The sequence below is a fragment of the Eubalaena glacialis genome, chromosome 11 (assembly GCF_028564815.1).
Source record: "Eubalaena glacialis isolate mEubGla1 chromosome 11, mEubGla1.1.hap2.+ XY, whole genome shotgun sequence".
NCBI classification, from domain to species: domain Eukaryota; kingdom Metazoa; phylum Chordata; class Mammalia; order Artiodactyla; family Balaenidae; genus Eubalaena; species Eubalaena glacialis.
In genome coordinates, this window is record NC_083726.1 from 58,681,053 (window position 1) to 58,753,141 (window position 72,089).

Below are 72,089 nucleotides of genomic sequence, written 5' to 3' on the forward strand. Positions count from 1 at the left end.
GAAAATGCAGAGCCTCTTGTTCAAAAAGTACGGATTTCAAGATGGTGACAGTACAGCATTAAAACCACATGTGAGGCCCTTCTAAATGCAGAGGCCTGCGCCACTGCACAGGTGACACACCCATGGAGCTGGGCCTGATGGCTCAGTTTGGTAAGACGTAGAAAACAAGGAAGTTGGACCATGTGGCCTCTAAGGTCCCTTAAGAGCCTGTCAACCATTGGACTTAGATCCAGGGCCCAATCATGGAGCAACAAGCCTCCCGAGATCATGGTGGTGGGAAGAGGACATCAGGAGGAGAGGAGGAAAGAAGATGAAAACAGCCCGATTCACCCTGCAGTCATGTGAGGGTCTGGGTGAAGGATGATACCATGAGCACAGGGAAAACCTGCAGAGTAAGTCTTGAGTCCCTGGCCATCCCTTTGCTGATGCCCCTTTTCTCCAATACCTTCAGTTGGCCCTCAGCCTCCAGCCACTGAATGCTCTCCATGCAAGAGCCCTCTCTTCTCAGCGCTGACCAATCCCCACATTCCCTCCATCCAAGCCTGAAGTCTGTGCTTCTCTATTTCCACTCTCTGTGCTGTAAAACTGATAAGGTTGATGCAAGCTCAGGGGTTAATAGCTAATAATGTCTTAATCCCTAAATTTATTATTCCTAAAATGGTTCCCTTAAAAGGAAAGAAAAGAAGATTAAATCCAACCTTCCAGGGCCTAGGAGAACAGCCTAAAATGGAATCAGATCAATCCAAAGTTTAATTTAAGGCAGTTTTTGTAATGGTAAACATATATGTGAATTCTACTTTCTAGACCGTAATACAGTTGTGTCTACTTTCATATTTTTAAGAAACTGTAATATGTCAAATTACTTACATCTGGAACAAAATGTTATCTACATTTTCATTTTTCTCAAGGCATAAACAAAATATTTGACCCAGTGCATCTGTGACAAGAAGCCACACTGATATGTGGGAGCCAGTTGATTTTTATTTTATTTTATTTTTATTTGGAATAATTAGAAATTCAAAAACACCAGTTCATAAGGTGACAAAACTCATTTTTCAAAAACTAGCTGTGGGGTTTGCCAAGGCCAGTCTATCGCTTCAGCTCTGCAAAGTTTTTGCTAGCCCTTGGGACCAGTAAAATTAGCATCTGTTCTCCCAAAACAGAATGTCTGCTTCATTTTGATGTAACTAATTCTCTAATAGCCAAAAGTTTCTTGATAACACAAAAGTAATAAGTACCAACTTTTCCAATCATGTACTCTTTGAGTTGTCAAGAAAGGATGAAATTGGCCAACACAGAAAAGGTGGATTTAGTGGATTTTCTTGTGCATTCTATCACCAGAACATTTATGAGAACGGAAAGTCAAACTTAACCCCTGCCCCATTGCTTTCTACATATATCAAGTTGATGTTCCACATTTATCCTGTGGCTTCACCATGCCGGAAGGAAAACGCTAGTCAATCTCCTTAAGACAATATGTGCATGCTTATTACTGGTTGTCTTTTAATAAATATCAACAAGAAAATAATTGCTGTCATGGGTTGACCACATCTCACAGACCAAGCACAATGCCAAAGGCCATGCATGGGTTACCTCGGTCGCACTGATGCTAAGAGGAAGGATGATTATCTCACTGAGTCATTACGAGGGTCAGAAGACCTAAGGGCTCAAAGTTAGCTAATGCTAGCTAATTTACATATGCTGTTTTCTTTAATCCCCTTAATAATCTCATGACTGGGCTTCCCTGGTGGCGCGGTGGTTGAGAATCTGCCTGCCAATGCAGGGGACACGGGTTGAAGCCCTGGTCTGGGAAGATCCCACATGCCGCGGAGCAACTGGGCCCGTGAGCCACAACTACTGAGCCTGCGCGTCTGGAGCTTGTTCTCCGCAACAAGAGAGGCCGCGACAGTGAGAGGCCCGCGCACCGCGATGAAGAGTGGCCCCCGCTTGCCACAGCTAGAGAAAGCCCTCGCACAGAAACGAAGACCCAACACAGCCAAAAACAAATAAATAAATTATAAAAAAAAATAATAATCTCATGATTAACAAACTAATAAGATCAGAATATTAAATAACAGCTGAAATTCTCCCCAGTAAAATAGAAAACCTGTGCTCATACCCTTGCACTGCATTTGTAAACTGAGCAGGGGGACCCTATGGGGCCTTCCGGGATAGACCTCCTCATGTCCTCCGCCTGCCTCTTTTTTGTAGAAAAACTTAAGCCTCCTAGGCCTTCCCTGAGTTACAAAGAACAAATTTAATCAAAAAAGTGAGAAAATGCAGAAACAAAGGAGAACAGTCAAGCAAGACAAATAATAGTTGAGCCATTAAAACAAAGTCAAGGACCTTTAGTTCCTCCTCAAGGGCTATCGATAATATCCTGAGCCATATCCTTGAGCTCTTTTGCCACTTCCTCAGAAAGGCCTTCCCTGACCAGCCAACCTAAAGCTGCTGCAACCCCACACTCCGGGCACACAGTCCCATACCCTGTTCATCTCCCACAGAGCGGTTCCTGATATCCACTGGTTTCTTGATTATCACCTGTCTCCCCCACGAGCATGTCAGCTCCTGACAACAGGGACCTCACCTGGGTCACCCCTGCAAATCGAAGACCTGGATTGGAGCCTGGTTCATTGTAAACACTCGGGTGGTCATGAATGAATCAATCTACAGTACCACATAGCTCCGAGAGAGCCAGCTTTCTTCAGGGAGCACAGTTTCAACCTCATCCCACTTTCCCAATCAAAATGCACCTGCACTATGGCAGCATATCAATCACATTGCAGTTACTTCCATTACTTCTACTACTGCTATTATGACTACTACTACTACTAATAGTACCTATCACGTGTTGAGTGCTTGCCATATACCAGACAGAGTACTAATCATTTTATACCCATTATTCCATTTACCAATGTTACTATCCTTGTTTTAAAGCAGAGGATCCCAAGATTACTTTAATGAGATTATGGGGTTTGAAAGTCAGACAGCTGGTAAGTGGTAGAGCTAGAGCTTGAATCCAGTTTTTTCTGACTCTGAAATCACCATGGCATCCTCCCTCCCCTGTCGAAAGCATGCATTTCCGTGTGTATCATTTATAAGTTTGAGGAACACTGAACTAAATGATGGAAACCCCAACTGGCGAGAGCCCAGAGAAAATATTTCTAAACGGTTTTGGAGGATTTGGGATTACACACAGGGAGGTGAATTCATCCTTTGAAGGAAAAATGGAAAGTGCTTTTCCAAAAAAAAGTGTTAGCCAGTCGGTTATCCTTTGTTCATGGTGTCAAGACAATCATTAATCACACCACTTTCAAGAGACCCAATGGTGAAAGTTGCCTCCCAAAGCAAGGAAGGATATTGGGTTTGCAAGAAATGCAACTAACTGAGAAAAAAAGCCTGCAAAGCACGGCAGGACTCCCCACTACACTAAGCCCTGCCTGCTGCTCACAGCCTCCACAGAGCCTTCAGCAAAGTCAGGGAAACGGAGCTGTACATTCTAGGCAGAGGATGGGAGCAAAAATCCTGCAGAGTGTTTAAGGATATTATAGATTATTGGAGTGATCAGTGGGTTTCCAATATGCAATGTGTACTCTATCTCTCTAACCCTGATACATTTAGGGTCCATGATAAATAATGGGTAATCAACCTTGAGATTCATTGAGAGACAGTTTGAGTTGGGGGAAATTTCTGTGAATCCAGCAATAATGCTATAGGGATAAGAATACTTAGCGAACCAAAAGACCCAGGTTGTGAAAAATAAATGTGATCTTGTGAGGTGATCGTGACACCACTTTTCAAGGCCAAAAATAGTGGAAAGAGAATAAGAGGAAAAGATAGGTTTTTGAAGCAATATAAAATTTATAGCTTCCTGGTTTATAGTCAAATGAATTTAAGACTCCAGTAGGAAAGCTAAGGATGTTGATTATCATGTGGTTTAGGCATTTCAGATGATGTTATTCTCGGCATGCATCCTATTAATATTGGGGTCTATATTTCCTTTTTCTAATTCTTAATATTTGATCATTTTTCAGACAGCAAAACACAGACCATATCCCCGCTGAATTTACCAGGGAGAAATTCTTTTAAAGACATAGCAGTATATCAATCGAATTTGTGGGATCTCCTGCATTCACCTTATAAATGGCCCTTATATGTGCACATCTCATATGTCATTAATTGATTCTAATACTCCATTACTAACGAGTTCTTCTAGATGCCACATTTCTGTACTGCTGGGAAACAATCTTTAAAAAAAAAAAAAAAAAAAACATGAACCAGAAATAGAAAAAGTTAGTCCTCTATTATTCTCTCACCCATAGAAAGCATGGGTGCAGTTCTGTTTTAATAGCAGAATAAATGGTATAGTGATAATGTTTCACACTAATAAATTAAATTTGGGTCACCAATGTAAAATAGAAATGTTTCTGATAGTTGTGGCCTGGAATAGGAAGCTGAAAAATAAGTACAATCTCTGGAAAATGTTTCTTTGTATTTAAAAAAGGAAGCTATCATTTTAACATTTCTCTTAACTTTGCTAAAAATAATAACCATGACAGAATGCTTTTCCCCCTACTAACAGGGATGCCAAATGGAAAAAAAAAAACACTAAAGAACCACAGTGACCCCTAGTGGGGAGAAGCAGAATCGTTCTTCATGCACAGTAAGTGGTTAACAGCACAGAGCGTTTGTGAGCAAAAACATTCTCTTTCTACAAATGAAATGGGAAGAAAATGACAGTAGGGTTGATTCCAAAAAATAGTTTAGTATTCATGCCTGGACCTGATTTTCTTTGTTTCTAGCAGTTTTATATTTTTAGGCAATAGTTTATGTAGTTACGATCATGCCATATGCGTGATTTTGCAGGCTGATTTACTCTTAACATGACAATCCAAGCATTTCCTTATGTTATTCAAAAAGCTTCATAAACATCCTTTATGATGTACCATGATTTATTTAACCTTTTCATCTTTCTAAGAAACTTTAAATGAATTTTAAAATATTTTAAAAGAAAAAATTTTGTAAAGGAATCCAAATAGGATTAGCAAAGAATTTCAAGGTAAGAAAGGTCCTTGGGCAACTGCTTTAAGAAACTCATAGATGATTTGTAATTAAAATATCAATTATTCGATGATCCTTACTATATTCAAACTGTTAATGTTAGCTACACACTGGGAAGGACCTAACAAAAGAAGGGATGCTGGAGGGACATGATCAAGGTGATTAAAAGGTACACACGTACAAACAATGTGAGGCAGTGCACTGAAGTAGGAAGTAAATGACACAACGACCTAAGGAGATCAGAAGGGTGAAGGCAGCCAGCCCTCTAGAAAAGCAATCAGGAGAGCCATCAAAGAGATGGCCAAAAAAAAAAAAAAAAAAACAGAGATGGCCAGCTGAAGAGGAGAGGAAAGATATATTCAAGATAATAGTGAATAACAGAAGCAAAAGTACAGAGGCAGGAGCTCGAACGGTTTTCCAAAAGGATGGAGAGGAGATGGTTCCAGCAGAGGGTTTAGAAGGAGCACTTCTTGTGATACAAAGGGAAAGGGGTGGAAAAAACATGTGCTGAGCATCATTCCACATCTCAATCACCATGTCAGGAGGTTTACATGTTCATCTCACTTATTCATCACAACCTTGCAATTATGGGTGTCATTGACCTCATTTTAAGATGAGGAAGCTGAAAGTCTCAAAAGGGATGACTCTTGGCCAATAAGTAGAAAAGACAAGATTTGAACCCAATCAGTTGACCTGTGTGGGCTATATTTTCTAAAGTGAGAAAATCTTATCCCTTGCCAGCATGTTTCATCTATTCACTTACTTAGAAAAAGAAAAAACCCTTTTATCATGGAAAGAACGGTAGTGTACTTCAATCAAGATTCTGTCTCAGTGATCACAAACGTAAAATATGGAGCTTCTGAATAAATTATGGTTGCAATTAAATGGCCTCAACTCTTTCCAACTCCTCAAAACACAATTTTCTCTTGCGTGTGGAATTTGTGAAGGCTGGAAACTATGATACTGAGAGTAAGGATGCTAAATCCTTTGTGAAACTGCAAGGAGTGTAGTCCCTCCTTTTCCCTCCCAAAGCAGAGGGGTGGCAAGAGTGAAGCGAGAACAAGAACAGCAGCGCTGACTCTCGGGATGGCGTTTGGCTGTGTTGGACCTGCTCTCAGGCAGCCGCACATGCCCATGATATTCCTCTACAGAAGAGAACTAACATTTATAGCACCCCACCAATGCCCATAGGCCCTTCATATATGTTACCCAGTAATGCTCATACCCAGCTACCCAGGGTCACAGGGTTCTGAGAAGCTGGGACCATGCAGTTCAGGTGTTCAGAGTTCTCACATTCAATATGTAAAGTCCAACAACACAAAGTCAGTTCCAATGAACTTGAGCTCTCTACTTGCATTTCTCAAATATTCTAAAGGGAGTATGTAGGTCACTGCTAGCAACACCCTTTTAAAATTCCCTTTTTCTCTCTCCTTCACTTCCCTCACCAACCACAACTATTCCAGCACCTTTCTTCTTGAAAAACTCCTCACCAAAGCAATCATTTTTCCAAATTAAAAACTTCTGTTCCAAAGACACTGTTAAGAAGATAAAAAGACAAGCCATAGACTGGGAGAAATGTATCCACTGGGAGCAAATATTTGCCTAGCACATATCTGATAAAGGACTTGGATCCAAAATATGCACAGAGTTCTTCAAATCCAACAACAAGAAAACAAACAATTAAAAAGTAGGCAAAAAAAATCTGAACGGACACCTCACCAAAAAAGATATACAGGTGGCAAATAAGCATATGAAAAGATGCTCAACACTAAATTGCAAATTTAGTTGCAAATTAAAACAAAAAGATACCACTACACACCTATTTGAATGGTTAAAATCCAAAATACTGACAATGCCAAATGCTAACGAGGATATGGAACAGGAACAGGAACTTCCATTTGTTGCTGGTAAGAATGCAAAATAGTATGGCTGCTTAGGAAGACAGTTTCGCAGATTTTTACGAAACTAAACATACTCTTACCATACAATACAGCAATCACACTCCTTGATATTTACCCAAATGAGTCGAAAACTTGCATCCACAAAAAAAAACTCTGCACGCTGAGATTTACAGCAGCTTTAGTAATAATTGCCAAAAGTTAGAAGCAACTTGATCATCAATAGGTGATGAATAAACAAACTGTGGTACATCCATACAATTGAATATTATTCAACAATAAAAAGAAATGAGCTATCAAACCACAAAAACGACATAGAGGAAGCTTAAATGCATATTACTAAGTAAAAAAAAGCCAATGTGAAATGGCTACTATATGTAATCATATTGTATGATTCTGACTAAATGGTATTCTGGAAAAGGTAAAGCTATAGAGACAGTAAAAAGATCAATAGTTTCCCAGGAGTGGTAGGTGGAGGGGAAGGAAGGATAAATAGCTGGAGCGCAGTGGATTTTTAGGACAGTAAAGCTATTTCATATGATACTGTGATAGTCGATACATGACATTATGCATTTGGCAAAACCCACAGACCTTTGCAAAACAAAGAATGAACTCTAATGTAAACTATGGAGCTTAGTTAATAATAGAGTATCAATATTGGTTTGTCAATTGTTACCAACATGCCACACCAACGCAAGATGTTAGTAACGGGAAACTCAGGGGAAGGGAGCGGAGTATGTGGGAACTCTCTGTACTTTCTGCTTATTTTGTTCTATAAACCTAAAACTGTTCTATAAAATTCAGTCTGTACGTGTTCTTTTAGATTATTTTCCTCTCCACATATAAGTGGCCACTGGGACAGCACCCTCCCCAACCCCCAAACCCCTATGGCTATTGTGGGTGCCAGAGGACCAGAAGACCAAGAATGATGTGTCCTTCTCCTCACCCACATGGTTTTTGACCCTCTTTCTTCTTGGCCATCATTTTGTTTACTTGGGATTAATTTCCATCCTGTCCCTCTGGTTATTCCTACGCCCGTGTCACAGAGCCCTGTGCTGCGTGTGAGCCTAGGTGGCCTTGCAAGAGGCCCAGAACACAGGTGGCCCACTCATCCCCAAGTGGGGCCCCTCATGGAGGACATCAACAGCACATGCCAGGACGTGACAGGGGCTGCTCCACGGGAAAGCAGCGATGACCCGAAGGTGACAGCACACTGTTCGGTGTCTTTCCAAAGGGATACCTTGCAAAAGAGTTCAGAACTGATTGTGGAGTCTCCAGGTGCACAGATGGAGGTCTGACCTGAAGAGGAAACAGGGGCAAGATAGGCCTTCGGGGGAAACGACCCCATTTTGAATGATTGTTCAGAGAAACCGTTCTTCTGAACCTACCCCTTCGTTTCCTTCAGGTCTCTCCAGATCTTCTTGAGTCTTCTTCAGAAAGTTCCATCATTAGGAAAGGTCTACTTTGGGAATCCCCAAAAGCAGTCCATACAGTCAACCCTCCATATCCATGGGTTCCACATCCAGGGATGCAACCAACCATGGATCTAAAATATTCATTAAGAAAATTCCAGAAAGTTCCAAAAAGCAAAACTTGAATTTGCCGCTCACAGGCAACTATTTACATAGCATTCACATTGTATTTACAATGATTTATAAAGCATTTACATCGTATTAGGTATTACAAGTAATATAGAGATGATGTAAAGTATACGGGAGGATGTGCGTAGGATATGTGCAAACACTGTGCCGTTTTATATAAGGGACTTGAGCATCCTTGGATTCTGGTATCCACAGGGAGGTAGGGTCCTGGAATCAATCTCCCACAGATATTGAGGGACAACTATACTCAGGATTTTCTGAAACAAAACAGACTTAATATAAGCTATGTAATAAAATCCTCCCAAAAATCTGTGTAGGACACTCACAAGTAATTATAACTAACAGAGGGTACCAAGCCCCAAATTGAGATAGGTCATCAGTCATCTGCAACTGAGTTCAAAAATAACATCTCTTAGTTGGAAGAACTCACTTTTTTGGGTTTAAGACTCAAACATGTAAATAACCTCCTGCCCTATCCCTTATTTTCAAGGGTTAAATTTTTCATGATGCTCTGAACACCCGTACTCTTCTTGACTGATCATTGTCAGTCTGCCAAATCACTCAGGAGGAAATGTTTACAATGCAGTACATACGTTTTTAGATTATCGTTTTGCCATCTGTTCATGGAAAACTATCAACACCAGCACATGCGTACACGTTGTCCTCTAGTCTTCTACTACCTAAGCAATAAATACCAGCAGAAATTTGGCAACTATTAGCAGCAGATGACCTTTTCCCTGATATGCACAAAATATTGCTGAGAAAGAACGCACTGGATTAGATAGGATATCAAATCAATGGATACATTCCAAAGAGAAAATCATTTTTCTCATACAACCTCAATTAAAATAAAAATGTAAAAGTGTAGAACTGGGATGTTTTTAAAAAGACATATTTCCTATAAGAAATACAACCATGATTTCTACTGATTTACAATATTTAGCACGGACTTACGCCCTTCATAATTTTCAAATTGTTATGTAGATTTCTTTACTTTTTTTTTTTACCAGTAAAGAAGAGTATTAAATTTACTTAATGTTACCTGAGTGCCTGTTTTAAGATGACTGCTCATTATATCCTCCTTCTAAACATACGGAGAATTTTATAATCCCCTTAAAATAGGCTAACTCTACCAGAGAGTGTTCTGTGATAACCCCAATTTAAATTTACATTTGTCTGGGTTTTGATCTTTCATATTATTAAAGATTCATCCCTTTCATTATAGATTTAATTGAAATTTCAGCTGAACCTTTCTGAAAGGCTGATCTAAATAGGGTTGAGCAGCATACATTTGTGGGATGGCTGACCTCGCTGACCCAAAAAATGAACACATTGAGAAGAGATGGTTAGTCCTAGGTTTATTGAATCTGGACTAAATTTAAACAAGTTATCAGTTCTCTTACAAAATCTCAAATAAAAATAGGAATATGATTGTTTATTTCCTGGGTGGGTTCATTCAACCCAATAATGTCTGGTCCTAATGAGACCTGTAGTGGGGATTTGAACCTCAAATGGACCATCTTGCTTTGCATCAAGAAAACCTCTCTTGATTGCCCCCATTAAGCCTCTCAAAAATGGATCATTTTTGTTGCCATGGATACCAGGAAAGAAGTATGGGTGGATCGGCGCAAATCCATAGTCACTAATCATTTCTGGAAAAATCAACCAGAACTTCAGGCCGTACTGAAAATGATTCATAGCATCATTTTGAATAGAAACAAATGTACATTTCTCCTACATTGAAGTAAAACTTCTGAAAGCTAAAGCTCATTGTCATATGTTGGGTTCTGCCTTACCCATCATGTATGCATATTCATGGAAGAGAATAATGTCAATCAATACCATAACTATCTTCACTTTTGGTTCTAAATCCACCAAAAGAAAATTATTGCAAAACATACTTTTTTTTCCTAATATGCTAGGATCCTACCTTGATTTTAGCCACAGAGACAAAAGATAAAATTAAAACATTGAGATTCTCTTTATAATCATGTAAGGAAATATTTCTGCCAAAAGGCCTACAGTGTAAAGACAAAAGCAGGTGATTAATATGAAGCACAATTTACCAAAAATCTGAACATCATTAAATTAATATATATTTTTAAGCCCCAGCCATGAGCCAAGCACTTAAGTTATTAAAGGAAATTCAAAACCTGCCATTTTCAAAAAGCTTACACAATGCTTAGGAAAATAAGGCAGGCATTCCAAAACACTTTGTGAACAGTAAAGACGGTGTCTAACCATATTCTGGAAAAGATGGCATGGATAAGTACTATAGGGATGAAAAAACACAAAGATCCTTGTGGAATGGAGTTATCAAAGAAAAGCTTCCTAGAAAGGAGGTAAACTTGATTTGATTTGGAGGAAAGTAAAAGGACAGGTATTCCAGGTCAAAGGAGGTGGCTTACTTTTGTTAGGATTCTGAGGGAAACCTCTCTGAGATGGTGTTTGAGCAGAGACCTAAATTATGAGGAGTCGACCTGCAGGTATCAGGCAGAGGAAACAGCAAGAGTATATGACCTTTGGAGAAAAATAGATCATGTTCATTTTCAAAGATAGAAAAGAGGCCAGTGTGGCAGGTGCACAGTGACGGGAGAGAGTGGTGTGGGTGAAGTCAGAAAAGCAGGCATGGACTTATCCAGCCAACTTTCTTCCACCATTATAAGGGATTTGTCATTTATTTTCATTAAAATAGAAAGTCAGTGAACTATTTTAGATTTGGGTAAGGGGTTCAGACAGGCAAGTTAAATGATGTCATTTATATTTTTGAAAGATCACTGTGGTAGCCCTGAGAAGAATGGATTGTGGAGAGAGGGACAGGAACAGAAGCTAGAAGATGATTAGGAGGGTCCTGTAGCAGTGATGCAGGCTGGGACCAGGGAGGTGGCAGCAAGAGTGAGAGAAGCAAGATGCCCACAAACAAAAAGAACCTCCAGGACTTGATAGTAATTGTGAAGCAAGAGGAGGGAGGAAGGGAAAAGAAGACCTAAGGATGACAGCTAGGCTTTGTGCAATTTTGAGGGTAGTGAAACTTCTTAGTGAATTGGGGAAGACTTGAAAAAGAAGAATTTGAGGGGAAAAGGGTAGGGAGAAGGTTAAGAGTTCCTTACTAGACATGTTATTTTTTTAATGCCTGTTCTATATCTGTCTCACTCATGGATGGGAATTACCTACAGAAATTTGATAGCAAGGGCCTAAACACTGAAGTGTTTATTTTTCTCCTATAGCAAAGAGCCGAGGGTGCGGTCAGCAGTTCAGGGCTGGGATAGCTACTCAAAACCCCCTTTCCTTTTCCACTCAAGTACCAAAAAAGAAATGACTTTCATTCTTATGGTCGCCACATGATTACAATATATGTTCTGTCTGCAACTTCTGGTCCATGTTTCAGGCAGGAATAAGAAGGAAGCAAAATGAGGAAGGATGTATGCCTATATCAAGACTGAAATTTTCCTAGAAATCTCCAGAACACTTTGATTGACATCTCTCATGACCCCATAGCTGCAAGGGAGTCTGAAAAATGTAGTTCTTAGTTGGGCACATTGTTACCCCAAACAATCTCAGAGTTCTGTTGTGGAAGGTGGATACTGGGAAGGTAGCCAGCTGTGTGAGCCACAATATCCAAGTACAAACTGAAAAAAGACAGTTGGTTACAGGAGTATGGGGTCCGAAGGAGTAGAGATATCAAAAATAGTCATCAGCCTATAGAGGATATTTAATGCCATGGGACTGAGTAAAATTAGTTAGGTAAAAAGTAAAGAAAGAGAAGAGAACTCCATGCTGAGCCTGGAAACCTTTCAACATTCTGAAATCCAATAAAGGAGGTAGCAAAGAAGATTGAAAGGAGCAGTCAGAAAGACAGAGGGAAAATCAGAAGAATGTGCTGAACACTGCTGAGAGGTAACATTAGAGAGGTCAGAGGAGGGGCCCCTGGATTGGCAACATGGAGATTGTTGGTAACCATGAAAAGAGTAGTTTCAGTAGAGTAATTAATTCAAGGGCCAGATTGGAGTGGGTTAAAGAAAGACTAGAAGGCAAGAAAGGGGGTGTGAGTAGAGACAATTATCCCAAGCAGTCTTACTAAAAGAAAAATTAAAGAGATAGGGACTTCCCTGTCAGTCCAGTGGTTAAGACTTCTTGCTTCCAATGCAGGGGGTGCGGGTTCAATCACTGGTTGGGGAACTAAGATCCCACATGCCACATGGCGTGGCTGGAAAAAAAAAGAGATAAAGCAACAATAGAGGATATGTGACTTCAAGAGAAGTTGTGGGGGGTTTTTGGGGGGGGTTTTTTGGTTTGCTTTGTAAATGGAAGATACTAGAATACATTTCTCTGCTGTTGGAAGACCTTGAATTCCAAGTTGAGAGGTTGAAATTTAATTTTGGAAACACTGCAAGTTTTCCATGACATGATAAAGTCAGTGTTTTAGGAAGACTCATCTGAAAAGAGCTGCCCATAAATTGTGTAAAATTGGAAAAGTATACATAGCAATGAAAAGTGCTGGATGTCACCCAAAGGGAGCCGACTAATGCAACAGAAAATGGCCTTAAAGAGGCTCCTGAGGTAAGTCAGCTGTGAGTCTTTCAATGGCTAAAGAATGGGTCCCAGAAGAGGCATTCAGAATTGATGCCTCTCCAAACTGCAAAATTTCAGCTTAAAGTCTGTCTCTGAGGGACCGCCATAAAAACTCCAAACACTGTAAAATATCTGAGGATAAAATATTGAAGTCATCACTAAAATCTGCTAAATATTAAATGGATGAATGTGTTGGATCAGCACTTATTTTTATTCGTATAATTTATAAAGCTGTGTAAATGTATATGGTACTTTATAGAACATAAAGCACAAAAGACAGAATTGCTGTCCTGTGAAGTTTACAGTCTCTTTCAGACATAAACTAAAACACTGGATGATGACCCTAAAATATTTTTTTCAGCCAAAACGATTGGAAAAGACATGAGCATAGCCAACACAACGGATCAATGTTTTACACGTTCTAGTGCACAACCTCAGTAGAAAACCTTATTAGAGACCATGGTCTCTTACCAATTTCTTTTTTATCTGTGTTGCATGTATATTCTGAAATATTTGGAAAAGAAAATGTGTTTATTTGCATGGGTCCTCTCTGATATTTCTCTGATAACAATTAGGATTTATTAAAAGACTCAAATCATAGAATAAGTATGTTAGAACTATAGCAATCAAGCCACTCAATCAACTCACTTTTGAGATGGAGCTGACAGCCAACAAGGTGAAGGTGAAGTAATTCACGAAAGGTCATTCCACCAATTAGCAGATCTGGTACTTAAACGTGAGAACAATACACAGCCTAGGACTCTTCCTCTTTTCTCCTTCAGAAGCAAATCAACTCATAGAAGTTCCATTTGTTTATTTCCCCATTGATTTTCATGAAGATCATGTGGCTCTTTTATGCTGTTTCGTCTGAAATGCATCTGCATTATGCTGCACTTTAACAAAAGCATCCAGGGAATAAGATCAGGAGCTGCTTTCTAAGGTCCAAATCACAGATTCTGATAGCCCAGAATCAACAATTGGCTGTATTTAATATAGACCCATCTCTGACAGAAAGCTTTTCTGTTTCTTGAGTCTATTTTAAAAGCTTCTTTTTCCCCCTACAAACCAGGTGGTGCCCACTCTCAGCAGTCACATTCTAATCAACCTAAAGATGTAGAAAAAACTTGCCGTTTGTGGGTTTTAGGCACCTACGACAGCAGCCTACAGAAAACAGCATATAATATGTGGTAGATTAATTGACTGTGAAATTACAGTTTAAGCAACAAAGCTTTTTAAAGTGTTAGGAATGTAAAGAAGCATGTAAACAAACTGATTTCATTACTTGTTGAAGTAAAACAGTTTGCCTTTTCCCTGTGCCTTCTTTCTTCCTTTCTCTTTATAAATGTCTTACAAGCACTTGCTCTGGGATCATTTCATTTATAAAACTTTCCTAAACAGCACTCCTTGAAAAGGGAGATTTATTTGTAGAGATGCTGAATGATTATTAGCTAAAGTGATCTGCAGTGGTTTATGTGGATGTTAAAAGCTAATAAAGCCTTGTACAAATCAAAAGTATTATATTAATGTTATTATGATGAATCAGAAAGGTGAATGGTCATTATGGATGGGCAGCTTAGTGATTGCCCGGCACTTTACAACTACAAAGGACAATAGAGAAAATTAATCCAGCCCAATTCATTTTGAAAATGAGGAAAATGAGGGTCAATAAGGGTAAGTGATTTGTAAGGTAAGGATCCCACAACTCGTTAAAGGCTGAGCTGGAGAAATAACCTTATAAAGTGTAAGGAGTCATAAAACCACATCCCCAAGGAATTTCTCTTGTGTGCCACCCTCAAGTCTTGGCATGATACCTCCCACCAAACCCACACCTGTCAGATCCCTTAGTCTTGCCCAAGAGCAGCCTATGGGTCAGTGACTGAAGGGGTCCAGGACTAAAGCCAACCACCAAGAAAGGTCAGTCATTATTAGACCCATGTTCCCCAAAGCTAAAGCTGAGAGAAATGAGGCAACTATTTTGGAAAAGGAGTGCTATTAGAATATTTATTCCATGATATTTAGCCTGCGATCACAGAAATATAGGGAACATAAATGCATTCAGTTAGATTCAAAAAAACAAAACAACAAAATGCTCAATTTTAAAAATGTGCTTTTTTTTTCCAAGCCACCAGAATTCTACAGCACACCCAATTTGGCTTTTCTCTTTCCAAACACCATATTGGTGTCCTTCATGATAATCATTTGGTAGTGTACCAGTATAATGATTGTGCACAATCCATTTGACAAACAGCCTATTTGTTATTGGCTGTACTATGATCTGTTGTCTCTTTTGTATCATCCAGGAAAGGTTAGAGTATGCCAAAATATTCAGCAAGATGGGTGGAATTTTTTGCATTCAGAATAAGAGAATGCATTACAAATTTAACATCAAGCTATGAAATATTTACCCCCAAATTTTAGGTTTCTCAAAGTATTGTCAACTCTATGGAAGCTAGTTACAGATATGATGATGTAGTCAGGCTCCTAATTCACAGGAACACATGTAAGGTTAGGAAGCCATCAACGTGTGACTTCCAGTTCTAGTGGATGTTTGCTAACTGAGAGAGAGAGAGCAGGGAATTATAAAGCTCAGGGCGAAGTATTGTGAGTGACCAGGGAAGGAAGAGGTGGAAGTTAGCATGTGTGTCCTGCCTGCTACCTTCTTCATACAATGAACAATGCAGATGCCTAACACACATGGATCCATTCTCTTTGCCTAAAACGCCTACTTTCTGAGCTATGATCCCTTCACTCCAGAGGCATTGTCTCCCATTCCAGCTATTAACTAGCTTTTCAGAGCTGTCATCATCCCAGTGAGACCCTCAGTGGAGTCCACCCAAGTCAGAGGAGGTCCTACCAGAAGTAACAGGCAGAAAGAAGAAAGTGCTCCCTGTGGATTGTTTTCCTCACTTGGGCACTTGGTCCACAAATTCCAAAGGAAGATTTGCTTTTCTCATAGCAACAGGGTGATCCTCCTAAGCAGTTCATATAAAGCAGGGGGAGAACCCTCACATGGCAGAAATAAAGTTTCTGGTCTCAAAATGAAATCTCCAAATTTGGAGAGGAAGGGAGATGACAAAGCTCAACCTCAGAATTTTCCAACCAGATCAAGTAACAATATTGGTCATTTATTCATTTGCTTAGCAAATATTGATTGTCTACTCGAAGCCAGACACTGTTCTAGATGTTGGGGATACAGCAGTGAACAAACAGACCAGGAAAGTGAGCAAACATATAGTATGTCAGAGGGTGATAAATGCTATGAAGAAAAAGGAAATAAGGCAAGGGAGAGAGGTAGGGACTTGGGAAGATGGGCCAGTTTGTAATTTTAAATAAGGTGTCCAAGGAAAGCCTTAATGAAAAGGTGACGTTTGAGTCAAAGCCTGTGGGAGGTGGGTGAGTGAACCAAACAACTATCTGGGACAATAGCAGGGTAAGAACAAGTTCAAATGCCCTGAGGCAGGAGCTTACGTGGCATGTTTGAAGAATTGCAAGGAAGCCAGTGCGGCTGGAATGGAGAAAAGGAAGGGAGATTAGTGAGGACAGAGGGAGAAACCGTAGGGTTTTGGAAATCAGAGTAAGGACTTTTATTCTGAGTGACATGATCTGACTTACATTTTAAAAGGTTTATTCTGGCTGCTGTGTTGAAAGTAAACTGAATGGGGGTTGGGGATGGGGGATGGAGGTAAAGTTAGGGAGACCGGCTGGGAAGCTATTACATGATTGTGGCTCAGATCACAGAGGTAGCAGTAGTGATGGAGAGAATGATGGGCTGTGGGTATATTTGCAATTGAGCCAATAAGATTAGCAGATAATTGGATGTAGGGTGTAAGAGAAGGGAGTCAAATACTTCAAAGTTATGAACCTGAATAGCTGGAAGGGTGAACTGATATGCAAAACACTAAGGAAAGCAAGTTTGGAATGGATGATCAGAAGTTCAGTTTGGGATATGTTGAATTTGAGTTGCTTCTCAAACAACCAAATGAAGATGCTGGGTGTAAGGATCTGGATATGTTGGTCTAGAACCAGGGGAAGAGATCCGGGCTAGAGATATAAATGTTAGCCACTAATGTAAAGCTTCTCCACTGGCTGACCCCACTTCCATGGTGTCTCTTCATGTTCAGAACTTGATTATTCCTTCACACCCTTTGACTTAAAGGGGTTCTACTCCTACAGAATTTAGTCATTCGATGTTTGTCCTCCTGCAGAAATATCTTATTTTGGGACTCAAACAAGTAACTGGAAAAGGAAATTATTACTGTTCTAATATTTCTAGAATCAGATTTTTTAAGCTTCTCTCCATTAATCCCTAAAGAACCTTGAAGGAGACTCTTGAAAAGAAAAAAATAAAATAAAATAAGGAATTTTCTGGTAGAAATATTATAGAATTTAATTTGTGACTTTCTTCATGGTAGTTTCATAAGATATTCTGAACATTTCATTGCTATGGCACTGGCAACATTCAGTTGGTCATTTTTTACATTGTTATTAGAAGTTGCTTTTAGACTCAGTTTCCTCAGTATAAAATCTTATGTTTCTTTTGACTAGCTTCTTAAATTTAAGGATACATTATTGCTACGCTGGTATTTGAAGATCCAAGAAGACTTTCCCAGGTGACCAGAAGACTTTCCCTTGCCTCCCGTTAGGAATTTGATAATCCAGAAATCATTCCATCCCAATCTTTAGCCACTCTTCCAAAGATCTCCTAACTCTACCTGTGATGAAATTGTAAGGAGGAGAATCTCTCCACACCAGATTAAGATATTATTAAAGAGTCAATAAACCGATATTAAAACCACTATTTTCTATTGTTTTTTTGCAAAATCTGAGGTTGCATCTATCTTATATTAAATAGACACAGGACACGGCCATGTTGTGCAAAAGCAAGAATCTTCTCCTGCACTTAGAGTCAGAAGTTGTCTGTTCTGGCCAAAATAATGCCTTTTGCTTGGTTTGTATCCTGAAACTTCACCTGTATTCCCATTCTCAATTAATTAAAAACATGAGTAGACATATTTAATTGGGTCCCTTTCTTATGAAGTATACTCAAAAAATACCCCTACATATAATTAAAATACATCTTTCTAACTTACCCTGTTTGTTTGTTTTTTTAATTTAGGACTTCAAGATGACTCCTAGAGCAGAGTTCAGCAAACTTTTTCTGTAAAGGGCCAGGTAATAAACATTTTAGGCTTTATGAGCCAAAACTCTGTCACAACTACTCAGCTCTGACATTGTAGCACAGAAACCCAGCCATAGATACTATGAAAATAAATGGGCATGGCTGTGTTCCAACAAAACATCATTTCAAAAAACAGGTGGTGGGCTGGATTTGGCCTGCAGGCCATAGTTTATTGACCCCCTCCTCTAGAGATTAGGCCTGAGCGTATCTTATTCCTTATTTCCACAAATAACAAAACTCTGAGTCTTCAGAAAACATATACTGAACTCGTTCCTTACTTAATAAATTCTGGATAAATTAAAGTTACAGATGAGAGACTATTAATAAGAAACACCAATATAATCATTTATAGTAAATATAACAGTCCTACTAATGGCCTACAATGGGTCAAAAAAAAAAAATTATTCACCCAAACAATGCAGAGTATCAAACAAGAAACCTCATTCCAAAAAATAAAAGTCAATGTTTATGATATCATCTGCCAGAATAACAAAATACAACTGCTACATGTGAAACAGATTTCCAAATTTTAGGAATTTACCTACATGCTACAGTTTCTACTTTTGTTCAATTGCAATATTCTTAGCCTGTAAAAAGAGATGCCAGAAATCATATTTGGAGATCTGAAAACATATATTCACATTTTAGTGACCATAGCTAAGAACCTAAAACACCAGAGAGTGCTTCTGATTATAATCCTAAAATTCCTAGAACAATAGAATCACAAGAAAGGAACAGGGTCTCAGACTCTCAAAGAGAATCAGGTATACTAACTCCTCCCTACTGGAACACTACCTATGTGTCAATGTTAATTTATTTGGGGGTTATAGAGACTGTGGCAGCCAGTCTCCAAGATGGCCTCCAATGAACCCCACTGCCTGGTGAAGTCCCTCCCCACACTGTACCAGGGTTGGTCTTTGTGACCAACAAAATAAAGCACAAGTGATGGTATGTTACTTCCAAAATCACATTCTAAAAGACACTGCAGCTTCTGTCTGGGTTTCTGGGTCTTGTTCTACTCTCTTAGCTCACTTGCTCAGTATGGCTGCTGCCAAGTCAGGACCTTCCTGTGCAGGGGCCCACAGGGTGAGGAACTGAGCCTCCTGTCAACATCCACATGAACAGGCTTGGAAGTCGATCCTCCAGCCCATCGGAAGACTGCAGACTGGTCAACAGCTTGACTACAACCTCGTGAGAGACCCAGGGCCAAAACCACCCAGCTAAGAGAGTGTGTGAGATAATAAATGTTTGTTGCTTTAATATGCTAAGTAATGGAGTAATTAGTTACATAGCGATAGATAATTAAAGACTAACAAATATCTAATATGCAAATTGGTTAACATGAAAACAGATTGTGATTCATTTGCAGTCAGTATAGAAAAGACTGATAATATTCAAAGGCAGACAAGAAATAAAATCTCTTCAGGTGTTGCAACCAGCCCCTGAAAGCTGGCTCACACTGATGAGATTCAGTCATCATCTATGAATGTGAGTTCAAGTGGCCAAAACGTGAGGCATTACTTCCTGCTCAGACCTGGCCTGGAAATTCCATCTTCCTTCCTTCCTTCTACCTAGGTCAATATGCAGATTTCATTCATTCTTTGTGGCCCAGGTCAATTCCTTCCCAAAAAGTTTTTTCAAACCACACAAGCACCAACCTGGCTCTGTCTATTCCAACATCTACTGCATTTGATTCTATGCCACAGAGTTTATGACTGTTAACTAGTAATTAGTTTAATCTCCCTAAGTACTTTGAGAACAGAGTGTGTTTTTCATAAGAATTCTCTACTTCTCACCTCACCCCATCCTTATCTCCTGATATTATTCATTTATTAGCAACAGGACCCTCTCTCATGACCATTTCAGCAATTGTGAGGCATGTTCTATGCTAGATATTGTATATGGTACTCATCATCAATTTTCAATCTCTTCCAAGATCCACCTGGATTCCAGGGCTCAAAGGCTGAAAACTACAATTCCCAGACTCACTTGCAGCTATGATTCTGGATATAATTTAGGTTCTGCTAGTAAGATGCACTTGTTTGAGATCTGGAAGGTAGAAAAAAGGTAGAATACTTATTTTTTCAGTTGTGATAGGGGAGACGCAGGCTCCGCCAACACAAGTATTGGCAGTTCACCAGCTTCAAGGCTGTTAGGAAGTTACAAAGGCAGTAATGATGGCAGGAGCCGCAGTTTTCTGGCCTCAGGTCACAGCTCAGGCACAGTCAAAAAGTGCAGAGGAGGGGCTTCCCTGGTGGCGCAGTGGTTAAGAATCTGCCTGCCAATGCAGGGGACACGGGTTCGAGCCCTGGTCCAGGAAGATCCCACATGCCACGAAGCAACTAAGCCTGTGTGTCACAACTACTGAGCCTGCACTCTGGAGCCTGCAAGACACAACTACTGAGCCCACGTGCCACAACAACTGAAGCCCGCGCGCCTAGAGCCCGAGCTCCGCAACAAGAGAAGCCCCTGCAATAAGAAGCCTGCGCACCGCAACGAAGACCCAATGCAGCCAAAAATAAATAAATAAATTTATTTTTTTTAAAAAGTGCAGAGGAGTCCCTGCCTCCAGGCCTTCCAGTGACTTTGTAAGCACCTAATTCCTTGTAGTAGACCCTTTTCAGGGTAAGATGCCCCGTAGGTCTCTGTTGCCTGCATTGAACCCTGACTGATAATACATATCATGCAGCTTTCTTTTTTTTAAGCCTTTTCTGATCACTTGGTACATTTTTTTTTTCATTCATTCATCCACTCAACTAGCCATAGACATTTTCTGAGTGAATAGATAAGTGAGGAAAAGAATGTCTCCAAAGAAAGATAATGATTTTTGGTTTTGATAATATGCTTATAGGTTCTCCAAGTGGGGAAAACCAACAGACAGGGGAATCTAGGGCCTGCAGTGAAGGAGAGAAGTCCAGAGCTTCCTTCAATACTCTGCTTGCTGCTAGGTAACTGTCAGGTGAAGTGTCGTAGCTCTCACGATTTGTTGATTACCTTGAGTCTGAACCAGAGCATATGCACTCATTACTAAGTCGAAGCAATGAGAGAAGGTGAAGGTTAATCCTAACTTTTTCTTAAATTTTTTTTCAGTGGGAAAAACACTGTTTTATTACCATAAAATCTTCAACAACATTTCAGTAACTGCCATAGTACTTTAAGGTCAATATAGAAGAGGAGAATTATTTTCAATGCCTCTGCTTTCTTCAGCAAAATTCAAGAAGGGAAAAAAAAAAAATAGGTATTAGCAGAACTTCCTCAGATGGGACTTTTAAAAACTTGGGCCATCCAAATCACCCCAGCAAAGCCCTTCTGAACTCCAAGGAGGCATAGTAAATTGCTGCTACTTAAATATTTAGTGTTAATTAAAACTGGCATATTAGTTTTCAATCAAATTTATGATAGAATGCAATTACATTTTTAACTGCTTTGTGTATATTTAATACTACAGTAGAGCCTCAACTACAATCAAAGTATATGGGATATTTATGCTCATTTTTACAGCATTTGGATCAGAATTTTATTAACTGATTATAAATGTTTATGGTAGCTGTAGCTTTATCATATTGTTAATAATGTTAATAGTGCTGGGGCGCCCAGAGCTGAGCGAAGCACATCCCCAAATACAACATGTTTTCTCTATATGAAAATATGATTGTCTGCATACACTGTAACACATTGCAGGCAGACTTAGCACTGCCTCTACTTTTCTGCACATCTCCCACATGAATTAGAACAGTCTAAGGTACAAAGAAAGCATCTAATATTTTCTTGTTGCTCAACGAAATACTTCAGTGTGTGTACATCAGTAAAAACATTCTGCGTCTGAAAAACTAGTGATTCTTGACTTGATAATGCTCTCCCCTCTTCCAACTGTTTTTCATTCATGTCCTTCTACAAATCAGAGGGTTTCCTAACCCCCCAGGATAGTCCCTCATGATGCTAAAATCATAAGTCTGGTAGAGATTAAAATGATAAAATAATTAAAATGGCTTACCCAGCTAATCTCCTGTTTCCCCAACTGTCTCTGTTCTACCTGAACCTTGTATCACTGCTCTCTGAGCCTGTGTACTAACCCATAATCAGGTTTCACTGCCTCAGTGTCACCTGCCTCTACTACCCAGTCATTCATTCCACCATCATGCATTAAGGAACCACTATATGCCAAGCACTGGTAAGACAGTCAAGCATGTGGCTAAGAGGACAGGCTGTGAAGCCGGACTGCTTGAGTGTTCATATCTTAGCTCCACCTGTTACTAGCTGTGTGGCATTGAACAAGTTACCTAACCTCTCTGGGCCTCAGTTTCCTCACTGATACAATGGAGAGTAAATTAGTACTTACCTCACAAGGGTATTTTAAAGATTAAAGAAGCTAATATACATTTTCTAGGATAGCACCTGGGGCACAGAAAATGCACAATAAATAGTACTAGTCTTGGGGATACAAAATTGATTGAGTAATCCTACCCTCAGGGAAATCACAGTCTAGTATGGAAAGAAGATGTTCAGCCATTACTTACAGCATCACTGTGTGACAAAGGGAAGCACAGAAAGAGCAAACTGTTTAAACTAGACTGAGAGAAGACAAATATCATATGATATCACTTATATGTGGAATCTAAAAAAAAAATGATACAAATGAACTTATTTAGAAAACAGAAACAGACTCACAGACTTAGAGAACGAACTTACGGTTACCAGGGGGAAGCAGTGGGAGGGAGGGAAAATTGGGAGTTTGGGATTGACATGCACACACTGCTATATTTAAAATAGATAACCAACAAGGACCTACTGTATAGCACAGGAAACTCTGCTCAATATTCTCTAATAACCTAAATGGGAAAAGAATTTGAAAAAGAATAGATACATGTATACGTATAACTGAATCACCTTGCTATACACCTGAAACTAACACCACATTGTTAATCAACTATACTCCAATACAAAATAAAAATTTTTCAAAAAGAAAAAAAAATGGACTGCAAGTCTGGGTAGACTTCCTACAGAAATCAGTATTTGAGCCAAGCTCTGACCAAAAAAGTACGGAGAAGACATTCTAGCCAGAGGCAACAACATCATGAAAGCCTGGAGGCAGAAGGCTGAAAACGGCCAGAGGAATGACCAAAGCTTCAGCGCAGCTGGAGAAGCTGAAGCCAGAGGGACTGATGATGATAGACTTTACACGCCACCCTAAGGGATGTGAACTTTAACAATAAACTCAGAGGCACCATTGAATAACTTGCATTTTGAAAAGATCATCATGGCCCTAGGGTAGAAATTAAAGATGTGTCAGGCAGCTCCAGATTTCAAGATCTGCAGGAAAGGATAGGAAACAACCACCCCGTCCACTTTCTCATTATCCGCTGCCATTGTAGCCAATAAGGCTTTGTCGAGGGTCTGCTCGTTGCCTCTCACTAAGCCAACCTCAGTACCCTTAATGAAGTTTACTCAAAACAACAACTTTAAAATTACACATGGACTCTAGATTCCAATATGTATGCTATAGTTAAAGAGAACTTCAGACCATCTATATTTGATCAGCTGTACTAGAAAATTAGTAATGTGGCAGCCTCCACTGTTCTATTAAATTTCCCTTCATTCATGAGGTGAATCTGCCCAAAGATACAGATGAGAATCATAACTCTATTTTTAACTTCCCATTCTTCCCAAGTGAAAACAGGTTAATTATATTTCAGAAGTAACTTTTTCCTTCCTTTAGATTGGTAATGGTGTCAATTTCATAATGGATAATAAAATTCCCATTAGTGTTATGAATTATATTAGTATGAATCTTTTCCAAAGTCTTAAAATGTTTTAGCTCGTATTTTAACTGTCTTAAAATTATAGTATAAAGTACTTTCTTTTCATTCTCTCGTGGTTCAATCCCAGCTCACCCAAAACTGATGATCTGCACTGTATTAGTTCAATTTCTCTCTCTTACATTATTTAGTAATTCTATAGCTGATACTCTTATTACTTCTGTTCCTGTATATTCAGATCTTTACATTGCAAAACCAAGACTTAGTTGTCCAAGGAGGCTCCTTACAGCTCTATGAATGCCTTCTAGGGCAGTGAATGTTAGGTGGAGAAAATAATTGCTCCCAGACCAAGCGAGAGAATTTAAATGTCCTTTGCTGTGTGATTGTTTCTGGTCCATTACAAAACATAACAAAACATAATCCCAGGAGTGACGTCTCATCACCTTTGCCGTATTCTACTGGTTAGAATAAAGTCACAGATTCCACCCACACTCGAGGGGAGGGAGTTCAAGGGCATGACATATCGGGGTTCACCTTAAGGGTGTGTCTGACACATAGGTGCTTGAGCTACTACTTCCTTACCTGGAGTGCATTCTACCTTTTCATTCAAAATGAATATAGAGTACAAATAATCTTACTGCAATTTTATTCACTGTTTGGGATTTTACAGTGCAAAGTCATTAACACAGCCCCTGAAATAATATTTAAAAAGAGGGACTTCCCTGGTGGTAAAGGTGCCTTACAATGCAGGGGACGTGGGTTCGATCCCTGGTCAGGGAACTAAGATCCCACATGCCGTGGAGCAACTAAGCCCGAGCACCTCAACTAGAGAGCCCTTGTGCGGCAACTACAGAGCCCAGGCACCCTGGAACCCGCGCACCACAATTAGAGAGAAAACCCACACACCACAACTAGAGAAAAGCCTGCATGCCGCACCTAAGACCCGACACAGCCAAAAATAAATAAAATAAATAAATCTTTAAAAAAAAAGAAAAAAATTAGTACAATTAATACACTTCCTCCTGTGTTTTGAGACGCCCTGATGAGCTTTTGAGACACACTGCTGAGGCTTATAAATAATCGTGAAGGCCTGGCTTTGGCATTTCTCAGAAAAGCTAACAGGATCGTCAGAGTAGAAGAGCACCTATCTGCAGTGCCTCCTGCTCATCTTACTTAAGTCAGGCTGATAGCATTTAGCTCATGAATTCACTGGGTTTCTACTGAGTGTGTCTGCAGTTCCACCTCCTTAGCAGGCTTGCATGTTCTGCATAAATCTACCCGAGGTCCTCAAAGGGGTTAAGCTTCTTCGTGTTGTTGGGGCAATGCAACCCTTTATCAGGAGATCCCTGACAAGATTCTCTTGGTTAAATTCAACTATGGGCCACAGCAGGAAAAAAAAAAAAAAAAAAGAATTTATCCGTCATGATGTAATTTTCCAGCATAATTCCTAAATCTCTTAGGAATATTTGGCAAGTTGACAATGGTATATTGGACCAGTTCTGCTCTGGATGTACCATGACTAAAATCCCTAAAGATTCTTCATATCAGAACTGAAAGCCATTCATAGAGCATAGTGTTGATCGTCATGATATTTGGCTTTGCCAAATGCAATTCAAGGCAAGAAGGGATTACCAGAGGTCTTATTTTGTAGCTTCTAACATAGGTTCAAAAAATAAATTAATTTTCACCGGAGTGCAAAAAGCAATGACACAGTGTTCTTTCACTCTCACCATCAATCCTTTTCACTCCTAACATTACCACTGGACACAAGACCTAGTTAAAGGAAAACTCAGAATCACCTGAGAAATCTACACAAAGTCTTTACTTTACTTGAGGCAATTGTCACAATGATTAAATAAAACCAAAGCAGAAGCCCCAAAACATTTTCTTCTCTAAAAACTGGCGTTGAAACAACTTTTTGCTTTAATAACATAGATATTTGGAAAAAATTGGGAGGAGAAACAATTAGTATTTATGTTTTAGATAATTATCTCAAATATCTCCATTACTTCACATATGTAACTACATGTAGCAAGAAAAGCCAAGATTCTGAAAGTTGACCATCTCTCCTCCTTCCTTCATTCACTCACTCAATATCAACAAGTCTGCAAGGTTCTCTGCTCGGCACTTTGGAAACTACAATAGTGAGACGTACAGGCTGCTCGCCCTGAACATTTATGTGATGTGATTTATGAAACGTGTACTCAATTCTAATGTATACGAAATTAAATAAAAAGTGGACCAATAATGTAATTCTATTGAAATACGTAGATCAGTATTTACACACACACTGTTGGTTTTCAAAAGAAAGACTGGACGAGGGTTAAATAAATATTTCATTCTTTTTATTTATTTCTTATCTTATTTATTTCTTATCTCATTTATTTCTTCAGGATGTGTATATTATTAGAGAACAATTGTATGTACAATCCTTAGTGAAAAATAAATGGTGACAAATAATGATAAAATAATTTTTTATTTTACTAAAAAAATTGTTCCCAAAGGCCAACTTCAGCATGCGAAGTCTACCAAAGTATTTACTGCTTATTTATCTTCATCCTCTATTTTGAGCTATTTTTAAAACTAATAATGGAATCTTGCTTTCAAATAGTACTTGACAGTCAACATAATCTTTAAAAGTAGATAGAGGGGAAACTCAGACTCCTACGTTCAACTGTCAGATAAATCTGAGGCAGGCTGGTTCCTTAATCTCGTGAACCTGTGTATATTGGGTGAGGAGGGGCAGGAGTGGGGTTGTGAAGAGGCATCAGCTTGAAGCACAACACACTGGGGGTGAATCCCACTGTGACCCTTGGGAACCTTCCTTAACTTCTCTTGGACTCAGATTTCTTTCACTTGTAAACTGGGTATAAATACTACTGTAGAGGTAAACACCAAATGGGATAATGTATTTGAAGCACTTTGCACATAGAGGGCATTCAAAACCAGTTGCTATTTCTTCACCAATAAACTGAGGGTAATAAAATACCCACCTCACAGGCTGTTGTGGAATTGCATTGGTAAATGCCTGAGGACATGCACAGGTACAGTGCCTGATGTTCAGTAAATATCAAGAGACATTTACAATAGGTAAACGAGTGTGTGTGTGTGTGTGTGTGTGTGTGTGTGTGTACGTGCATGCACGTGTTTGCCAAAGTGAATGTGTTTATCTTCTGAACCATCATACAGACTACATTGAAAGAACTAAATTGTTACATTGGGAAACGCGCAAAATAAAAAGGCTAGTTTTGTCACCTGTCCCACAGTCTATATGGTTAATATAACCTAATAAGATCCTACTTCATTAGCATTGTAAACAATGCCCTGGGAAGCTCTGAAGTTGCCGCCATCTAGTAGATAATCTGCTTTCCATTTTTCACCCTTTACGAGCATCTTTCTCATGACTTCATCATCACACTTTGGCTCTCTCTCTCTCTCTGTGGGATCCAGGCTTGCCCACTTTGGCTCCTAATTTCCTCAGGTAGTTTTCATTCCCTAAACCTTTCGGTATAACCCAAATTAAAACTAATGCATGAACAGGGACTTCCCTGGTGGTCCAGTGGCTAAGACTTCGCCTTCCAATGCAGGGGGTGCAGGTTCGATCCCTGGTCAGGGTTCGATCCCTGGTCACATGCCTCTCAGCCAAAAAACCAAAACATAAAACAGAAGCAATATTGTAACAAATTCCATAAAGACTTTTAAAAGAGTCCACATCAAAAAACAAAAACAAAAAAAACCTTTAAAAAAAATAGTGCATGAACATTTGTTAGTTTGAATAATAAGGTAATAATAAGTAATAATACTATAACTTCTTTGACATTGGTTTAAGATGTTTTGAAACTACCAGCAGGTCAGCTCTTCCTTCTAAAGGCCTGGTCTTAAGAAGGCAGCATTCCCCATTAGCAACAAGTGTTCTTCCCTCAAAAGCAAGATAAATTGTATAGTTGATTGTTGTTGTACTGATGAAACAATCTATCGGTCTATCAGTAATGCCAGCTTCTTGAAGTGCAGACCTGAGATCTGAACATAATGATGGTAAAGACTAGGATGCCTAATATATTCTGTGCGGATATGTAATAAAATAAACCCTGATTTATAGAACTCTGCACTCTATTTCTTTTTGCTTTGGTCTATCAGCAGATATTCAAGCCCATATTGCAAGTTTACCCACCACAGAATATTTGGTCTATGGACAAAAGCATTTTCTGATCCTATTTTATCATTATTTTATTGGAAGCATTGTCCAAACTAATTTCTGATCTGAAAATAATCTCCCACCTTCTCTGCCTTTGTATTAGAGGATACATAGATTCTGCTACGTGTTTCATAGGCCAAGAATAGCAGTGTCCTTAGTTAGGCAGTTCATTTCTCTCCAATCACAGGTGGCAGAGAGCTGGTAGGGTGGCCAAGTTTTGCAAAGTCATCAAAACACCCAGAGCCCTTCCTTCCCATTGCTCCACTAGCCCTGCCTAGGCTTCTGCCCTTATTCACATGGTTCAAGGAAGCTTCCAATCCACCTTCTCAGCAGCAGGATGAAGAAAGGGAGGGGGAAGGAGGGGGAAGGAGGGGCACCCTCCTCCCTTTAAGAATGATTTTCAGAAGTCACACCCATCACTGTTCCTCGAGTCTCATTGGCCAGCACCTAGTCACGTGGTTGCACCTAGCTGAAGGGGAGGTTTGGGAATATAGTCATTGTTTCAGGACCCAGAGGCACAGCTAAAAACCAGTGGTTCTACTGTAGAAGAAAAAGGGAAAGTGAGTACTGAATCACAATTATTGGTCCCTGCCACACGTTTTTTATAAATCTGCTGATCATGAAACAACTCTGCAAAGAATTTTCTTTCAGTAAGGACTTCTGGAGTTGGGGGAGGGGGGGAAACGTTAAACCTAAGAGAAAAATAAGGAATGACCATTATGGATAGAGGCAGGCTGATGAAATGAAAAGGCAAAAAAAAAATTTAATCCTAAAAATTTGAGCTTTACATATCTCTCTTCAATCTCTTTTTTGCTAACAACACTGACTTCTCTAAAATTTTGTCTATTCTTGAATGTCAACAGGACATGAGTTCTCCTGATTTTTATTTTTACGATTTGCGGATTGGTGATTTCTTTTTAAACGTAGCATTTACCTAGAATGAGGTTATTCAGGAAACTTAAAGAAGCCAGATTTGTCTGCTTCAGCCTAGGAAGCTTTTCAGATGAAAGCTTTTAACAGATTCAATATTAACCTCACTCGTTTATATATGTTAATCTCATGAGATATAACCACACCTTGAAGAAGGTAAGGCAGAAAACATGACCCCAGTATTTCTAGCCCAGAGACAGCTGGTATAATGAAAATTGTACTAGGTTAGGGGCCCCAAGGCCTGGGCTATGGCATTGAAGCTTCATCTTCCCAGCCACGTGACCTCCGGCAAGTCAAGTAATCACTCTGTAATTACCAACAAGTTAATTGGTTGTAACAGAGGTGCAAGTGGAAACTGGCATGCTCAAGACACTGATTATGTTTTTGATGGATTAATATAATATGGAGTCTAATGGGACTATTGATTTAAATACTACAGGGAACCTGTACTGAAAGCGATGTGTGTATTTTCTTAAAAGCAAATTCATTAAAAACTGTCAATCTGATCTGGCTATAATTGGCACAACACCAACCTGAGTATCAAAAATATTTCCACCCCGAACTGGGGTCTTTTTTAGCAATAGGTGTCTCACAAAACCACAGGGTTGGTTTAATGCTTACACTGTGCTATTCCTCTATTTTTCATGATGGTGGGGAACAGGGGTCCACAAAAGTCCTTTTCAGAGATGAGCTACTTTCACTTGCCTCCTCTTTCTGTGTGAAGCCTGGAAATTATTAAAGATGTTGATTCTATTTCTGAAGGTTTTGTACTGCAAACGTGTGCATTAAAACATAAAGGGATAAAATAGAGAGTAATCATTCACTAAACAAATACTTACAAAGAGATGACCATGTGCCAATCTAATGGGGACTATAAATTAATGGTTTAAAATACAGTAACATATATAGCACTGACCCTGTTCTTAAAGAGGTGACAGCCCAGTGGGTGAGACCATCACATATACACAGAGATACAAATGGGCACAAATGTGCCTTGATGGGGAAATGTGGTGAGAAGGGGCCACCACTTGGCCTGGAGTGATGGTTAGAAGTGGTGGAGGAGAGTCAGGGAAACAATATAACATGGTGGTGAAGACACAGCTTGGGGTCTGGGCTCAGAAAGGCTGGAGTTGGAATCATGGTTCTGTTGCATGGTACCTGGGTGACAGAAATTAACAATATTATAATAATTATTAATAATAATATGCTACATGTTTGTCTTTATTTTAGTGGTTCTGAAGTACCACCAGCTTTTCAAGACACAAGTAGAATCCAATTGAGGAACAAGCCTGTCTCATCTCTTTTTTACCTTTTTTTTTTTTTAGGTAAGAAGTGGATTTATTTAGAGAAAAACACACTCCACAGACAGAGTGTGGGCCATCTCAGAAGGTGAGAAAAGGCACCAGGGTATGGGGTTGTCAGTTTTTATAGGGGTGGGTAATTTCATAGGCTAATGAGTGGGAGGAGTATTCCAGCTATTTCAGTAAGGGGTGGGGATTTCCAGGAATTGGGCCATCTCTCACTTTTTGATCCTCATGGTCAATCTTGGAACTGTCATGGCACCTATGGTTGTGTCATTTAGCTTGCTGATGTATTACAGTGAGCTTATACTGAGGCTCAAGATCTAGTGGAAGTTGACTTGTCTGCCATCTTGGACCCATTTGGTCCTAATCAGTTCATGTCATATCCTCAGGCTATGTCATTCTTTCAAAGCTTGTGCCCTGCCCCTTTCCCTCCTGTTTCATTCCCCCCTCAGAGATTTTACTCCCATATTCTTATGGGAAGCAGAAGGGCGATGGTCCGTTTTCTGTAACTGCTTCAAAGCTGAAGCGGGGCATCGACCCTGCCTGTCAGGGAGTAAAAATCTCTGGATGCCTGATCTAGGGGCCCCAAGGGCAGGGCAGCTCCTCGTTTTAAGTCAGTATGGGCTGGAATCTTTGCATAACCATCATCTTGGTGTGGAACTGTTGTAATTGCTTCCATAGCCTTTCTGTGAATCTCCTTGATGATGAAGCTCTTTTTGTAGCAGCATCAGAGTACAAAAATATCTATAAATGACAAAAGACTTAAAAGGCAGGACAGAGTCAAGATGACCATGTGGGAAGACACAGAGTTCGCTTCTCCCCACAACTAGGGCACCTGCTGGACATTGGTGGGGGACCTTGACGCCCAAGGAGATGGGAGGAACCCCCAAGTGAACCACTAGGACATGGAGGGACTGCGAGAGGAGGAGAAGTGGAGGCTGGACAGGACCAGTGCACCTGAGGGGTGACTGAGACAGGGGAGGGGTTCCCACGTCTGGTGGGACCCTCGGGGACTCGGATCAGAGGGGAGCACGCTCAGCATATCTCATACCCAACCAGCCAGGAAAGTCTGCCCGGTTCTCGGGCCAGGTCCTACACCCTCAGAGGTCCCCTCTGGGTCGCATTGATCCTGGGGCATAGGAGAGAGGCCAGGGGAGAACAGGAGAGGCAGGTGGGAGGGGCCCTCCAGGACCAGAGGAGCAAGAGAGGAGTGTTGGCCCTGCCTACTCGGGCCTGGGAAGCCTGCTGGGCTCCCAGGTGGGGGTCTCCCGCCCTCTGAGACCAGAGGCAGGAGGCATGCCTGGGCCCCTTCTGTTCTGTTGAGCCTAAGCCCCACCCCCCACACCCCCCAAGGCACTTTTCCAGCCCTGTGGGTCCTAAGCATAGGCCCTGCCCACCACCCAAACCCCGCCCCTGCTTTGGTCCCGCCCTCCACAGCCAAGGCCTTTTCCACCTTTTATTTTTTCTCCTCTTTTTTACTATTGTGATTCTGTTTTACCTTCTGGTTGTTGTTTCATCTATATTTTTATCTTTATATTCTTCTTAACATCTGTTAGTTTCCTAGTCTAATTTTATTTTTTACTTTGTTATTGTACTCTTTTTTTTTTTTGCCACCCTACGCAGCTTGCAGGATCTTGGTTCATGAGCTGGAGTTGGGCTGAAGCTCCTGCGGTGGGAGCTCCAACTCCGAACCACTGGACTAACAGACCCCAGGGAATATTCATCAGAGTGAGGTCTCCCAAAGGTCCTCATCTAGGCATCAAGACCCAGCTCTACCCAATAGCCTACAAACTCCTGTGTTGGAAGCCTCAGGCCAAACAACCAGTAAGACAGGAACACAATCCCACTCATAAAAAAAATGAGACAGCAAAAAAATATGTCACAGATAAAGGAGCAAGGTAAAAATCCTACAAGACCAAATAAATGAAGAGGAGATAGGCAATCTACCTGAAAAACAATTTAGAGTAATGACAGTAAAGATGATGCAGATTCTCAGAAAGAGAATGGAGGCACAGACTGAGAAAATACAAGAAATGTTTAACAAAGATCTAGAAGAACTAAACAACAAACAAACAGAGATGAACAACACAATAACCAAAATGAAAAATACACTAGAAGGAATCAATAACACAATAACTGAGGTAGAAGAATGAATAAGTGACCTGGAAGACAAAATGGTGGAAAAAACTGCCGAGGAGCAGAATAAAGAAAAAAGAATGAAAAGAACTGAAGACAATCTCAGAGACCTCTGGGACAACATTAAACACACCAACATTTGAATTATAGGGGTCCCAGAAGAAGAAGACCAAAAGAAAGGGTCTGAGAAAATATTTGAAGAGATTAGAGTTGAAAACTTCCCTAACATGGGAAAAGAAATAGTCACCCAGGTTCAGGAAGCACAGAGAGTCCCATACAGGATGAACCCTAGGAGAAACACACCAAGACACATATTAATCAAACTAACAAAAATTAAATTCAAAGAAAATATATTAAAAGTAGCAAGGGAAAAACAAAAAATAACATACACAGGAATCCCCAGAACATTATCAGCTGATTTTTCAGCAGAAACTCTGCAGGACAGAAGGGAGTGGCAGGATATACTTAAAGTGATGAAAGAGAAAAACCTACAACCAAGATTACTCTACCCAGCAAGGATCTCATTCAGATTCGTCGGAGAAATCAAAAGCTTTATAGACAAGCAAAAGCTAAGAGAATTCAGCACCACCAAACCAGCTCTACAACAAATGCTAAAGGAACTTCTCTAAGTGGGAAACCAAGAGAAGAAAAAGACCCACAAAAACAAACCCAAAACAATTAAGAAAATGGTAATAGGAACATACATATCGATAATTACCTTAAATGTGAATGGATTAAATGCTCCAACCAAAAGACACAGGTTCACTGAATGGATGCAAAAACAGGACCCATATATATGCTGTCTACAAGAGACCCACTTCAGACCTAGGGACACATACAGACTGAAAGTGAGGGGATGGAAAACGATAGTCCATGCAAATGGAAATCAAAAGAAAGCTGGAGTAGCAATACTCATATCAGATAAAATAGACTTTAAAATAAAGAATGTTACAAGAGACAAGGAAGGACACTACATAATGATCAAGGGATCAATCCAAGAAGGTGACATAACAATTATAAATATATATACACCTAACATAGGAGCACCTCAATACATAAGGCAACTGCTAACAGCTATAAAAGAGGAAATCGACAGTAACACAATAATAGTGGGGGACTTTAACGCCCCACTTACACCAATGGACAGATCATCCAAACAGAAAATAAATGAGGAAACACAAGCTTTAAATGACACAATAGATCAGATAGATTTAATTGCTATTTATAGACCATTCCACCCAAAAGTGGCAGAATACACTTTCTTCTCAAGTGCACATGGATAGATCACATCTTGGGTCACAAATCAAGCCTCAGAAAATTTAAGAAAATTGAAATCGTATCAAACATCTTTTCTGACCACAGCGCTATGAGATTGGAAATCAATTTCAGGAAAAAAACTGTAAAAACCACAAATACGTGGAAGCTAAACAGTGCACTACTAAATAACCAAGAGATCACTGAAGAAATCAAAGAAGAAACTAAAAAATACACAGAAACAATAAAAACATGACAACCAAAAACCTATGGGATGCAGCAAAAGCAGTTCTAAGAGGGAAGTTTATAGCAATTCAATCTCACCTCAAGAAACAAGAAAAATCTCAAATAAACAATCTAACCCTAAACCTAAAGTAACTAGAGAAAGAAGAACAAAGAAAACCCAAAGTCAGTAGAAGGAAAGAAATCATAAAAATCAGAGCAGAAATAAATGAAATAGAAACAAAGAAAACAAGAACAAATATCAATAAAACTAAAAGCTGGTTCTTTGAGAAGATAAACAAAATTGATAAACCCTTAGCCAGACTCATCAAGAAAAAAGGGGAGAGGATGCAAATCAATAAAATTAGAAATGAAAAAGGAGAAATCACAACTGACACTGCAGAAATACAAAGGATTATAAGAGACTACTACGAACAACTATATGCCAATAAAATGGACAACCACGAAGAAATGGACAAATTCTTGGAAAGGTAAAATTTTCCAAGACTGAACCAGGAAGAATTGGAAAATATAAACAGACCTATCACTAGTAATGAAATTGAAACCGTAATTAAAAATCTTCCAACAAACAAAAGTCCAGGACCAGATGGCTTCACAGGTGAATTCTATCAAACATTTAGAGAAGAGCTAACACCCATCCTTCTCAAACTCTTCCATAAAATTGCAGAGGGAGGAACACTCCCAAATTAATTCTACGAAGCCACCATCATGCTGATACCAAAACCAGAAAAAGATATCACAAAAAAAGAAAATTATAGACCAATATCACTGATGAACATAGATGCAAAAATCCTCAACAAAATACTAGCAAACAGAATCCAACAGCACATTAAAAGGATCATACACCATGATCAAGTGGGATTTATCCCAGGGATGCAAGGATTCTTCAATACACGCAAATCAATCAATGTGATACACCATATTAACTAATTAAGGGATAAAAACCATATGATCATCTCAATAGATGCAGAAAAAGCTTTTGACAAAATTCAACACCCGTTTATGATAAAAACTCTCCAGAAAATGGGCAGAGAGAGAACTTACCTCAAAATAATAAAGTCCGTATATGACAAACCCACAGCAAACATCATACTCAATGGTGAAAAACTGAAAGCATTTCCATCAAGATCAGGACTAAGACAAGGATGTCCACTCTTGCCAATCTTATTCAACATAGTTTTGGAAGTCCTAGCCATGGCAATCAGAGAAGCAAAAGAAATAAAAGGAATACAAATTGGAAAAGAAGTAAAACTGTCACTGTTTGCAGATGACATGATACTATACCTAGATAATCCTAAATATGCCACAGAAAACTACTAGAGCTAATCAATGAATTTGGTAAAGTAGCAGGATACAAACTTAATGCACAGAAATCTCTGGCATTCCTATACACTAATGATGAAAAATCTGAAAGAGAAATTAAGGAAACACTCCCATTTACCACTGCAACAAAAAGAATAAAATACCTTAGAATAAACCTGCCTAAGGAGGTGAAAGACTTGTACTCAGAAGACTATAAAACACTGATGAAAGAAATCAATGATGACATAAACAGATGGAGAAATATACCATGTTCTTGGATTGGAAGAATCAATACTTTGAAAATGACTATACTTCCCAAAGCAATCTACAGATTCAATGCAATCCCTATCAAACTACCAATGGCATTCTTCACAGAATTAGAACAAAAAATTTTACAATTCATATGGAAACACAAAAGATCCCAAATAGACAAAGCAATCTTGAGAAGAAAAACGGAGCTGGAGGAATCAGGCTCCCCAACTTCAAACTATACTATAAAGCTACAGTCATCAAGACAGTATGGTACCGACACAAAAACAGCAATATAGATCAATGGTACAGGATAGAAAGCCCAGAGATAAACCCATGCACATATGGTCACCTAATTTACAACAAAGGAGACAAGAACATACAATGGAGAAAAGACAGCCTCTTCGATAAGTGGTGCTGGGAAAACTGGACAGCTACATGTAAAAGAATGAAATTAGAACACTACCTAACTCCATACACAAAAATAAAATCCAAATGGATTAAAGACCTAAATGTAAGACCAGACACTATAAAACTCTTAGAGGAAAAACACTCTTTGACATAAACCACAGCAAGATCTTTTTTGACCCACCTCTTAGAGTAATGAAAATAAAAACAAAAATAAATCAATGGGACCTAATTAAACTTCAAAGCTTTTGCACAGCAAAGGAAACCATAAACAAGACAAAAAGACAACCGTTAGAATGGGAAAAAATATTTGCAAATGATTCAACAGACAAAGGATTAATCTCCAAAATATACAAACAGCTCATGGAACTCAATATCAAAAAACAAATAATCCAGTTAAATAATGGGCAGAAGACCTAAATAGACATTTCACCAAAGAAGACATACAGATGGCCAAGAGGCACATTAAAAGATGCTCAACATCACTAATTATTAGCGAAATGCAAATCAAAACTACAATGAGGTATCACCTCACACTGGTCAAAATGGCCATTATCAAAAAATCTAGAAAACATAAATGCTGGAAAGGGTGTGGTGAAAAGGGAACCTTCCTGCACTGTTGGTGGGAATGTAAATTGATACAACCAATATGGAGAACAGTACGGAGGTTTCTCTAAAAAACTAAAAATAGAACTACCATATGACCCAGCTATCGCACTACTGGTCATATACCCTGAGAAAACCATAATTCAAAAAGAGTCATGTACCACAACGTTCATTGCAGCACTATTTACAATAGCCAGGACATGGAAACAACTTAAATGTCCATCAACAGATGAATGGATAAAGAAGATGTGGCACTTACATACAATGGAATATTACTCAGCCATAAAAAGAACGAAATTGAGTTATTTGTAGTGAGGTGGATGGACCTAGGGTCTGTCATACAGAGTGAAGTAAGTCAGAAAGAGAAAAACAAATACCGTATGCTAGCGCATATATATGGAATCTAAAAAAAAAAAAAAATGGAACTGATGAACCTAGTGGCAGAGCAGGAATAAAGGTGTAGACATTGAGAGTGGACTTGAGGACATGGAGGGGGAGGGGGAAGCTGGAGCAAAGTGAGAGTAGCAAAGGCATATATACACTACCAAATGTCAAATAGATAGCTAGTGGGAAGCAGCAGCATAGCACAGGGAGATCAGCTCAGTGATTTGCGAGGACCTAGAGGGGTGGGATAGGGAGGGTGGGAGGGAGGCTCAAGAGGGAGGAGATATGGGGATATATGTATACATATAGCTGATTTACTTTGTTGTACAACAGAAACTAACACACCATTCTAAAGCAATTATACTCCAATAAAGATGTATTAAAAAAAAAAACTCCATTTGCCTTACCACCACAAAAAATAAAAATTAAAAAAAAGGCAAGGCATGGTTAAACATCTCTTTTACTTTTAAACTGCCAATTAGTATGCCTCTGTCCCTGAACATATCTGAAAGGTGCAAACAGCACCACTGAGATGCGAATAACTGAGGTGGATAAAGGGATATTTCAAAATCCCACTTAAACCTTTTTCTGCTGAAAATATGCAAGGAAAACCTATTTTGACAATGATATGAAATCCTTTTTTGGCAGATGCTTTAAGGATTAAGCAGAGGTTAAACATTTACCCTCTTTAACCTCCTACCAAAAGGAAACTGACTAGAAATCTTAGATATAACCAAATTAGGTTTGAACCAAGCACTGCACAATTCCTGGAGTGTTTTTCTTTATCACAGCAAAGCCCGGTTTGTGAAATCACCCAGGCTGTGAATGCCAAAATGTGAGTGAAGTAGAACTATCTGAAGTCTTTCAACTTAAGGCTTGAAGGAAAGAGAGTGGTCCTCAAGAATAAAGCTTATCCTCATCAAATAGCTACTTCTTCCCAAACCAGGTGATGCCAGAGAAAGAACATAGATGGAAAATAAAATCAAGCCTATAAGAGTTTATTTCATTTTGTCAGTCCTTTATCCTCTGCCCACCTTTCAGAAAACTAGATGGACAAAAGATGATAAAGTTGAAAAACAGCAAAGAATCAAAAATTTGTCTTTTTCCAAAGAAACAGCCTTTGAAAGCCCATTCTAATTTTGGTATGTAATGATTTTCATGCTTTCTTTTGTTGTTCTTGGTTTGGGGAGGTTTTTTTGTTTTTTTTTTTAATATAACGAAATTGGGTCATTTGTAGAGACATGGATGGACCTAGAGACTGTCATACAGAGTGAAGTAAGTCAGAAAGAGAAAAACAAATGTCATATATTAACTAACGCATATATGTGGAATCTAGAAAAATGGTACAGATGAACCAGTTTGCAAGGCAGAAATAGAGACACAGATGTAGAGAACAAACGTATGGACACCAAGGGGGGAAAGCAGGGGGGTGGGAGGGGGGATGAGCTGGGAGATTGGGACTGACATATATACACCAATATGTGTAAAACAGATAACTAATAAGAACCTGCTGTATAAAAATAAATAAATAAAATTCAAACAAAAAGAAAAAAGGAATTGTTTTGTTTTCTTGAGCTTTCGTCCCTCAAGTTCATTTCACCCACTTCAGTGTGTTGTAAAACTGACTAAACACTGAATAAATTTAACAATGAGTTACTACAGTGTCCTATCTTCAACAGTTGAGATGACTGGTACTAGAGCCTTATGCTCATTGTGGGAGAATTGATTCTTCCCCAGATCTTCCTAAAGAAAAACCAGCTCAGCCACTGTGGAGCTGTAGTTCCCCATGTACTCCAAGTAGAAAGTCATTTCAGGAAAGCAGGATATCACAACATCCACTGTTTTTATCAAAACAAAGGTAATTCAAGGGTAAAGAAATTACATACTAGAATCTGACTCATCTTCAGAGCAAGAAAAATAATGTCAATTAAGCAATTGATTTTGTTTCATATAACAATATTTTGAAAATGCATGTGTTGTGTAAAAATCTTTTAAAAGGTTGTGTTTTGGGCTTCCCTGGTGGTGCAGTGGTTGAGAGTCTGCCTGCCAATGCAGGGGACACGGGTTCGAGCCCTGGTCTGGGAAGATCCCACATGCCACGGAGCGGCTGGGCCCGTGGGCCACAACTGCTGAGACTGCGCGTCTGGAGCCTGTGCTCCGCAGCAAGAGAGGCCGCGATAATGAGAGGCCCGCGCACCGCAGTGAAGAGTGGCCCCCACTTGCCACAACTGGAGAAAGCCCTCGCACAGAAACGAAGACCCAAACACAGCAGCCATAAATAAATAAATTAATAAATAAAAATTAAAAAAAAAAAAAAAGCAGCACCTTATTGAGGAGATGAAGTTTTAAAAAAAAAAAAAAAAAAAAAGGTTGTGTTTTACAAATGTTTTATAAGCTGCAAAAAAGTTTCGGTCTTTGACTCCAAAGTATATTATACAGTTTTATTTGGCGACTCAAGAATAGAAAATAAAAACTGCTTTGGTCTAATTTAATTTAATGATTTACCCTGTAAGTAGTAAAATCAGTGTGGAAAAGATGGTGGTGGAGATAGTGGTAAAGGTGGTGATGGTGGAGGTGATGCTGGTTTTTAATAAATGAATTACCTTGGAATTTTTTTTTTTTTTTGAAAATTAGGAAATAGAAGATGAACCAGAAGCAAAGCAGCAGGCCTAGGTTACTTTGGAAATTCATAGGACTCAAATTTTGCATTAGAAACATTTCAGAGAGGTAGTAAGTCTAGCCAGAAAATGGTCTTTTGAGGGCTAGAACATGATATTTCTATGAGAAATGTAGATGAAATAGCATCTAAATAACCAGATACCAGAAATATCACAAATGAATCTGTGTTAGAATTTTATTTACTAAATGTGTGATCTTGGGCAAGCTACTTGACCTCTCTAAAATTCAATTTCTAGTCAGCAAATGGGGTAATAATACCTACCTCAAGGGTTGCTGTATGGTTCAAAAATAATTAATAAATGTAAAATATTTAGCCCATAGTAAGCACTGAACAAATATCAATCCCCTCTCCACCTCTCTCCCCTATTTTTCTTCTAGCATTCTCATTTTTTTTCCCAATAGGATAAGACTACTTTGAAATAAGGATTAAATGTCTTGGAAACACTAATAAAACATATTGAATAATTCCATAAATTAATTCAATATAAGATCTATCTTCAATTGTACAACCTTTGTAAGCCACAGACACATAAGACAATATGTTAAAAGAATAGAACTTCTTCAGAGACAGGCCTAATGCACACCTAAATATTTGATGGTCTTTGTTCTATTCTATTTGGTACATCACCTCCATCATTTGTTCAATCAACATCTGCTCTCACGAAGAAAAATTGATTAGATATTACTTCTTAGTAACATATGAAGCTTCAGACAGAGTTACTAATTTGGGATTAAAGAGGCAATTTTTGGTGTAAGTAACACTTTTATCCCTCTCCAAGAGAAGAGTGCCTCATCTAATAACCCGTGTCTCTGAGATAAATAAATGCATTAAAGCTCTTAACACCCCTTTGATGGACTACAAATGGTCACAATACAGGACAATATTTGAACAGTAATGACTTGTGCTTTCTTCTTAAGTGTAAGCTGAGTGCAAAGTCTCCTAGACCACACGAAGTAAATAGCTAAAGGGTCGAATCTTAATAGCTTCCAAATCAGAAAGATCTGCAACTTATATGCTCTGACTGGAGTGTGAATGGAATGTATAAATATTAATAAGTCTGGCAGAGCCTCTGCAGACAAGCTGTCGAAAATTTCATGGTAGGAAGATTGAAGTTGCAGCGTACGGAGCAGACGTGAGGCTCCCACCTGGAAATGAACTGTCAGCATGTGTGTAAATACATTTTTCCTGAAGCAATATTTAACAGTCAGTGCTGCCCTGACACCCAACAACACTGTGCATTGGTATTTAACTCCAGTCCGTTATTTAAGATGAACATGCAGACCAGGCTCATCTCCGGAAACACTAAGACAGAGCACCGTAGTTTCAGAGTCTCAAAATACAACATGGAAAACAGCACTAAATCCCTGGAAGATTCTAAAACAATACTCAGCTCCATCACCCAATGACTTGCTCACTGTTGGGGCACACCTTGGTTCTGTAACACCCTGTTCTCAATGCACAGGACACATGGGCATTGATTGGTCTAATCACGATAGAGAGATTTCATAATGCCATTTGCAGCAACATGGATGGACCTAGAGATTATCATACTAAGTGAAGTAAGTCAGATAGAGAAAGACAAATACCATATGATATCACTTATATGTGGAATCTAAAATATGACACAAATGAACCTATCTATGAAACAGAAAGTCAGACATACAGAACAGACTTGTGGTTGCCAAGGGGGTGGGAAGGTGGGGGAGGGAAGGATTGGGAGTTTGGGATTAGTAGATGCAAACTATTATATATAGAATGGATAAACAACAAGGTCCTACTGTATAGCACAGGGAACTATATTCAATAACCTGTGATAAACTATAATGGAAAAGAATATGAAAAAGAATGTACATGTATGTATTACTGAATCACTTTGCTGTATAACAGAAATTAACACAACATTGTAAATCAACTATACTTCAATAAAATAAATTTTTTTAAAAAGATAGATATTTCAGCTTTGTGTTACGAATAATACAGTGAATAGCAAACAATAAACATTAGTAAAAATGATACCATAAAGAAGAAAACTAGTTTTAAAATAAAGTCTGCGTTGAACAAAAAAAAAGTTTTTGTCTTTTCTAACCCATAGCATCCTGAAAAGCATAAGATCTGTACATTAACTTTTCTATACATTTTCCTATAAGATGGGACCTCTCGCAGAACCAACTATGTGAACCCTACTTTACTATTCATAGATGAAAGGAAATAAAGAACAGAAATATGCGGTATTGTTAGGAGTAGCGAAGAAAATTTGGTCAAATTAGAAAACAATCCACGCTTTTCTTTATTTCAATATTTGTGAGGGAAACAAAAATGCATGGGGATATTAATTTTTGTATTGGTTTAAGGATGTTTGCATTTGTATTTTCATGAAGGGAATGAAAAAAAAAAGCAAAGCCAAAAATTTCTCGTCTCCCTCTAAAAAAAATAGTTTTGATCGTTATTTGCCCTCAAATGAGAAAGGTACTGAAGCCCTCAAGAAAAAGCAAATGCTCATTAGAGTTAAAGATTTATGCATTTGGTTCCTGTTAAAGATTTATCACAAATTGGTCTTCACCAACTTGGGACTCTCAAATGAAATTACTTGAGATTTGTTAGATTTTTCAAACCAAAGGCTGTCATGGACAGCCCAAACCAATAAAGCCTCATCTACCACCTTTTCACACAAGGGCAACTTAAAATAATTAATTAATTCCCCCAAATAATTCAAGCTGAAAGCAAAATTAGAATCCAAACATAGTCTTAGTGTAATAATCATGACCCCAGCTCTGTTGGCCAAGGAAGGTACCATGAGGTGCCATCATTGGGTCAGTTATGCACTGCCTTTCCTGCAGGTGGAACTCTATTTCATAAATAAATGAGCTGCTGGAAAACTGGGCAAACTTCAAACTTGATTCTTCCACTTAGTTTCAGACATATTTTGTTTTCACCTCCAATAGATCTTCCAACATGAATTATTCTCAACACTTTAGTTCTAAATTCTGTCTTTTCCCTCCTTCCTCTAGCATCTTTCATAAATAATGGAGTTCCTTGGGTTCTCCCACAATCTGCTTGTGATATTTGGAATTTTTTTAAGCTGCTACACATCTGTGTGGACATTTAGGAAAGACTAGAATTTCATTAGCAATTTTCAATTGCCCAAGAAAATTCCAACTCTACTAAAAAGAGAGAGATGTTCTGTGGGAACGTGACAACAAGTGTAATCCTGGTTAACCCACATTTGGCAATCAAAATCCTAGAGTGATTAGCACCTCAGTCATCCCCAAAATTACAGATTTGTAAGATTAGATCTGCATTCCAAAGCTGTCAGCCTTCAGCCTGCTGCCTGCAGATAAGAGAACAGTCCTTAGAAGTCACAGCAGAAGGCTTTATGTGTCAATTATGGCCATCCAGGGTCTTAATGTCCTTCTGGTTTTTATATTCCCAGTCAAACTTTATTTATGAAATACCTGTCTTTATCTCCCTAACTTCTGAAATTTGCTCTTTCTATTTGAGGGATGTGTAGAGCACAGATGTCATTTTTATCCCCAGGTTTAGATTTCTTGACTATAAAGACAACTTTAATTTCAACCTTATATGTGGCCTGTTTCAGTGTGTATTGATGCCCTTGTTCAGGATATAGCTGCTAAAATAAAGATTTGTAGATAATATTTTGCTCTATTTCTTTTTTTTTTTTTTTTTAATTATATATTTATTTATTTATGGCTGCGTCGGGTCTTCGTTGCTGCACGTGGGCTCTCTCTAGTTGTGGCGAGCGGGGGCTACTCTTCGTTGTGGTGCGCGGGCCTCTCATTGCAGTGGTTTCTCTTGTAGTGGAGCACTGTCTCTAGGTGCGCGGGCTTCAGTAGTTGTGGCACGTGGGCTTCAGTAGTTGTGGCTCGCGGGCTCCAGAGCGCAGGCTCAGTAGTTGTGGTGCACGGGCTTAGTTGCTCAGCGGCATGTGGGATCTTCCCAGACCAGGGCTCGAACCCATGTCCCCTGCATTGGCAGGCGGATTCTTAACCACTGCGCCACCAGGGAAGTCCCTCTATTTCTTTAAAATACAAAAATCAGTGGTCCGTCAGCAAAGAAGTGCATTTCTGAAATTTATGATTGCAGGTCTGTGTATCCCAAACAAAGGTTTTTCTTGTGCTGGGGCACTTTCAAAGCCTGGAGAGAACCACCCTCAGCTGAATCACAACTGCCAGTTACCCCAAATACTCTTTTGCCATCAGGTTTTTCACTACTGCACAAAGCAGATGCTTTTGCAGATGGGGAATGAACTGGCTGTGATGTGTACTGAAAGCATTAGAGCACTAACAAGCCCACAAGTTTACCACACAATGAAAATGGTTTAGAAACACTGAACTAGGTAAAATGTCCACACTACATGATTGAGTCTTTACATTTGGAGGCATAGGAGGGTCTATTCAAGTGATTACAGCTGACAAGCTCTATCACTCTATTTTCTATTTACCTGTTTTAAATTGGTCAAAATTCAGTTGAATGTCTTCTGTACACCCCAGACACTTTGGAGTTAGGATACAGAATCATGTACCCATATGTAGGCAAAAGGCTTCATAACTCCCCAGGTCAGTAGAGAACTCTGGTGTTCTTGTAGCTGACAATTCTCCTATAGAACTCCAGAATTGGTGCAAAAGTTACTTTACTGAAAATTGATTATAGTTATATACTTCAACATATTCAGAATCTATTTCAACCAGAGTTTCAATATCACTGTGCCTCTTCTAGTTATTTTTCAAAATATACATATTAAACTACATTTTACACAGTGCTTTCAAGCATAATGTTCAAGCAGAGAAATATACTGATTTCCCAGAATAAACCATTAAAACAGTCCTTAAATGTCTAGGTAATACTACAGGGCCCACATTTACATATAAATTAGGCCCAGCACATCAAACAAAAATGTCGTGACTTTTAGATACTGTCCTTAAGTTCTGCACAAAAACTTTATATTATTCCTTTTAATAATTAATATGCCTGAATCTGCACTTACTCCAGTAAGTCATTTTTCAAAGAGTTTTGCTTATCTTTATTTTTTATGAAATATGGCCCCTCGTCGTAGGAGCTTAAGATAGTCTCACAATACTTAAGATATTTTTGTTATTGTTGCTCTTAAGATATTTAAGGGTTTTTTTTTCTTTTTAACCTCAAACATGGTCAGAAGAAAGTTTGGTGACTTGCCCACATTAAGTAGCACCAGATATTTATAAGCACAAGATAGCTCAGTTCATCTCTATTTTACAAAGGAGGGAACTAAGGATCAGAGAGAAAAAATGATTTCTCTACCATCACACGGCTAAGAAAGACAGAAAAGATCTCCTATTTTATTCAATTTAGTCTAGTAAAATAGCCCAAAAAATGGAAATATAAAAACATAATAACTATCTCTAAAAGAAACTTGGAATTCTGAACTTTGTCAAAATCAAAATCAATTATATTAGATGTGAATAAATGTAGTATCTAAAATAGTATCAAGAGGGTCATCATTAAACTGTCATTGCAAGACATTGTAATATCTAATTAATTCCTTTCTCACTGAGAAAAAACATTTAATTATAGTCATCCTCACAGTGTGGTTAAAAATTAAATAGTCTTTCAATATCATTCTTAATTATATTAGACTATCCTAAAGGCAATGTTTATTTTGAGACGAATGTTAAAAACAAGTTTGGCCCAAAAGCCACATGGCAAAGGAGTGGGAAGATGAAGATGGAGTAAAAGGTTCTTAAATCTATGTCTTAGTAAAGGTTTTTTCTTTTTTGAATTTTAGAATTTTATTTTTTTATACAGTGGGTTCTTATTAGTTACCCATTTTATACATATTAGTGTATATATGTCAATCCCAATCCCCTAATTCATCATACCACTACCCCCCCCACCCCCCGCCACTTTCCCCCCTTGGTGTCCATACGTTTGTTCTCTACATCTGTGTCTCTACTTCTGCCCTGCAAACCGGTTCATCTGTACCATTTTTCTAGGTTACACATATATGCGTTAATATATGATATTTGTTTTTCTCTTTCTGACTTACTTCACACTGTATGACAGTCTCTAGACCAATCCACGTCTCTACAAATGACCCAATTTCGTTCCCTCTTATGGCTGAGTAATATTCCATTGTATATACGTACCACATCTTCTTTATCCATTCGTCTGTCGATGGGCATTTAGGTTGCTTCCATGACCTGGCCATTGTAAATAGTGCTGCAATGAACATTGGGGTGCATATGTCTTTTTGAATTATGGTTTGCTCTGGGTATATGCCCAGTAGTGGGATTACTGGGTCATATGGTAATTCTACTTTTAGTTTTTTAAGGAAACTCCATACTGTTCTCCATAGTGGCTGTATCCATTTACATTCCCACCAACAGTGCAAGAGGGTTCCCTTTTCTCCACACCCTCTCCCGCATTTCTTGTTTGTAGATTTTCTGATGATGCCCATTCTAACTGGTGTGAGGTGATACCTCATTGTAGTTTTGATTTGCATTTCTCTAATGATTAGTGATGTTGAGCAGCTTTTCATGTGCTTCTTGGCCATCTGTATGTCTTCTTTGGAGAAATGACTATTTAGGTCTTCTACCCTTTTTTTGATTGGGTTGTCTGTTTTTTTAATATTGAGCTGCATGAGCTGTTTATATATTTTGGAAATTAATCCTTTGTCCATTGATTAGTTTGCAAATATTTTCTCCCATTCTGAGGGTTGTCTTTTTGTCTTGTTTGTAGTTTCCTTTGCTGTGCAAAAGCTTTTAAGGTTCATTAGGTCCCATTTGTTTATTTTTGTTTTTATTTCCATTACTCTAAGAGGTGGATCAAAAAAGATCTTGCTGTGATTTATGTCATAGAGTGTTCTTCCTATGTTTTCCTCTAAGAGTTTTAAAGTGTCCAGTCTTACATTTAGGTCTTTAATCCATTTTGAGTTTAGTTTTGTGTATCGTGTTAGGGAGTTTTCTAACTTCATTCTTTTACATGTAGCTGTCCAGTTTTCCCAGCACCACTTATTGAAGAGGCTTCTTTTCTCCATTGTGTATCCTTGCCTCCTTTGTCATAGATTAGTTGACCGTAGGTGCATGGGCTTATCTCTGGGCTTTCTATCCTGTTCCATTGATCTATATTTCTGTTTTTGTGCCAGTACCATATTCTCTTGATTACTGTAACTTTGTAGTATAGTCTGAAGTCAGGGATTCTGATTCCTCCAGCTCTGCTTTTTTCCCTCAAGACTGCTGTGGCTATTCGGGGTCTTTTGTGTCCAAACAAATTTTAAGATTTTTTGTTCTAGCTCTGTAAAAAATGCCATTGGTAATGTGATAGGGATTGCATTGAATCTGTAGATGGCTTTGGGTAGTATAGTCATTTTCACAATATTGATTCTTCCAATCCAAGAACATGGTGTATCTCTCTATCTGTTTGTATCATCTTTAATTTCTTTCATCAGTGTCTTATAGTTTTCTGCACACAGGTCTTTTGTCTCCCCAGGTAGGTTTATTCCTAGGTATTTTATTCTTTTTGTTGCAACGGTAATGTGAGTGTTTCCTTAATTTCTTTTTCAGATTTTTCATGATTAGTGTATAGGGATGCAAGAGATTTCTGTGCATTAATTTTGTATCCTGCAACTTTACCAAATTCATTGATTAGCTCTAGTAGTTTTCTGGTGGCATCTTTAGGATTCTCTATGTATAGTATCATGTCATGTGCAAACAGTGACAGTTTTACTTCTTCTTTTCCAATTTGTATTCCTTGTATTTCTTTTTCTTCTCTGATTGCTGTGGCTAGGACTTCCAAAACTATGTTGAATAAGAGTGGCGAGAGTGGACATCCTTGTCTTGTTCCTGATCTTAGAGGAAATGCTTTCAGTTTTTCACCATTGAGAATGATGTTTGCTGTGGGTTTGTCGTATATGGCCTTTATTATGTTGAGGTAGGTTCCCTCTGTGCCCACTTTCTGGAGAGTTTTTATCATAAATTGGTGTTGAATTTTGTCAAAAGCTTTTTCTGCATTTATTGAGATGGCCATATGGTTTTTATTCTTCAATTTGTTAATGTGGTGTATCACATTGATTGATTTGCATATATTGAAGAATCCTTGCATCCCTGGAATAAATCTCACTTGATCATGATGTATGATCCTTTTAATGTGTGGTTGGATTCTGTTTGCTAGTATTTTGTTGAGGATTTTTGCATCTATATTCATCAGTGATATTGGTCTGTAATTTTCTTTTTTTTGTAGTATCTTTGTCCGGTTTTGGTATCAGGGTGATGGTGGCCTCGTAGAATGAGTTTGGGAGTGTTCCTTCCTCTGCAATTTTTTGGAAGAGTTTGAGAAGGATGGGTGTTAGCTCTTCTCTAAATGTTTGATAGAATTCACCTGTGAGGCCATCTGGTCCTGGACTTTTGTTTGTTGGAAGATTTTTAATCACAGTTTCAATTTCATTACTTGTGATTGGTCTGTTCATATTTTCTATTTCTTCCTGGTTCAGTTTTGGAAGGTTATACCTTTCTAAGAATTTGTCCATTTCTTCCAGGTTGTCCATTTAATTGGCATAGAGTTGCTTGTAGTAGTCTCTTAGGATGCTTTGTATTTCTGTGGTGTCTGTTGTAACTTCTCCTTTTTCATTTCTAATTTTATTGATTTGAATCCTCTCCCTCTTTTTCTTGATGAGTCTGGCTAATGGTTTATCAATTTTGTTTATCTTCTCAAAGAAACAGCTTTTAGTTTTATTGATCTCTGCTACTGTTTTCTTTCCTTCTATTTCATTTATTTCTGCTCTGATCTTTATGATTTCTTTCCTTCTACTAACTTTGGTTTTGTTTGTTCTTCTTTCTCTAGTTCCTTTAGGTGTAAGGTTAGATTGTTTATTTGAGATTTTTCTTGTTTCTTGAGGTAGGCTTGTATTGCTATAAACTTCTCTCTTAGAACTGCTTTTGCTGCATCCCATAGGTTTTGGATCATCGTGTTTTCATTGTAATTTGTCTCTAGGTATTTTTTGATTTCCTCTTTGATTTCTTCAGTGATCTCTTGGTTATTTAGTAACGTATTGTTTAGCTTCCATGTGCTTGTGTTTTTTACATTTTTTTCCCTGTAATTGATTTCTAATCTCATAGCATTGTGGTCAGAAAAGATGTTTGATATGATTTCAATTTTCTTAAATTTACTGAGGCTTGATTTGTGACCCAAGATGTGATCTATCCTGGAGAATGTTCCGTGTGCCCTTGAGAAGAAAATGTAATCTGCTGTTTTTAGATGGAATGTCCTATAAATATCAATTAAATCTATCTGGTCTATTGTGTCATTTAAACCTTGTGTTTCCCTATTAATTTTCTGTCTGGATGATCTGTCCATTGGTGTAAGTGAGGTGTTAAAGTCCCCCACTATTATTGTGATACTGTCAGTTTCCTCTTTTATAGCTGTTAGCAGTTGCCTTATGTATTGTGGCGCTCCTATGTTGGGTGCATATATATTTATAATTGTTATGTCACCTTCTTGGATTGATCCCTTGATCATTATGTAGTGTCCTTCCTTGTCTCTTGTAACATTCTTTATTTTAAAGTCTATTTTATCTGATATGAGTATTGCTATTCCAGCTTTCTTTTGATTTCCATTTGCATGGACTATCGTTTTGCATCCCCTAACTTTCAATCTGTATGTGTCCCTAGGTCTGACGTGGGTCTCTTGTAGACATCATATATATGGGTCTTGTTTTTGTATCCATTTAGTGAGCCTGTCTTTTGGTTGGAGCATTTAATCCATTCCCGTTTAAGGTAATTATCAATATGTATGTTCCTATTACCATTTTCTTAATTGTTTTGGGTTTGTTTTTGTAGGTCCTTTTCTTCTCTTGTGTTTCCCACTTAGAGAAGTTCCTTTAGCATTTGTTGTACAGCTGGTTTGGTGGTGCTGAATTCTCTTAGCTTTTGCTTGTCTGTAAAGCTTTTGATTTCTCTGTCGAATCTGAATGAGATCCTTGCTGGGTAGAGTAATCTTGGTTGTAGGTTCCTCCCTTTCATCACTTTAAATATATCTTGCCACCCCCTTCTGGCTTGTAGAGTTTCTGCTGAAAAATCAGCTGTTAACCTTATGGGAGTTCCCTTCTATGTTATTTGTCGTTTTTCCCTTGTTGCTTTCAATAATTTTTCTTTGTCTTTAATTTTTGTCAATTTGATCACTGTACATCTCGGCATGTTTCTCCTTGGGTTTATCCTGCCTGGGACCCTCTGCGCTTCCTGGAGTTGGGTGGCTATTTCCTTTCCCATGTTAGGGAAGTTTTCAACTATAATCTCTTCAAATATTTTCTCGGGTCCTTTCTCTCTCTCTTCTCCTTCTGGGACCCCTGTAATGCAAATGTTGTTGCGTTTAATGTTGTCCCAGAGGTCCCTTAGGCTGTCTTCATTTCTTTTCATTCTCTTTCTTTATTCTGTTCTGCGGCAATGAATTCCACCATTCTGTCTTCCAGGACACTTATCCATTCTTCTGCCTCAGTTATTCTGCTACTGATTGCTTCTAATGTACTTTTCATTTCAGTTATTGTATTGTTCATCTCTGTTTGTTTGTCCTTTAATTCTTCTAGGTGTTTGTTCTTTAATTCTTCTAGGTCTTTGTTAAACATTTCTTGCATCTTCTCAATCTTTGCTTTCATTCTTTTTCCGAGGTCCTGTATCATCTTCAGTATCATTATTCTGAATTCTTTTTCTGGAAGGTTGCCTATCTCCACCTCATTTAGTTGTTGTTCCTTCATCTGGTACATAGCCCTCTGCCTTCTCATCTTGTCTATCTTTCTGTGAATGTGGTTTTTGTTCCATAGGCTGCAGGATTGTAGTTCTTCTTGCTTCTGCTCTTAGTAAAGGTTATTAAGCAATATATTTTGGGAGCCTTAAAAACATGCATGCTCTTGACCCAGCAATTCAACTTCTAAGAATGCATCCTATGTTAATAATCCTAATTCTGAGACAAAATAATTTGAGCACAAATATGTGTATTAATGTTTTATTTATAATAGTGAAAATTGAATACAACCTAAATGACAAAACATAAGACCATGGTTCCATAAAATGAAGTAGTATATCTAATGAGCAGATCATGTAGTTAGCAAAATGGTAATTAAGTATACTGCATAATAGCAAGGGAATGCATATGGTATATTAAGTTTTTAAATGATATAAAAATAGACATACAGAATGCAATATACTATAAACAATATAAAGTAAAAAAAATTATGGAGAACAGACTGGAAGGAAATTGACAAAAATATAATTAAGGAATGAGTTTATGAGAGCTTTTCTATTCTACTTTCTATTTTTAGGTATTTTTAAAATTTTTATAATGATGATTATTTGAAAATTATAAACTTTTAAAAAAATAAAGTAGGAAAAGTCACTTTTAGTTCTAGAAATGGAGAATTCAGTAATTAGAACCAATCCCTTTGCTGAGGACAATAAAAAAGCTTAGTGAAATATAAAAGCATCTGCTTGAAGGCATCAGAGACTTAACAAAATAGTGAAGAATAACTGAGCTCAGATCTTGGAAAATGTGAAAATCCAAAGAAGTGAGCTTTTCATTTGGACTTACTTTTGCCTTCGAAGAAATTCTAGAAGAGGCTGCTGAAAGCAAACTAAAACTGTTGACAGTCTCTTCACCTAGTATGTCAAAATCTGGAGCCCAGACCTGCTAAAATTAGGAGCTCAGATAAATCCATAGTATCTTGGGTTGAGATCCCAAAGACCTGCATCGTATGCGTAAGGGAAAATTGAAAGTAAGCCAGCCCTCACAGGGACAAAAACTCATCTTTAAATCTTATGGATGACCCAGAAAATTTTTTCCATTCCTAAAATTGGATTAAGGTGATCCTAGATTACTAGTGCCCTCAGGCTCCTGGCAAAAGCAAATTCTCTCTGGTCAAAGAAAGCCTTGAAATCATCCTAAATTTCAAATTACTTCCACAACAATTTTAAAACAAAGCCTAGATACAATCAAAGATAACCAGACCTGCACAGACAGGAGACTACATGAACAAAAACCAGGAAAAACCACTGAGTGAAACAGATCTATAGGAGCTCTAGCTATTAGAATCTTTAAAATAAATCTGCTTACCATGTTCAAGGAGTTAAGAGACAACATTTCATTTTCAGCAGAAAGAAACTCAAAAAATACAGAGAAGATTTTAAACAATAACCAAAATTATAAACTAACAGATTTAATAGCCTATTAGATGCAATCAAACAAAAATTAGCAAACTATAATACAAGTCAAAAGAAACTAATCATAATAAAGTATAGAAGACAAAAGAATAGAAAATACAGAAGAGAGTGTAAGAAACATAGAGAATACATATACCTAACATGCATTTAGTTGGAGTCCCAGAAAGAAAGGAGGGGAAAAGGGCAAAGCAATTTTAAAATATAAGGCAAAGATTTCCCAAAACTGATGAAAAATACCCATCCATTGATTTAAGAACCCTGTCAAAAAAGGAAATGAAGGAAGACTCAGGAATTCGCTGATTTGACTCATACCAATGAGCTATATGACCTTGGGCAAGGCATTTTAATCTCCCTGGATATCTTTTTCATCATTTGTGGGGGAAAAAAAAGGCATTAGATTATATAATTTCTAACAATTTATCAAATATGTTTCTAAGAACAGCTAGTATTTTCAATAATAGTCTTTATTATATTGTAATCTTATAGGCATTTCAAAACCCCTGCATGAAAACATATCCCATATCAATCAGCAATATTATAAGCCTACATTTCTACTAGTCTGTAAAAGCCTACTACAGACATCCTTTGGATTATCAAACAAAACCAGGTCATTTTATCTTAAAGGATATTATTAAAATATCCATATGCTATCTGATACCTGAGACGAGTGAGAAGCAACTCCTGGCCTTAAACAAATTCAATTTATGTTACTCTGTTAATTATATTGTATTACTGTCAATTGACAAAGAATTAAGCTAAGGTACACAGAACAAGTAACTTTTCAATGAAAGAAATCACCAGATAAAGTAAACAATATAGCTAGAAACATAAATAGAAAAATAGAAATAATATTATTAAACGTTCCAAATTTATCTAAATTCTGATAGTTTAATTAAATATAAAATTATAATATTTATCTGTGTCCATTTATTAACAGTACCAAGTTATAAACAAAAAAACAAAAATTGAAATTGCAAGAATAGTAATGTTGTACCACCAAATTATTTAGAACAAATTCTGCAATCCCTAAATCATCTTTTATTTCTTAAAATAGATAGAGGGAACAGGAAAGAAAAAAACAGGAAGAAACCATGAATAAATGATAGTAATTAATATTGTACTAGCATGCTACAGGCAACATGGCTTTTTTTATGTGTCTATTTAAATAAGAAATATGAACCATGAATCCACCATGTTCTAGAGCTAAAGATAAGGTATAATATTTCTGATACCATTAATGAAAGCTGAATAACTTTCCACTAAACTAGTTTTAACATTTACTGATCCTTTATAATCACTTTTTAGAGCTGTTATAAATAAGAAACTTATTATTTATCACATTATAAATTTGGAGAAGTGCTAGAATTTCTTAAATTGATGACTCCAAGGTAATTTGGTAAGAGTTTTTTTTTTCTTTTTAATTAGGAAAAATAGAAACAGAAATCCTATCTGATTTCTAATATTTAATGAAATGCAAATTGAATGCTTTACTCTGTTAAACATCAGAAGGGTCAATGTATAAGTTATTCCTCTAATATTCAGATTCATGCTGTGAATTTTAAATTCTAACTCCATAGTTCATTTCTCTCTCGCCTCACCACTGACAGTATCTGTTCAGCCCATCCCTGGATTAAGGTTCATTCTCTCTGGTGATAAAAGGATTGAAATTTGGCTTTTCCTGGCTTTCCTATAGGACAACGTTTGCCATTTCCATTCAAGGTCCAGTAGGTCTTACTATTCATGCAAATTTGCAGAAATTAAAAAGCTTTGCAAAATGTTTGGAGTAAGTTCAAGAAAATTGGGTTATCTCAAGCTAATATTAATATCAAGAGAGAGAGGAAAGCATTGAAGCCAAGCAGGTAAACAGGGTTATGGTCTTTTAAAGTCATGTATGTATAATACTGTTTACAAAGAAATATCATCTATGAAAACCCAAATGTAACCCTGCAAGTTCAGTAATGCAAGCAGTTGACATTCAGCCAATGCAAACCCAACACAGTTATCTGCTCTAATTACGCACTTTATACTAGAATGCTAGGGAGAAAACATTGCCAAGTAATGCACTTCAGCAAAAAAGTCAGGGATAGGTTCTCTCAACCAAGAATATTTTACATGTGAAATGAATGGTAACAAGTTCAAAGCACAACAGGTAAACACTGTAACAATAGTCTGTACATAAAAGTTGGGGCACTATATGTGTGGTCCAAACCCTTCACTCCTCAGGGGGAAGCTGAGATTTGTTGGTTCCTTCCTGACTGTAAGACACCATTCCTGGGAGTGAGGTTTATGGTGAGAGAGTGTCTCAGCCTTTCTAACCTGTTTCAATGTGGGTATTTTCTCAGCTGTCCATTGTGTAGGAGTCACTCAACTTATTTCTGGATTTCTCTCAGAGGAAATTGATCTGTGTGTACCTGTATATTCAGTGAACTCTGGGAGGAAGGAAATTCAGGAGCCTTTTATGTCGCCATCTTGATGACTTCTCTCATTCATCTTGTTATCCCTCTAATCACCCAATACAGTTCATGAAAATAGTAGGTGCTCAATAAACATTTACTTAATTAGAAGAGAAGTATATTATAAAATGTATTCAAAACAGAGCTTCAATAGTGAAAAATCAAACTGGTCACCTTACCAAACAATCTTCTGATTTTACAGATATAAATCTAAAAAGAAATAGCTGTAGATACACAAATATAGGTCAGGTTCCTAGAAAATTCATTTGCATGGAAGAATTCCTTCCCCAACATTGATGAATAAATAAAGTATTTCTCTGTTTTAGAAAACAAATCTGACAAACTCTTTTTTAAATTTATACAGAGTTGTAGGAAAAATAGTATATACAGCAATTATATGTAGAACAGTACACTCAAGTAGTTGCTACTATCAAAATAGTAAGAGGTTAATAGAGTATTTGGACTATACCTACTTTGAACTGTGTTTTAAGGGCTAAGCATGGGTAAGTAAATTATTTATGGGCAATAGAATGGCCAAATCCACTATCTAAAAGAAAGGCCCTGAACTTTAATTTCAACTATTACAAATATGCCTTATAAAGAGACATTATTTCTCGTAGAATAGGGTTTTACGTTCTTTATTGCACTTTGCACCATGAGATTTTAGTAAAAAGCATCTGTGAAGAGGTTAAGAAGCTGATTATAAAAGTTTTAAAATATACCAGTAAGTATTAGTAGCATTAAAAAGGTATTGTTTTCACCGAGGTATTTGTGACAAAATAAAAAATAGCTTTTGGCTTCCCTGGTGGCGCAGTGGTTGAGAATCTGCCTGCCAATGCAGGGGACACGGGTTCGAGCCCTGGTCTGGGAAGATCCCACACGCCGCGGAGCAACTAGGCCCGTGAGCCACAATTACTGAGCCTGCGCGTCTGGAGCCTGTGCTCCGCAACAAGAGAGGCCACGATAGTGAGAGGCCCGCGCACCGCGATGAAGAGTGGCCCCCACTTGCCACAACTAGAGAAAGCCCTCACACAGAAACGAAGACCCAACAGAGCCATAAATAAATAAATAAATAAAAATTTAAAAAAAAAAAATAGCTTTTGTCAGTAATTCTGAAGTAGAAACTAAAATCCAAAGAGGGAAGAGTTCTCCTATCTAGTTTTTTATTTTGTTTTGTTTTATTATTATTTTAATATCTTCCACATTAGTTCTCAAACTTTAGAGCCGATCAAATCACCTAAAGAGACTGTTAAAACATGGATTGTTGGACCTCACTCCCAGAGTTTCTGCTACAGTAGATCTCAGGTGGGACCCTAGAATCTGCATTTCTAACAAGTTTCCAGGTGGTGTCTATACTGCTTGCCAGGGACTACACTTTGAGAACCACTGTTCTGTACAGTTGTTAACAATTTATTATAAGAAAGTAATTTTCTAAAATATTTTCCAAACTAGGAACACTGAGAAAGAACCTACATTTACTTTACGCAAGACATTTATTTAAATTAGTGTACAACATCCATTTGTATATTTCAAATTCTATCATAATATGCCTCAGAGGACAATGTTTGTTATTTCATAAAACCTGTGATAGATTCTGGCATAAAGTGGAAAACCCTTTAGGAAATCAAAAAATCGTGCAGTAGAGCCTTTAGCAGAAAGAAGTGTACTTTAACCACAGGATGTCACACACTTGTGGACATGTAGTTATGGCTCAACAAACACATGTTAACTGATTAACCAATAATTCTATTTTATATGGAATATACAAATCTGGGTTTATATAAATCTAGTTCATTTTAAACACGTTTTCCTAAAACATTTTCTCACGACCATTACATGGAATGTCTTGAACTCCAAAGTCATCTCTAACCACCGTCTCCTGCATCCAGCCCTCCCTCTCTCCCTCTAGCTTTACCTTCACTTCAACCATATCAAAATCTTAAGTTCCTTGGTCCCTCCATTTTCACACATCTTTCAGCTACCTTTGGTTTCTGGTCCTTCATTTCAGCTCCATGATGGATTATCTTCATCATTCCCCCAATATTTTTCACAATTACCCTGTCTTCTTTTGCCTGAACCACATCCTTTAATCAAAAGCCCCATCCTGGATCACACCAATCATCCAGTGTTGCCATTTCTGCTTCACTGCCTCTGAAGGAGAAAAATCACACGACCAGGCAGAATGGTGCTTCTGCACATTTTTTATTTCCCATTTCATCAGAGCGAGCTCTCAATTCGACCTGACCATTCTACACAGGGAAGGGGCTGCCTTTCCCATTGTCCTGAGTGGGGATTCCAAACCTCAACTCTCCTCCTTAAACCCCCTCTTCTACCCTCTCACTCTCAGAAAATGACTTTGCCTACAGCTTCACTGAGAAAACTGAAGCCACAGGTCAGTCTCTTTCGCAGTTTCCTCCCCTTTCTCTCACACTGCTTTTTTACAGAGCAAAAACCCTCTTCTTGAGTTCTGTAGTAGCCAGCCGCTAAGATGGACCCCAATGCGCAGGACCCCTGCCTCATGGTATTAGTCCTCCCACACTGTACCAGGAGTAATCTGTACCAACAGAAGTGATGGTAAGGGACGGTATTACTCTAACATTAGCTTACAAAAGACACAGCAGCTTCTATTTGGGCTTTTGCTTTCTTACTGTCTCTTGGATCACTTGCCCTAGATGGAATCTTGTCATAAACAGCCCTGCGGGGAGGCCCATGTGGTGACAAATGTAAGCTTCTTGGCAACAGTTTGGAAGCAGCTGCTCCAGCTCCAGTCAAATCTTCACAGACTGTAGCTCTGGCCACCAGCTTAGCTGCAACCTCCCAAGAGATGTGGGACCAGAACTATCCAGCTAAGCAGCTCTCCGATTCCTGACCCTCAGAGATTGTGTGAGATAACAAATGTTTATCATAGTATATAAGCTGTTAAGTTTTCAGGTAATTTGTTACTTAGCAACAGATAACTGGCGCAGAGTCTAAGACTAAATCACCCACTTCTCCTTGCCCCTTCAGAAGCATTATTCAGTCATCTCTTTCACTCTGTATTTCAAGCTTTTCTATTCTGTCCCCTTCCCTATATGAGATTGCTCAAGTCTCCTTTTTCTCAAAAAAACAAACAAAAGCACTCCTTGGGAATTCCCTAGCGGTCCAGGGGTTAGGACGCCACGCTCTCACTGCCATGGCCCCAGGTTCAATCCCTGGTCAAGGAACTAAGGCCCCACAAGCCGTGTGGCACGACCGAAAAAAAAAAAGAAGAAAAACAACTCTCCTTTATCCCTATGCCCTCTCTTGTTGCCCGCCTACCTCTCTCCTCTTCATATCAAAATTCCCAAAATGATGACTGGCTAGCCACAATTTCTAACTGCCGCTCACTCCTCCACCCTCAGTAGTCTGCCATTCATGTGCACAGCTTCACTAAAGTTTCTCACAGAGGCTTTTAATGTGCTCCATGTTGCCAAGGGCAGTGGCTACGGTAGGGAGTTTGGATTTTATTCTAAGGGCAGAGAGAAGCTGACAAGAGGCAGCCAACTGCAGTAGTTAGAAGCACACACTTCAGACTGCCTGAGAAGCAGAAATAGCAGTTAGAGAGAGGGCTATGGTAGCAGCCAGGAGGGAAATGATGATGACTTACTCCAAGCTTGTGGCAGAGGAGCTGGAAAGAAAGACTATGTTTTTGGAGATTGAAACAATAGAACTTGCTGATGGATTGCTTATGGGAGGAAAGGGAAAGGAAGAAACTGAAAATGACTTCCAAGTTTGGGGCTGGAGCAACTGGTGACGGCTGATGATTTTATTAAGATGTTAAGACTGGCGGAGAATAAGTTGGGGGAGGAAGGGTAAAATGAAGAGTTTTGGCATTATGTTTGCGATGCCTAGCAGACATCCAGATGGAGATATGATGAAATAAAATGGAATGTGCGGAATAGTATACTGACCACTAATAACTCCTGTCCATTTTTAAAATATGACAAGTGAATTCAGAAACATCTATCAGAAACTGTTCATCATTTGTATATTTCAGCAACTGTAAAGAAACTCCTTTCCATAGTTCAGAAGTTCTTGAAATCTTCATTTGGTTCATATTTCTTGAAATTAAGGCTCAACTAGGGTTTAATATTACATGAGCAATCAAACACAGCAGTAGAGTTCAAAATCGGTGACTTGCAGAAGCAAAATCTGCAGGGATTTTAGACTTCTGATTAAAATATATTGACAGCACATAATTTAGGGTTAAGTTTATCTCACGTTCTGGTCCCACAACTTGAGCTCCAGAGGAGAAACAAGACCTTGCATATTAAGCATCCATCAGGGGGTCGGAATACCAAGATGTAATTCGAGTAAGTCTTTTATTGGATCACTATATCCTAACACTCATGCAAACAATTTAAACTCTCTCTTTCAGAATTAGAAAAGCAAGCACTGTAAAAATAGAAGGAATAAAGTAAGTTAAGATAATAAAGATGCTAGAAGGAACAACAGTAATAAGAACTACTTAAAGAGCAAAAATAAATTATTCTGATCAGAAATTCACTTAAAAATCAAAAATTATACTGTTACTAGATGGGCACCTAGCTAATACTGAGACATCTATCTATCAACTGAACTAGCCTCAGCAGAGCCTAACATGACAAAGGTACCCGATCAACTGGAACAGCAGTAATACCCTGTATTTGTACATTGATTGACTTTTGCACTTTGCTATATATCATTTCACACTACATGGCTCTCCAATTCAAGTCATTTGGTCATTCAGCAAACATTAGTGATCACCTCCTTTGTGGCAGGCACAGCACAAGGCATTGAAAAGAAAGACCCAGTCCTTGCTCACAAAGAGTTTGCATTCAATGCATCAAGTGCTATCTGTGATAGGATAACTTAGCAAGACCAAAGGAGCTCCTACCTCATCTCACAGTATGGAATATGAGGGAAAAGGAAAGTTGTATGCTCATATCTTCCAATAAGATGATTGAGCTGAGTATTGATAGTGAGCTAACAGTTAGGCTCTCAAGAACTGGAAGAAGAATGTCTCTGGCTGAAGAAACACCACATATGGAAGGGATGGCACCAAGAGCTAGCAGGTCACTGATAGAAGGTTTGCATACAATTTAGCTTAATTGAAGCATAAGATGGCCTGGGGGAACTAGGTGAAAAAGAAAAAGAGGAGGAGAGGGAAAATCATCAAAGTCTTTGTATGGCAAATCAGGGAATTCATTCTGATCATACAGGTCACAGGATACAACCAGAGGTGTTTAGTAAAAGAGGTGACATGAGTGAACTTCCATTTTGGATACATTGCTTTGGCCACTTTTGGGAAGGTGGATTCAAGAGCTTGAGACTCTAAATGCAGAGAGTGTTTTCTTGTGATTATCATAAAATCCACTCCGGGACCCAATAGCTACTTTATGTGTAAATGCACTAAATGCTCCAATCAAAAGACATAGAGTGGTTGAATGAAAAACAAACAAACAAAAAAAAACAAAGACCCATATATATACTGCCTACCAGAGACTCACTTCAGATCTAAAGTCACACAGACTGAAAGTGTAAGATGGGAAAAGGTATTCCATGCAAATGGAAACAAACAAAAAATTGGGGAAGCAATACTTAGATAAAATAGACTTTAAAAAAATGATACTAACAAGAGACAAATAAGGACATAACATAATGATCAAGGGATCAATCCAAGAAGATAGAACAATCATAAATATATATGCACCTAACATAGGAGCATCAAAATACATAAAGCAAATATTAACAAACATAAGGAAGTTACAGTAACACAATAATACTAGGGGACTTTAACACCCATTTACACTAATGAACAGATCAAGACAGAAAATCAATAAAGAAACACTGGCCTTAAATGAAACATTAGACCAGAGGGGCCTAATAGATAAACATACAACATTCCATCCAAAAGCAGCAGAATACATTCTTTTCAAATGCACATGGAACATTCTCCAGGATGGATCACATACTAGGCCACAAAACAAGTCTCAATAAATTTAAGAGAATGGAAATCATATCAAGCATTTTTTCCAACCACAGTAGTATAAAACTAGAAATCAACTACAAGAAGAAAACTGCAAAAAACACAAACACATGGAGGCTAAACAATATGCTACTAAAAAAACAATAGGTCACTGGAGAAATCAGAAGAAATCAAAAAATACCTGTAGACAAATGAAAACGAAAACAAACACAATAACTCAAACTCTATGGGACACAACAACAGCAACTGTAAGAAGGAACTTTATAACAATATAAGCCTACCTCAGGAAACGAGAAAAATCTCATATAAACAACCTAATCTTACACCTAAAGAACTAGAAAAAGAAAAGCAAATAAAATCCAAAGTTAGTAGAGGGAAAGAAATAATAAATATCAGAGCAGAAATAAATGAAATAGAGACTAAAAAATAATAGAAAAGATCAGTGAAACTAAGAGCAAGTAAAATCTTGCCATTTGCAAAAGCATGGATGGACCTAGAGGACATTATGTTAAGTGAAATAAGTCAGGCCAAGAAAGACAAATACTGTTTATTTCACTTATATGTGGTATCTAAAAACAAAACCGACAGACAAACATAACAAAACAGAAACAGATTCATAGATACAGAGAACAAACTGGTAGATGCCAAAGGGGAAGGAGTGGGGGAAAGTGTGAAATGGGTAAGGAAGATTAAGAAGTATGAACTTTGAGTTATAAAAGAAATAAATCACGGAAATGTAGTCAGTAATGTAGTCAGTAATGTAGTAGTAATGTAGTCAGTAATATTGTAATAACTTTGTATGATTACCGATGGCAACTAGACTTCTCATGGTGATTATTTTGTAATGTATAAAAATATTGAACCACTATGTTGTACACCTGAAACTACTATAAAGTTCTAAGTCAGTTATACTTCAATAAAAAAGAAAAGAAAAAATATAGAAAGAAAGTCTACAGTTAGAAATTTCTTTGTGGCACTGCAGTAGTTGAAAGATATAAAAAAAGGTGTTAGGAGTAATCTAAAGAAAAGACTTATGAAATAATAATTAGACTGAGAATCTGCAACAATAGATGCCAGGAAAAAAAGGAAATAATAGTGTAAAAGCAGTCATGGAAAATAACTCAACCTAAAGTGCTATTCCCATCTAAATTAGGACACAGGAGTTCATGAAAAATAAAAACATTTTCAGAATATCAGAGGCTGAGAGCATTTACACTCATAGGGCCTCTCTGAGAGGGCCTAAAGAACATACTTAGGCAAAAAGGAAATTAAACCGAGAAGGAAAGAAAAAAGAGTATGAAGCAATAGTAAGGAAAAATATTTTATAAAGATGTGGGTAAATACAAGTAAGCACTGACTTTTTATAATAATAATTGACTAATTTGGGCAGATTATAAAAAACAAGGTTAAACTAACATAACAGACAAAATTTAAATGGAATAAGGTTATTGGGGGAGGCTGAGGAATGGAGTTAAAACTTTCTAAACCCCTCCCCCAAAATTGTTCCAGAGGAAAATAGAGACACCGAATAACATTCAATATTATAAAGTTCAGGGTAAATATCAATTTTAAGGAAAACCCATATGAAAATAGAATATATAACTTCCAAAACAGCAAATGGAGAAAAAGGAATAAAGAAACCTGGATCATACTGCAGAAGGCACAAAAGAGCGGGGGGAAGGAGTAAGCAAGGTAAAAATATACAGTATAAATAAGTGCAAATATAGCATTAATAAAAGCTAATGTAAGTGGATTAAATTTATCTATTAAAAGGTAATAAACAAGATAAATTTAAAACAGAAACAAAGCCAGCCATAAACTTCTAATAAGAGACATCTTTAAAGTAAAATTAAGAGAAAAGGGAAAATTACATACCAGGCAAATACTAACAGCCAAAAGAAATATGGGGTAGAATGTTAATATTAACAAGGAAAAAAAGCATTAATAAGGATAAGAAGGAACACTATAATATAAAAGGGGAAAATTGTGAACCAATAAGTACCTAATATCATAGATTTTTAATACACTACTTATAGAAAGTAATAGATTAAGCAGAAAGGTTAAAGAAATACAGGAAATTGAAACAACACAGTAAACTACTTGAACTAATAGATCTGTAGAGAATCTTTCATCCACAGATATCAAATATGTACTCTTTTCAGGGATACATGATACATTTACATAAATTGACCAGGTGATAAAAATCAAAAGAAGTGTTAACAAAGTCTAAAGAACTGATGACAGAAGAAAAAAAACTGATCTGAACACAGTGCTATTAAAATAGGAATAAATACTTTATGGGGTGTTCACTGATGCATCTTTACGATGCCATAAAAACTGCAAACAAATGTCCAAAATAGAAGAATGAATAAATAAAAATTGTGGTATATAATATAGAATACTACAGAAAAGCTAAAAAAAATTAATTAGAACTATATGTCAATATGATAGATCTCCAAAATACAATAATGAGTAACAAAAGCAAGAAGATGAATGTTAAGTATGGCAAATTTATGCTTATTTATGTAAATATTGAAAACACATGAAAAAACTTTACAGTTGGATGTATATGCCTTAAAGTATCAAAACATAAATTGAAAGGATACTTGCCAAAATAATGATAATGGTGGCCTCGGGATGAAGGGAGATGCTGGGGACTGCAAAGAGGCTTTATACGTATGTTCTATTTCTAGGGAGGCAGTAATGGATCATGATTAAGAATGCAGGCTCAGGGGCTGCCTGGGCTCAAATCTTGATCATGCTACTCTCTGTGTCCCAGTGTCCTCACCTGTAAATTTTAGTTAATAATATTTCCTACCTAATAGGGCCGTTTGGGTTTAGATAAGCTAATGTATGTAAAACACTAGAACAGTGCTTGATACACTGTAGTCACTCAAGAAATAAATGTTAACTTATTTTTTAGTTGAGAATTTATAAAGGTATCAAATGGAAGATAAGAAACTGGAGAGAGCATGCAGAAACAACTCTTTGGAGAAGTTTGGCTATAAAAAGCAAAGAAATATAGTTTGCAGCTAAAGCAGTGTGTGGGGTCCAGGAGGGTTTATTTAAAATGGGAGATAGTTGAGTGTGTTTGTAAACTAATGAAAAGGAATCAAATGAAAGGGAAAGACTGATGGTATAGGAAACAGAGGGAATAGCCTAAAGGACTGTCTTTGATAAGAAAAAGGCTTTGATAAGGGATAAGGGCTCACAGCACCTGAGGAAAAAATAAGACCTTGAGGGAAGGAGAAACAAACTTCTATTATCTCAGAAAAGAAGGAGAAAACGATACAGACAAGGAAGTATGGGAGGAAAGGCTGATGAAAGTCCGTTTTGCTGATTTTTGTTTTCTCAGTGAATTTGAGAGACACTCTTCAGTGGAAGTCCAAGAAGTTAGAATATGTGAGTCTACGTGGCACATGAAAGATTGCGCTTACTAGAGAGAAGCAACAAGAGAGTGCACAGGGTTGAACTGGCATTGAGGGTGGTGATCATGAAGTGACACTTTTTCCAAACTGCCTGTCATGTAGCAACACTTGACTGTGTGGGCATACACATGGAGATGGTAGAAGGCTGGACCTTTCAGGAGTGTGGATTTGCCAGGAGCTAATATGACGACTCCATTATATTAAAAAATTACATGATTAAAATTATCATGGATTCAAAGTGGATGAGGAGGAGGGGAACGAAGACAAAAGAGGGCCGAGAGATAGAGAGAAAGCTCTCAGGGTCTTCTAAGAATTATTTCCATAAGTGATTGAGAAGGTAAACAGGAAAGATAAGACATTGCTCAGAGAATGGGATGCATGAATTTACTGTAAAATTTTGATTTTAAAATTGGAGCAGTGGAGAGAATGCATAGCTGAGTTGGAGTGGAGGGAACATTAGGGGATGAGATGGCCAAGACACTGAGAGGCCAGAGTATTGGTTAAGTCATCTACAGGACATTGACAGTGCTCAAAATTGAGGAGTAGATAAAACGCTGTGATCAGGCGTGTATTTTAGAAACATCCCAACTCTTACAAGGACAATGGATCTGAAGGGATTGAGACTGGAGAAAGGGAGCCCATTGCCAAAATCCTGTGAGATCATGGTGGTTCAGACTAAGATGGCGGGAAAGATGGAAAGAAATGGATGTTTTCAAGAGATGTTGAGACGGCAGAAGGGCTTTGTGTTTTGTAGTGGGGAGTGGGAGTGAGGAAGGAGTCAAGGCACCAAGATCAGGTAACTGAGGGAGATGGCTAACACCATGCTCTGAAAAGGGGGAAAGAGTAGGAAGCACTGCTCTGGGGACCACCTAAACTGGTGATAAATCACCTAATCAGTATGGATACAAATATATCACAGCAATGACAAAAATTAATATGTAGAGATCAAAATTCCAGCTAAGGTTTATAGTTCAAGTGTTGATAATACATTTCAGTGGTTTGATACAGTTTCTATACAACAGCAACACACAAGAAGCCTTTTAAGTCTAGAAGAAAAATTAAATTATTAATAAATTTGGTCTGGACAAAATTGCTTTGCCTGAAGATTAAAGGACTCCCAAACATCATAAAGATTAAATATTAAAATAAGTTATTTCAATTTCTTGATAGATGGGTCAATAGCTGGTTTTTAAATTTGCATTTTAAAAATCAGTTAAGAAGCATAACATCAGTGAAACCTGATTGGACTAATATTTTGGAACTCTCACTAAATAAATTAACGTGCTCCGCAATAGACAACTTAAATATTTAACAAATGAATATATAACTTTGTGGCATGTTATGCTTTCTCAATGACAAGTTGATGCTCACTGTGAGCACAGGTTTTAGGTAGAGCTATTTTTCCAAAAAGTTACTTTCATACATCTTCCATTTGCTGAATCTTAACCTTCTGAATATCGTGGAAAATCAACCTGCCTAGTAAGAATTTCTGACTCATTCAAATAATAACCCAATATCCATGTTAATTACTGTGATTTAATTATGGCATCTTCCCCCTTTCCAGAATACTTATGAATTATTCTTTGTGTAATCCCAAGGTACATTATTAATGCAAATCAAAGGACAGTTTAGTTATAAATATTAATGACCCAGGCAAAGTAACTTTGGGCATGGAATTTCATAACAGTCAATTTTTGTCTTTAATTCCTCATATTGCTTGATTATAGATGTTTCAATCACACATGAATATTGTTTTATTCTCTTTGATGGAAGGTTAGAAATTATAGTATTATAATAATCAAATTTTTAAAAATACAATATAATGTAATCTGTGGCAGTTCTTGAAATTTCCATTTGGTTGTAAAATATGTTCTCCTGTAATAATTAAGTACATAATGAATTTAAGGGCTAAAGAACAGTTGCTTTATAACATTTACAAGAAGTAATTTACATTACTGGGAGGAAGTAAGAAATTTTTAACATAAATGTAATTAGAATCCGCTGAACCCCTTTTCTATTAGTCTTTTAAAGACAGGTCTCTCTGATACAAATTTTTCAATAGCTATTAAAGAAATTCAGTGCTTTCCTTCTGCACTTGTAATATAAGTGTTTAAGGGTATATGAAATTCTTAAGGCACTTTATTTTCAGGTTTACATGACTAATCATCAGGGTGACTATAACCATTGTAGCTTCAATAATTTATAACTAATTCTCAATTATTATTTTATGCAGCTTAACTCTAAACATGAAAGTACACTCCAGGAAAGTCTGCAAATAAATATTCCATTTACCATCTGGAGTGCTAAAATTTAATAAAGGTGTCAAGGACTTGAAGAGCTCTACGAAGGCTAGAAATAACTAATATTTAGTAAATATTTCAGGTAAAGAAGATTGCCAGATTCTGAATTAATTTCTCCCCAAATAATTAGAAAGTGTTTAATAACAATAATAAGTATTTGAAATTGTACTAAAATTGTTGACCATCTGCGTCATTCTTACCATGACAGAGCATGAGAAATGGGTAAAAGCCAACTATAATAAGCAGCATTCATTGAGGGCTTGCAATGTGCTAGGCACTACGCTAAGCACTTTATTATGTCGTGTCTTAATCAGTCCTTGTAACTAACCTATGAAGTGGATACTATTATTGCGTCCATTTAAGAGAATAGGAGCCTGAGCCTTTGTATGAGCAGTTTGCCCATGGTCTCCAGAGCTGGTCTCCAGAAGGCCATAGCTGCCTGACCCCAAAGACTGTTGGCCTTCAACACTCCCCTTTCTCCTCTCCAAGTAGGATAGTGTGATGGTTCAGAGCACAGACCGCATGCTCTCCCATTTCTTCTGTAGCCATTTTTAAAAACATGATATGCCTCATGGTTGTTAAGAAATTTAGAGAATTGGTTAAATACGACTACATAGGGTTCCTTCCAAGTCTGATCCAATCAGCATCAAGAAACTTGATTCTAACATCATGAATGCTCTTGACTTTAGAAGTCAACAGTGGGACTTCCCTGGTGGTCCAGTGATTAAGACTCTGCGCTTCCAAGGCAGGGGGTGGGGGTTCCATCCCTGGCTGGGGAACTAAGATCCCACATTCTGCAGACTGACAATCAATAGGATGCAATGAGGAAAGTGTAGCCACTTTTTCACATGTGCCTTTATTCTACTTTGAGTCCCTGATGTTCAGACCCTCTACCTGTCCAGTCACACCTTTCCACAGCTCGATACAGGGACACTGATTCCTGAGATCCAGGGAAAGCAGGCCCTCTTTTACAGAAATTTTCCATTATTCTTAAGAAGAACTAGGGATTCCTCTGGTTTCATGGCTGCAACTTTTTCTTTCTGTCCTTGTAGAATGTTTATTAAATTTTGGAGTCAAAAAGCTGGAACAACCTACCAAGTTTTTCTGATTAACAACTGCAACTCCAGGTAAAAATATCCTCCTCAGCATCTCTGGTTAGTGTGTTCCAGCCTATCAGCTTAGAGAGAGGACCATCTGAACATAGAGCAGTTCTAATTATTAGCCTCCTCGTTCTGAGCCATCATCTGCTTCCCTTTTACATCAAATCTCTGCACCCAAGCAAATCTCTCTTTCACGATCAACGTTTCAACTTTCGAAGACAGCACTCAGATCACCTTTTAGCCTCAAATGCTCCAACTCTTCCCCAGTTCCTTCAAACATTTCTCATTTGGCATGGTTAGCCAGACCCTCTACCAATTCCATCAACCTATTGTCAGTGACCTTCTTAAAATGTGTTCCACCCCCAGAACTGCACAGAATGCCACAGAAATCCTCTAATGAGAGTCAAGTACAATGGAGACAATACTTCCTTATAGTCAGGACATCGTGCTTTCATGGATGCAACCTAAGATTGTATTGAGTTTGGAGCAGAAAAATCACACAGGTCAGGCACTGAGCTCACAAAGTGCTGACCATGAATTCTTGTTATCACATTTACAGTTACTTCATTATGTATGTCGTGTGCATTATCAATAACCTAAGCACCCTCCAGCTCTACAGCCAAATCTTTACTCAGAACTTACTTTCCCATTATACTGCCCTATAAATAACCAGACTCTTGCCCCTCTATAAAACTAAAAGCTAACATATATTGAGCTCTTACCATGTGTAGGAGCTGTGCCAACCACTTACATGCCTGATCTCCTAGTGTTTTCCCACAGAATAGGGACTTTCTCATCATATCCATTTTTCAGACGAGGAAAGTAAGGCTCAGAGAGATTGAGTTTTCCAAGGTCACAGTGCTAGTAAATGGCAAAACTAAGATTTAAACCCAGTTGTGTCAAAGCACCAGAGGCTCCGTTAATCTTGTTCTTTCTGGGACTTCCCTGGTGGAGCACTGGTTAAGAATCCGTCTGCCAATGCAGGGGACACAGGTTCGAGCCCTGGTCCAGGAACATCCCACATGCTGCGGAGCAGCTAACCCGTGCGCCACAACTACTGAGCCTGTGCTCTATAGCCCGTGAGCCACAACTACTGAGCCCACGTGCCACAACTACTGAAGCCCACGCACCTAGAGCCTGTGCTCCACGACGAAGAATAGCCCCCACTCACTGCAACTAGAGAAAGCCTGCGTGCAGCAACAAAGACCCAACGCAGCCAAAATTTAATTAATTAATTAATTAATTTTTTTAAAAAATCTTGTTCTTTCTATGTCACAACAACGCTGTCCTCAAACATACTCTGTTTTGTGGTTGCAGTTGCTTGTTTTCTTCCTGCCCATTAAGTTACAGTGTAGAGCTCTCTGGGTCCATTTGGAGATCTGCCAAGCTTTTCTCTGATCCTCCAGGAATTATCTGGAAATAGCAGGAAGCCAAATTGGGATAGCCTGAGCTACCACTATAGAATGAACACCTCAGACTGTTTACTTCACAGTTAATTAATGCAAAATTAAATACAATAAATTATAAACAGTATATAGAGAGATGCTAGTATAATTAATGCTTAATTTCTCAGTCCACAAAAACTCTGATCCAGCTGCCTGGTACAAACTGCCTCCATGATAAAATGTTCTGGATTTCTCCTCTTTTCTTTTTGCTTGGGTTTTGCTAAGCCTCTTCTGCTCTTATCATTTGCCAACCTGCTCTGGGACATTCCCACCTTAGTATCTGGGCCTTGGTCACTATCTGTACAAAATTAGTAGTATTTACATCTGTAATTGTAAATACAGGTATTTATCAACAATATTGCTAAGGAGGCTTTCCTTCCCTCCCATATGCTCTGCAAGACAGACCTGACACTAATTACTACTCCTTGCTGGGGACTTGTATCTCTTCAGTTTCTGAGACTGTGGCTCTGTTGCCTGGGGTTCCTGTTCAATTACCTTTGTGTTCCGTCCCATCCCTTGACAAGGAGGGAGATTATGTTAAATTCTCTATTTGGTAAAAAGAAAATCTTAAAACTCAGATGCCAGCTAAGACAGATTTCCTTTTTTTTTTTTAGGCAAAAAGTCAAGGCCGTGAGACTTCCTATGGTTTAAAACTCAACATCCTTGCTGATGGCAGCAGATCAGAGTTTTGAGAGCTTAACCATTTATGCCCAGTGCTCATGTGAGCTACTTACACCACATCAGCTTCTATAATATGCAATGATAAGAGTATGTTCTCATTCTCTCCCTATACACTTCCTTTCTTCTGACAAACTATTGATATATAGACTAAGAACTAAAAGCCATAGGAAATATGGCATAAAATCAATAGCATATTACACTGTGTGGTGGACAATTATGTCTTTGGGCAGATGAGCATGAATTCCTCCCTTCTTTTAATAATAGCACTGTGGTGTCCTTTTAAGGAATTACCTCTCCTCCATTGGGCTCAGTGGGATAAGATCATTCAGTAAGGAACGTAGCTGGCACTAACCATAGGGGGAAAGGGGTAGATGGTTATGACCATGGTGATGCAATCAGATGTCCCTCCCAAGAATTTGATCCCTGAGCCCCCATTAATTCTAGCAGCAGCACTCTGATAAGCCCATGGACCCCTGGAGCCCCTTCAGTCCTTTTCCTTCGCTGAACCTAATTTTCCCGTCCTGCTGCTCCTGCATATCCTTCCAACAAATTCTCTTTTCACTCAGTCAGTTTCTGTTGCTTGCATCCAAATAACCTTGACAGGTACACATCTCTATAGTGCCACATGTTATGGACACTGCCTGTGTCTTAAATAGCATCATGCATACTAGAACATGTCTTCATCTGGGGAAAGTGAAAAGTAAACTGAATATTTCCATCAGCTTTAGCATTTTGCCCAAATGAAGCTAATGGTCATGTGAAATTTACTAACAGCTCTCACGGGACTTTTCTTAAGTATCGCGCTGTTTTATGTCTTGTGTCAATTTATGCAGTCTACCCACCACGTAGTGGTCCTCTTGGGAAGGGACATCTCCTTTCTTTGTTTTACATTCTTATGAGAACCACTTATATTTGAATTCTGAGCTTGTTGTTTATTTGTCCTTCATTCTAGAGAGCAAAGGGGTGGCATGAGGAAAAGAAAAACCAGTTTATGGCATATCCCATTGTAAGTAACAGCAGAGGTTAAAAAATTCTTAGTCAAACACCAAGAGATGAGGAGTAGAAGGTAAGAAGACCTTATTACCTCTTGTTGGTTTAATTCACTTCATACAGCCTAAAGCTATTACGTATCTCCAGGCTTGTTGAATTTTTTTCTATCTGGATAACCAGCGCTTAGTTATGAAATCCAAACAAACCTTTAAAAACAGCCTTCTAGTGGTCTTCCTACTGCCATCTACCTCTGAGTCTGTAGACTTCACCCTAAGTTCACCCTAAGTGAAACAAGAATTTGTGCTAGATGTCAGAGCCAGAGGCCAGGAAGTCCCTGAGATTGGTGGAAGTGAGAATTTAGCCAGCACTGTACACCTTATTTTGTGTGTGTCAGAATGTTTATATTCATTCAGTACTGTTTCCTTCCTGTCGGGGAAGTGTCAAAGCCAAGAATTCAGTGTACTAATTCAGTGTGATCTGTTTTTCATCTTTTTCCTCACACCTGAAACATCTCCTGTCAGTTTATATCTCTACTGCCACATATGGGAAATTCTTGCCATTTATAGAATGCAAAAAAGCCATATCCATGGTCTTATAAAATAAGCCTCATTTTTACCCACTTGAATATTTTTCTGCCTCACTCATGTAACTGTGGCAGAAATATAGCATAAGAATATTGCAATATAATAAGTCAATTAATACTACTTGGGGCCAACAAAAGATGTAATGTAATGTTATGCTTCTTTCACCTCTAAAATATTAGGTGTGAGCTGTAGAATATGAACTATGGTTGCCTTTATCTTTATACTACCAAAGAAACCCATAAAGAATGACAGCATCTGAAAAAGAGTTAGCGTTTCTAAACCTACCTGTCATTCCAAATGGCAGTTGAAACAGAGAAGCAGACTAGAATGGAAGCCAGCAGACAGAAGAAAGGAATTGGGAGGAAAATCTATGTCCCTCATTTCTTAAAAAGAATGGTTTTAATATCGTATGGTCTCATGTTCATTGCAAAGGAAATTAGAACAATATGCCTTCACACACAAAAGGGAAGAAGAAGGGAAAGGGGGAAAGCAGGGGTGGGAGTGACTGGAAAGGAAATCTGGAAAGATGTATCACAGACATTCCCTGAAACAAAGAATAAAAACACAGGCTTCTGAGCCACGATGATTTCTCAGCAGCCTGTGCTCTTTTGCCACATGAACTGCTGTGATTTGTGTGGGTATTTACTTAGGCCTTATTTTTGAGTAGTCTTGGCCTATGATATTTTCCATTTTGAAGAACTGGAATAAAGTCTGAGTTTGGAACCCATCAAGAGACACAGCACATTGTGTATCCTTTCCCATTATATCATTAAAAATTATAGAGACCAGCAGCTGCTCATTCTTTTCTCCAAGACAGCAAGTATTACAGCTAAAATCTGCAAATGAAAATATATATATGTATATATATATATGTGTGTATATATATATATATATATATGTATATATATATATGTGTGTATATGTATATATATATATACCAGATTCTTATGGCAAAAGGGACAATATTTAGTGGGAATTTGAGCTCTGTGGATCAAAATCCCTCTCCTTCTTGCTTTTATAAAGAAAACAAAAAATGTTACCAATGAAATAGCTGGATACATTTTTGTGAACATATGGTGGTTCTTGGAAAAATAAGCATCTTTCATCTCTGCTCATTCCTTTCTAATGAGATCCTCCCCATCTATATTCATACTATGGTCATCTAAT